This window comes from Micropterus salmoides, unplaced genomic scaffold (genome assembly GCF_014851395.1).
Source record: "Micropterus salmoides isolate LMB-PRFRI ecotype aquatic unplaced genomic scaffold, ASM1485139v1 Ms_hic_scaffold_2, whole genome shotgun sequence".
Taxonomy (NCBI): domain Eukaryota; kingdom Metazoa; phylum Chordata; class Actinopteri; order Centrarchiformes; family Centrarchidae; genus Micropterus; species Micropterus salmoides.
Genome location: NW_024041150.1, coordinates 23,171,280 through 23,243,368, shown reverse-complemented (window position 1 = coordinate 23,243,368; position 72,089 = coordinate 23,171,280). Strand labels below are relative to the sequence as shown.

Genomic DNA, 72,089 nt, shown 5'->3' with positions numbered 1-72,089 from the left:
AAAATATCAGATTTCAAAAACTCTGTTCACAGTGAAGTCTGTGGATTACTTTGAGTTTGACCACCACCAATGAAATTCCATTGAGCTCAAACGTATTGCAGAGAACTCAGGGGTCTCACCAGGGGGATAACTCAAAATCTTACCAAATAAACTGAAAACAACTGCATGACTACAGGCAACAAGAGGTTATTTAGAAAATATGCCTTTTCTGATTCCGGTGAACTGACCCATTAAAAAGAAATAAGACAAAGCAAGTGAAAAAGGGAAGGAGAAACAGGGAATGCAACACTGTTGGAAGTTATAGCACTTGGATGAGAGCCCCATCAAGGCGAATGGGAATGACAGTGTAAATGTGGCAGCATACGGGCAGCTCATTGATGTGAATACACAAATACAAAAGTCCTCTCTGCAAACAAGAGATCAGAAGTGGGAAGATATGAGGTGAAGCTGGGGCTAATTATCTTTGCTGTAGCTGGGGCAGCTCTAATATTTAGCACATGTTAAAGCTATGGAAACAAGATGCATGTGTCAGTCTGCATGCTTTTGCTCCACACAGTTGCCATGTTCATATGTTCTGTGCTAAATGGCATCATTTTAAACCTTATTTATGCACTAATGCTGTGGTTCTCCCACAGGAGGACGGAGGACTTGGCATCACCTTTGTGGAGGGAAACACTGAGAGTGGAGTTGAGATTCAGAGTATATCTGAGGTGAAAGGACATACGGGCAAAGTATGTGTTACAGTCTGCAGCTAATGGTTCATGGACCTTATAAAATGGATTTCTAATCAAAAGTGTGATCTTCTCCATGCAGGAGGGCTGCATGAAACCAGGGGACAAACTTTTAGCTGTGAATGGGGAATCAGTGCTAGGCTACACTGTGGAAAAGGTACCGTCATTGGAAATCAAAGTATTGTGTTTCCTTTAAAAGCAAGGCTTTGCCTAATAACGTTCAAATGCAAACACCATTATTTGCAATATCTCAGATGATCTGAGAATGTTTTCATCATAATTGACGTGTTGTTTTCTTAAGACTAATTTAGAAAATGTAAAGATTGAGTCTGATTAGTAATTCTGCTGTGTTTTAGGTCAATTCTCTACTGAGAAAAACCAAAGGCCCAGTGAAGCTAACCTTCTCTACAAATGAGACCTTCCCCTCCTTCTCCTCTCCCCAGTCAACCTGCCAGGACAGGAGTTGCTCGGATGACGTCCTTGCCAGCCTACCCAGCATTGCTAGTGCTGCCACGACAACCACGAGTCAAACAGAGACGGAAGCAGTAACTAGTGAGTCTGATTACAATGACAAGATTTTCTTTACTAGCTTTTAATATCTAAAGATTGATGTAAGTTTGCAAGTTTTTCTTATTTAGGATGAAAAATAATGGCTCAATGGACTTACTTAATCAGACAACTAACCCCATTCCTGCTTACAAGATAAATAGATTTTTTTTTACAGTATATCTAACATCCTTTGCTTCCACTATTTTAGGTCAGAGTCGCTCATCCACCCCTTCCACTCTGGCCTGTGACCCGGCGACCTGTCCCATCATCCCCGGCTGTGAGACCACCATCAACATCTCCAAGGGCCGCACAGGCCTGGGCCTTAGCATCGTGGGAGGCTGTGACACCCTGCTGGTAAGAAACCAAAATATGAATTCCAGTCTGCTAATGAGGCTGTATCAGTTTACCAAAGAGCTATTCAGATAAGTGAGGAACCATTACTAGTGGGTATTCACACAAAACATTCTTGAAGTATGACACGGCTTTCTAAAAGGAATAATTGATTTAACAACTCAAATAAGGTTAATGCATTACGTTTTTGCACTTTTTACAATCTACAATGCTTTTGTTGGAATGTCCTGTACATTTGTAAGATATAACTGTACTTTTAAGTGCAGTTACCACCCACTTAGAATTACCTGGGTTGTGTACAACCCAGGTTCAAAATAGCTGTGGCGGCTGAAGAATGTAGGAAATGATGTTGTCACAGCCTTCCTCCTCCTCCTCCTGCCCCTGCCGTCCTCTCCTCAGCCCATCTATTCTGTCTGCTCAGTCAGGCTTGGGGGAGCAGCTCTTTGTCTGGCCTCGGCCGCAGCAGACAATATCCAGCCCAGGAATGTAACCTCTGAACCCCAAATGACACGCACACTGGAACGCTGAGAAAACATACTAGAAGTCAGGAACACACAGACACAAATTAATGTCTGCCTGCAGTCAAATGCAAAAACACACACTTACACATCATTTTAAAACCATTCTCTCCTCCAACATAGTACATCACCATTTTTTTTTTTTTTACTATCCTGTATCCTCCAAATCAATATTTACTGTTCTTACTTCATGTCCCACAGTTCCTGTTCACCGTCTTGCCCTATTATGTACTTATTTGCTCTCTTTTTTTTCTCTCTATCACACCAGGGGGCCATTATTATCCATGAGGTTTATGAAGAAGGAGCAGCCGCGAAAGATGGCCGGCTTTGGGCAGGGGACCAAATCCTAGAGGTGCAGTATAATGAGCATCACACATGACCTAGATAAAAAGAGGCCGACTGAGACGTGGCTGCCTGCGGAGTTTTAACACGAAAGCTTGGGTTTCCAATTTTCCAAGTCAGGGATCAAATAGTTTGACACTACAAAAGTGTGTGATAAATTAGTTTATATGCATCTCAAATATAAATCTTATCATTATCTAGATTGAAGTGAGTAAACAGTCAGGGGGAAAGTAACCACCGGTATAAATCCTGTATGCATTATGTTGAGAAACAAGTTAAGTGTCCCAGCTCAACTTGGATTTGCCCTGTGTTTGACCTCATGCTTTGTCTCAAAAGGAGGGCAGGGGTGGAGCTCAGGAGTTTAGTTGTGGCAGCTCAATCAGTGGACCTGAATTGAAAGACACACACACACACACACACACACACACACACAGTCCTTATGACTTAATTGCCCTCTGCAATTCATTTCTGTCCCCGAGCCAAGCCGTTGTGTTTAGAAAAGAGGGTCAGAGAGGAGACATGAAAAGAGCATTTTCCCACTCCACCGCAATGCCATTAGCTGGGGAAAATCCTTTGCATGTCCATAGCAAAAGATGATGCCCCCCCCCCCCCTTTAATGTGGGAAAAAAAACTTAAACTGACCACTTGAGCTTCTTACAGACTTTTGTGGGAAGGCTGCTTTCCTTTAGTAAAATCCAAGTGTTGAAACACCAGCCTGTGTTTTTTATATTATGATCCAGTGTTCAGATATCTCAGCAGTTTAGTTTCTGAAGAAGAAATGTGACCTTGGTGGTTAAAGGAAAATTCCGTTTACACATTAAATCAGGCTTTTTATAGTCTTCCCTTGCATTCACTTTATATCAGGAATGAAATAACGGGGCTGTGCTACATTGCAGAATGCCCCAAAAATGGAAATTTACCCAAACGTTGTTGTATTTTTGAATTTAAAATGAAAGTGCGGTGCATGTTTGTATTAATAAGTATTATTTTGAAGACATTGGGAGTGTTGAAACTGGCACTTTCTTTGCTGTAACAGAGTAGGCTTCTGTTTGCCGGTTGCTCTTATAAAAAGAGGCCAGTGGTCGCTGAGGTAACCCCACGTTGCTGGAGCACACTAATACTAATCTCCTATTCTCTTGTCACAGGTGAACGGTATCGACCTGCGTGAAGCCAGTCATGATGAAGCCATCAATGTGTTGCGGCAGACCCCGCAGAGAGTCCAGTTGACGGTCTACAGGGATGAGGCCCAGTACAAAGAGGAAGACCTGTGGGACTCGTTTACTGTAGAGCTGCACAAGAAGCCTGGCCAGGGCCTGGGCCTGAGCATTGTAGGGAGGAGGTGAGAGAGGAGTATTATTAGCACTACAGCTTAGTGCCTAGTATTTATTACAATGCTGAACAACACTTTACATAGAAAGATAGTTGGAAGGGGGATTTTCCATTAAAAAGCCGAGAGTAAACTTCGCAAGTTGCTTTTTGGGATCATAAAAAGAGTTAGCATGTTAGGAATCTTGATAACCTTTAGTATACAAGTATAAGTAAAAATAACTAGGGATCGACCGATATGTTTTTTTCCTGGTCGATGCCGATTATCTGTAAGCAATTAGCCCGATGACCGATATTTGGAACCGATATACATACAAACCGATATACATACAAATCTTGGTGTCAAAATTTAGAATAACAAATACCAAAATTAAACTTCATTATCATGTTTAATCTTTATAAATTGTAAATTAAATTAATTAGAGATCCATCCCAGAGATAGACTTGTAAACTATGAGTGATAAATTATCATAAACTCTTTATCGGCTGCCAGTTTTATTGTATTTATTTTATATTATTAGGATTTTATTGATACATTTGATACTATTTATTTGTTCTGTTCTTTATCTATATTCTTATTGGTTTTTCATTACTAAATAATTGCCTTTAAAAATCCAATTTAATATTTTATTATAACTAACTGTTTTCAGATAAGCAACAAAAGTTTACAGCAGCAAAGTCACTTTAAAAAATCAGTATCTCAGTGGAAACAAATATAACTTGAAAAATAAACTATATTCCTGACATCAAAATAGGGCAGACATCAGTCACAATCAGCCGTTCCTCCTCCTCGTCCCTCGGCTGCTGCTGTTAGAGAGGAGCTGGTTTTTCTCAACAAGCAGCTGAGTTTAGAAGGATTTGCTAAATTTTAATGTACGTAGCATCTCGGCTAAACAGACTACAGACAGAGAGATTTCGTTTTAGCTTGTTTACGACAAACTAGCTATTAGCCGAGCTAGCACATGTGCTTGTGTAAAACCCAAACAGCTGCGGTGGATGAGACAGAGCAGATTAAAATATCGCTGCTCGTTCCTGTTTGTTGTACTGATGCAGTATCAGCCTTTTACTAGTACTAGTATTGCTGGGTTTTCTGCACTGACTTACAGTGGATAAACTTCTGTGATCTTCGCTCACTTCGGCCCTTGTGTATGAGCGTAGGGGAGGGGCTGCAGTATGCTCATTCAGATGGCTGCTTCCACACAATAGTCAGTGTTGATAGGCTATTACTCGTGACTTGTAACCAATCAGCTAGTACTGTGGGCAGGACATTGCTCCAGTAATTATATCGGCTATCTGTTTTTAAAATGATCGATGCAGATTATTATAAAAATGCTGAATATCGGCCATGATAATCTGCCAGGCTAATTATTGGTCGACCCCTAAAAATAGCTAAAAAAGAAATGCTGAAGTATTAAAATGCTGATATTTTTTATATTCATTTTATTGTATTTGACTTGTCTCTTGAGATAAAAAAGTCAAATGAACAAATCTGTGAACACTGACATACATAGGGTCTTATTCATCGTTTTTAGTCATTGTTATCACAGTTACTGTCTGTAGTGGTTGTTTGTTTATTATTATATATGGCTAGAAGTCCTGTATACACTCCATTTGTTGCATTTTATTTAAATGTAGCAATGCCTACATGTATCGTGCCTGTCAAATAAATGTATACATTTATAAATAATAAAAAAAGGGTGGTAAGTAGATATAGATTGGTATTGGTAATATAATGGACACACATATATTCTAATTATAAATGTAAGAGTCAGCATAGTTTGACAGTAACTGTATGACTTTTCTTTTTAATGCAGATCTCGGGAACAGAGGTAATCATTAAAAGAACTGTGTGTGTAGAGTGTAGACAGTTAGAGAAATAGAGATCTTACACATACACACACACACACACACCAAAAAAGATAGACTCAGCTTTTAGATTTGTCCACTAACGAAACCATACATAGTTCAGACCATATGTGATGCCACCTTGTATTTGTTTTACCGCCTCAGCATAACTGGTCTAAGTTCAAATGTTAAGGTGTTATATTTGGCATTTACATTGTATTCAGGAAAATTCTGACTTTCATGCACAACCTGTCTGTGAGGTGACGTCATTTCAGACTAACCCTAATGAGGACATACAAAGCTTCTAATTAGCCATCTGATCATCAGTGGCTGTAAACAGTAGTTTGCTGAATCTGGGAATGTTGCTGCTTTTGTTCCCATTAGAGCCATAGTGGGGGACGTTTTAGAAAAGGATGCGAGCTGGCAAACTGTAGACCGTCTTAGACGTAAAGTCAACTCGAGCGTCAATTCTTGCAATAGCATTTATGGGTTAACGGCTCGTGTGGGAAAAGGCCTGCTGGTGAGGTGATTGATCTCACCTCTGGGATAACTCAAATGGAGAAACCATGCATCCTATGATTATGTGTATGTTCATATACCTTTGCATTTGTCCAAGTGCATAAATGTTTGTGCCTAAAAAAAAAAAAGACAGTTTTCTTTTAATGTAGTTGTAAATCTTTGCCTCTGTCACGGAGGTTTTGCTACACAAGCAGAAAAAACAACAAAAAATGCTCAATAAGATGGAAAAGGCAGCAACACAAGAGACAGCCTAAAACCCTTGGCTAAAGTGGAAAGTGCAAGCTAGCAGTTAGTGGTGAGGAGTTGTGACAGCCAAGTATCTCTGGCACTGGGGACCGAGTGGGATCGAGTTGCCTCGCTTCACAGCTTCTGCTCGTGTTAGTTTTATCTACGTGGAGACTGGCACTTAAGATATGCAAAAGAGATGTACTTTTGGAAAAGAGGAGCTTGGATTTGGGATTACCGCTCGCTGCTTTTTTTTGGCAGACAATAGAGCCTCAAATTGTGGTGAAAGCGGTAAGATGGGACAAGCAAGTGGCAAACGTTTGTGTAGGTGTAGACACCTGTGAATCAAGCAAACAAGCCCCCAGAAAATGTAACTTACAAGAGGAAATGAAATAACGGTTAGTTAAAAACCCTGTAATGTCATGTGAAATAAGTCAGTATTGTGCCGCCATTAAAGGAAGTATTCTAAATAATCACTCACTTTTTGTGCCTGACTGCAACATGTTCACCGTGAGGATATGCAGGATTCAAGATGGAAAACACATTTATAGTCGCAGTTGGGGGGTGAACACACTCTTTGCTATTAAATATTCCATTTTACCAGCTGTTTGTCTGCCACTTGCCAAGGAGCACAAGCCACGTTTGCGCAGAAGTTCATTGGAAAAATGTGAAACTGAAGGATCAATAGCGTACCATCGATTACACAGAAGTCAGCAGAATAATAGGATTAAATGACTAGTAGAGTAAAATGGCTCTTGCCAAAATAAAGACACACACAGTACTACATGTTACAGTATTTCACCGCAATGTCTCCTTTCCTACCCAGGAATGACTCAGGAGTGTTTGTGTCCGATATTGTGAAAGGAGGTTTGGTGGACACCGACGGCCAACTGATGCAGGGCGACCAGATCCTGTCAGTCAACGGCGAGGATGTCAGGTCGACCACTCAGGAGGCCATGGCTGCACTACTCAAGGTACATCTATCACGTTGGCCCTCAGAAGGAAGCATAGATAGTGAATGACCCATCTGCTTTAAACTGTGTAAAAAAGTATGAGCCTTGTGTTGCAGTGCTGTGTGGGGCCTATAAAAATGGAAGTGGGGAGGTTTAAGGCAGGCCCGTTCCACTCTGAACGCAGGCTGTCTCAAAGTAGTCAGGTACTGTACAACTCTTTACTGATGAATAGAAATCACCATTATGTAGTCCGTGAGCACAGTGAAAGAAAGGAAGCAAGAGCGCCGAATGTCTTTGTTTCAGGTGAGTGAAACAGGCAGCTCCAAGGTGGCCTCTCAGTCATGTTCAGACTATGGAAATCTCCCTGATGACCCTGACAAACTAAGTCTGGATTGTAAGTATCCTCAGAGCTGATATTAATTCATGAAGCTTATGAGTTAGGCAGCCACAGGGAAAATGTAAATTGTGTACAAGACATCCTATGTTCGCTTCCTTACAGCTCCGGAGCATCAGGACACCAGAACAGTCGAGTTCACTAAAGGTCCCAATGATTCTCTGGGTATCAGCATAGCAGGCGGCGTGGGCAGCCCTCTGGGCGATATACCCATCTTTATTGCCATGATGAATCCCGTCGGCGTGGCTGCTCAGACCCAGAAGCTCAAGGTATAAGATTTACACTTCGCTCTCAGTAACCTTTTATCTGGCTTCCAGAGCAATACTACACTAAGAATGTGCATACCAGTAATTCTTGTGTGGGATTTAATGTGAATCTCAGTTATTTACAGCAGTGTCATTCCTACTCACTTTACACAGTTTGTGAATGTTAAATCCTCCCAAAGGTCAAGAGCCTACAGCCTTTAGCAGTGACCTTGGTTAAATGACAGAGAAGTGACAATTGTATCTCTGTGTGACGCAGGCTGGAGGAGGACAACAGCCATTGCTAACACGGATAATAAATCTCCCACTCCTGCATTCATATCATTAAGCCTACAGAAGGGGCTTGTTGAAATGAATAGGGGCAAATTTTGAATAGTGCATTCATAATGCTTTATCTTTTCAGCTGGAATGAGAGATGAAAACGCTACATAATGAAATTACTCAGCTGTACGTAAGCATAGTTTTGCTTTTGTATGGTGCAGTGAAAACCATTTTCAAATGGTATTAGCCAGCGTCTCATATCCTGTTATAATGCAGAGTTCTTCAGACTTTGTGAAGTAACATTGATATCATATGCATCACATAACAGCACATCTGCAAGCTTTCCATACAGATTTTTACTGTAATAAATCTTTTGAGAGTGTTCATTTTTTAAAATAGGTAATAGAGACAATTTTTGTTACGTTTTCATTGTTGTTACTGTTCCAATCCTCACACGGATGTATTGCAAGCATGGAGCTAAATAGAGATGTGCAAAGAAACCCGGAGTCCTTTTAAATTGTGCTAAATTCTCACTTTTACAGATTGGGGACCGAATTGTCAGTATCTGTGGAACCTCTGCTGAAGGCATGAGCCACTCCCAGGCTGTCACTCTGCTAAAGAACGCCACGGGCACAATACAGCTACAGGTCAAAAAAAGCACACACAAACATACACTTGGTCACTCACCCTTTCTGTTCTTTTTAGATAATCCTGCAGACAGTTGAACACCATTCTTTACTTTATCTGTGTACAAAGTTTTCACCTGAAAAGAACAGCTGCCAGCTGCAGACTTTGAAGTACCATAAAACTTGTTTCCCCTCATCCTGCACTACCACCATGCTTGTCAGTCTTTATCTTGCAAGTCTACCGTGCCATAAAAATGTGTGGTTGTACGTGTGTATTTTCATGCACTGCGCTAGGTGGTAGCGGGCGGTGACACCACTGTGACGGGTCCCCCACAGGAGCAGGCAGCCGGAGGTTTTACACCCAGCTGTATCTTCCAGGATGACCTCGGGTATGAACTGGTTATTTTAACATTTTTTGATGTGTTGTAACATCTGTCGTTCCCTTATAATATCAGTCTATCTAAGGGACTGAATGGAAATTATTAGCGTCGGTCACAAAAGGGGAGAGTTATGTGTTTGTTTGTTGTCTTTCGTTTGGCTGAAGGGGATGTAGTCTAAAGTTTTTGGTGAGCAGCAGAGGCTTTTTCACTGACCACTGTCAGTCACTGACAATGGTAATAACTGTTCAGAGTGGCTGGAATATGCAGTAAACAGGACTCACTTTTCAATGTTCGCCATCATTTTTAATGTGCTTTTAAGGTGTTTTTTTTCTACATCAAGGGGAAGATCCCTGACTATTTTTAAAGGAGACCTATTATGCTTTTCCTTATTTTATATCTATAAAAAAAAAAAAAAAAAAAAATATATATATATATATATATATATATATATACACACATATCTTATCTACAATGTTGGATGTTCACGTTAAACATGGCCAAAGCTTAAAATAACGAGGTTATAGTATTTAAAAGAAACCTCTGTGAGCAAAAACCTCAGATTTCCTTCAGTTCTGAATGCTCTGTTTTGAAGAGCTCCGTTCTACGACATAGACAGAGCCGGTATTCCACATGGGTCATTTGCTTTGCAAAGCAACAGCACAGCAACGGCAACAACAGCCTGGTAACATGCTTCAGGTCTTGGCCAATGAGAAGACAGTGGGCTTTGAGGTGGGGGCCTTAAAGAGACAGGAGCATCTACAGCTTGTTCCAGACAGAGGCTAAAATTAAGGCCTACATGAAGAGCCTGTATAAGACAGTAATTTTTATTTTGAATCATGAAAAGCTGCCATACAGGAGTCACAGAACTACAATATAGGGCTGGAAAAGCAGTGTAATAGGTCTCCTTTAATACTGGTCAGGGAAATTGAACCATGAGGTTTAGCCCCCCTCCACACTCCAATAATTTCCACACACTGTCTCCATCAGCCCACCTCAGTATAAGACCATCACTCTTGGAAGAGGACCAGACGGACTGGGTTTCAGTATAGTCGGAGGGTATGGCAGCCCCCATGGAGATTTGCCGATCTATGTTAAAACAGTGTTTGGAAAGGTAAATGGCAAATTTACTCCAGATCTCCATTTTATGTTTGCAAAATTGACAAATTGTGCGTTATTAATGAAAACTCCATTTGCGTGCGTGTGTGTGCCCGTAGGGAGCAGCGGCCGAGGACGGCCGTCTGAAGAGAGGAGACCAGATAATGGCCGTTAACGGGCAGAGTCTGGAGGGTGTCACACATGAAGAAGCTGTCGGCATCCTGAAAAGGACCAAAGGAACTGTCACACTCACTGTGCTATCATAAACGTGCATATGCAAACACTCACAATCACACACATTATCTTCACTACATACACCCAAAATTAATCCACATCTATAAAGATATAGAGACTATCAATAGGATAACTCAAACCAGCAACATTTCACACCTACAAGATTGTGCTAACATCACCAGATGTTCACCTGTGAAAATATGCACACTGAAATATGAACAGCCATACAGATGATCATGAAGCTTATTCCTGAATCTAGCGTTGAACACTGTGATCCACGTAAGCCTACTGCAGCTCCACATATGTATCGCTCCAAAAATAGTATGCAAAGTAGATACAAATAACCGTTTTAATTAGTTGTTACATGAATGTCAAAGAGGTTGTAAATAGTATTAGAAACAGAGGTCAACTCATCGTTTCATTCCATGGCTCTGGTATGAAGTATTCACTGGAAATTGCGGCTCAAGTATTTTGCTGTTTCCTGTATTGAAATGAATGGATTGTGAGATCAGTGTTTTACAGCTGAAAGCATCCCAAATCAACAACTTCTACAGTGAAAAAAACTATTTTTACAGTCTGGGGTCTACTGATAGCAGCGACCTCCTACTAAATTCAGAACATAAAACAGCAAGAAAATGCCCTCGAAGCATTATACCAGATTAGCAGGATCTACCTAATGGCTATATTAGCTGATAATAACATTATTTGTCTTTTATATTGCACTGCTATGGGCAATTCATCATCCCAATTTTCCTGAAAGGCTGATGCTGCTGTAACTGGTTAAGTCACTGTAGGAGTCTGATATTGTAAATACACAGTGTGTTAACACTTCCCTGAAGGGAAATATGTGTCTTGGTCCTTACACTAAGAAGGTTTGAGTGTATACGGTTGTGTGTGTGTGTGTGTGTGTGTGTGTGTGTGTGTGTGTGCGTGAGACCTAGAATGTAGTGCTGCTAAAGCTGAGGTATTATGGTATGGTATTATGTCACAGTATTTGGATATATAAAAAAGTATTAATTTGTGTACACTTCATGAAAGTGCACAGAAAAGTAAATGACCTGCTATTTTGGTTGGAATGGATGAGCTGGTTCTTCCTAATTTGAACTGGTCAAATGATTATATAATGGACCTGAGCTAATTTTGACCTTATTATTTACCCAAAACAAAGTCATGTAGTGTGTCGTTTTTGAAATCATTAGGGCATATGTTGTGTGGTCTAGTTTCAGAGAAAGTTGTCGGTTCTCTCTTATCACCTTAAATAGGTGATAGTACTAGTACTGTTAATGTAACAGTATTTATTCACACTGAATTAAATAAAAGTGACCTTTGGATTCAATCAATGTGCTCCATTTTTTTTCACTTTGTCTTATACTTTACTGGTCCTTGTTTGCCCTAAAGCAGAAAGCAGAAAGCAGCTTTCTTACAATAAATGACAAAAATATCAGTTAAAACATCTAATTAGGTCCACCATGAAAACTAGCTTGTTAAACGGCAGCAGGACTATACACTTAAATATTAATAGAATGTTCTTAAATGATACTGATGATAAATGAAATGTTATTAAATTGTGTTGATAATAAATGATGATGATAATAGTTAAGCATTGTGAAATGCATGGCAACTTTCCATGTTCACCAGCTGTTAGTCAGTCTAACTGCTCCTTACTGAATGCTTGGGTTTTTATTGCACAATATACATCACATCTGGCATATATCACCTAAATACATCTTCTGTCCGGGAGATAAAAGCAATGTTCTGTTGCCGCAGGTCAAGTTTAAATTAAATTAAGCTAAAAAAGAAGCTAAAACTAGATGAAATTAACAAAGATTTATAGATATGGGATAATACGGCCATGTGGAACAGCATGTATGGTCTTGCTTGAATAGACTCTCTGTTGTCACTTGAGACTTAATAAAGCCTGGATATAGAGAGACAGAACCCCCCATTAAAATATGGCATCCCATCTGTCTGTACACTGAGGAGCACAACTGCTTCACAGACTGTCACATGGTTTGTGTGGAGTCCTATGCATGAAGTCCATTTCTTAAGTCGGTTTACAGCAAACATGGGGGTTACCAATTAATCACACGAGTCACGCAGGACCTTTGAATTTCTTTGTCTAATTAGGTCTGGGGTTTGTGAAGCTTCAGTAGGCTGTTAGAGAAGAACACTGTACAATTTTTATAGCAGAAGTACATGTTCAACTGTTGGGTGACTCCTTCACCCCGAGGTCAACACCCAACACAGTTACCTGCAGCTGCTGCTAGCGAAACCACAAGCTAGTTAGCGCCTGCGCTGGACAGCTGAGCTTTCCTCAAGCACCTGTTGTTTTAATGGCCCCAGTGGGTTTAGAGGTTACCCAGCCTCCCTCCAGGCTCAGGAGACTCTGGATGGTTTACCTAAGGCTTGTCTACACAAACCTTATAGATGTGAGATCACTCACATCTTAAATGGCTTGAATGTAGGAGAGGGTGTAAAGTTTCCCGGACAATGGCGCCATAGCTAAATCACTGGATCACAAGGGTTGAATTATCAAGATGTCAGTCAGGCCTCTTACATTTTCATGGGATTTTTCCAAGAACGAGATTTCTTTCCTGGCCTCATAAATGAGTTATAACAAAGACACATTTTATTGCATACAAAATGTCAACTCTGTAACTAATGCGTTTGACCCGGCAGCTTTAGATGCAGGCCCTGCTTGTCACCGCCTGTTCAAACATTTCAGAGCTCAGTAGCACCATGACTCATGCTAGCTCCGCACTGGCTATCAAGAGGTTAAGCAAACAGAAGCCTATAGTTGATGATTGGGCCAGGATGACTCATGCAAACATACCCATGGGGCACTATCCTGCCAGTTTAACTGTTGAAAAGGGTTTTATTTTACTCAACATTTTTGATTATCAGGGGGGAAATAGTGGTGGGAGTAATTTCAATCATGATGGTAAAAGATTTTGTTCTGGCTTGAAAGTACTGCAATTCTTTGAACTGAGGAATTTATCATCCGTGTTATCGTCTGAACAATTTGGCCGTGAACTTGTGAAAAACATAAAATGCATAAAAGAGATGCTAAAATGGGGTGTCACTGTATCAGCTTGGCATCAGCAGTTTTTGCGGCTTGAATCGGCTTTGAGTCTCAAATGCTGTTTTTTCGCTCATTATTAACAAATTCCCTCACGTTTGCACCACGCATCTCAGTGAAATGTCAAGCAAAAGGGATTTATACACCTGTAGCCAGTCTACAAAACCAATAGGTTTCCCTTCAGCCTCAGCTATACTTTGTGTACAGCGCTAATTAGCGAACATTAGAATGCTAACATGCTAAACTAAAATGGCAAACATGGTAAACATTATACCTGCTCAACATCAGCATGTTAGCATTGTCATTGTGTGCCTATAAGCACGTGCTCACAACACAGCGCTGTGCATGCTCCTAATCTTGTTCAAACCTGGCAGCTCTCAGTGGCAAGTTCTCACCAGATGTTTCGAGGAAGGTGAGTATTTTTATAACAGCCGGTATTTATTTGTTTTTCTAAGTATTAAAAACCATTTTGCCATTCTCAAACCTGCCCTGACAAATCAAACTGTCACAGTGAACACAGGCTTACTGGCTTTGAGCAGACACGCTTTGTTAAACAACATCATTCAGCTCCCCAGATCCGCCTCGTGGACTCTTCAGCGTCATGGAAAAGAGTGTGCATGGATCAAACATGGTGTCTTTTTGTCTTGGAGAAGAGATGATCTTAAAAGGTCATCTTTCCCAGCCTGCCCTCAGAGAGACGCGCTCTTGCATACACAATCTAGCAAACATAATTAAATTTCCACTGGGGCAGTGGTGTAAAATTACTCCTCGACGAACACACTCCTTTCCTTTCACCAGCTTTAAAGTAAAAGAGCTCCTCCGAAAGGTTTCTGAGGCAATCATTTGACCTTTCTGCAAAGTAACTCTGATGCCTCGAGTCTTTACTTGGCTGTCAAAAAGATTAGCACATCACAGACGCGTACAATCCCTTGCATTGTTTGAGTCAGCAGACATTAGTTGCTCTTTAACAGTCCTTCCTCTCAACACAATGGTCTGCAGACAAATTGGGCGGTGACTGCTGGTAACAAACATGTCAGATGCCAAGAACTTTTCTGTTTTTAATTGGCGTATTGCAAATCAGTCTCATAAAAATGACTAATAAGCACTGTAATGTGAGGAAGCAACTCATTATGTTTGTTTTTCTAAGTTTAGTGTGTATAATTAAGGGTTATTGAAGTAATGATTAGTGACAACCACAGACAGCGAGTCCAAACCTTGAGAGGAATATTACCTAAGGCCGATTAACAAGTCCTACCTCTCACACTGGGTATGAGGAATTACTGCTGGTTCGGGAGCGAGACAAAAAAACCTTTGCATGACAAATTTTACTCAGCCCTGCTTACATGGCATTTTTATTTGTTTCCTGTAGTTTTACATATCTCACTCTGGTGTCTGGTTCCCAGAAGAAACAAAACGATACATAACTATCCTTTATTTAGAGGGTAACAATTATATTTTTCTGAGTAAACAGTCGAGATACAAACAAACACAAATTTTCCTTCTTCTCCATAACCTGAAATTATGCAAGAGCCATACTTTGTGAGCAGGAAGCTGGATGTTATCATGATTTAGAGTTGGGTTTTTTGCATTACACGGATAGCTGCAGCTCAGCATCCAGTCCTGCTTTCCTGCTAAAATAAAACTGAGAGTTCACCAAAGCAGCGATGACATCACGCAAGATCGGCTTCCCTCGTCACCTTTAGTGCGGAGCGTGGAGGCTGAGGATCGTGTTGGCACAGACAACAGAGCACATGTTCAATAAGGGAACACCAAACACCAACATTAAATGTTTGGTGTTGAGCCCTTAGCTGCAGTTATTACATGTTAGCAACACAAACAGTCTACTCAGCTCAGACTCTAACAACACAGCAGACAAGACAGTTTTTAATGACCTATCTCATACGGTAAACTACACTCTATCTCTGTCTGCCCGTCCGGAACAGGAAGCTGCTCCACTAAAAGGCCATAGCTTGTCTTAAACACACCATGCGTGTTTCTCTTGGAATGTTCGCATTTCAGTTACAGCTTCAAATTACATCACCGGGTCTGAGGCCTGATAAGGTGGAGTGTGTAATCATGGCTTTATGAGCTGTGTGTAAAGTAATGCGGTGACACAACCTGTTGGAAATGTTTGCAGAGCTGAGGGTGGAAGAGTCACCTGTTTGCCTGTGAGAGGTGCGCATGTCTGACCTTGTGGAAGTACTGTTGAACCAGCATTCATGAACACTAGAGAACACAGACAGCATTAAATCAAATGATGCAAGTGTCATTCCCTCATCATAATACGAATGAATAACTAATTGAACATAATTAGAACATAATCCTGAACTCTTGTCGAACTGAGAAAATGAGTCGAACAGCCATGCTAGCAGCTCTTTGAGGCTCAGGCACAGTGGTGCGTTGAGCTAAATGCTAACGTCAGCATGCTCACAATCACTAAACCATCATGCTAATGTTTATGGAGTATGAGTTTATCCTCAGTGGACTTTCAGACCGAAAAGAGGCTGCGTTACTGTGCGCATTACTAGGTACCAGTAAGACACAAAACCCGATCCAGGAAGTACAAGTTTGAACAAATAAAAGCAGGTCTCAATTAGAAGCCTGGTCTGGTTTTTATAGAAGTTCTTTGGACGTATAAAACCTCTTGAAGCACGTGTCCCCGTCTTGAGCTGCGTAGATCAATATTATTTACTTATATTGGTATGCGTGCATACCAATATAAGTAAATGTTTAATCTTTTGTCATATTATCAGATTATGAGATCATTTAGTTCATTTTATTGAAACAATGAGCATCAAAGCATAATTCATTCAGTTTTAAAGGCATGGTTAAGGAATTAAAGGCCTGTCCCATACAGACACCTGTCCCAAATATAGGCAGGGTGAGTTCAGTGACTGAAGCAAAAGCCCAGGCTAATGTTTTACCAAAAAAAACTTTTTTCACAACAATGACTGAATGTCTTGCCGGATGATGTTGGACAAAAGTTGAGCCAGGATCCGCTTCTTCTGGACGATGCTGCGTTTTTTGCCGGGTACTGTGTTGTTGGAATGGATTCAGTTTAGCGTGTTGGTATGCTAACATTTGCTAATAGCATTGAACACATTGTACAGTTGAGGCTGATGGCGATATCATCCATTTTTTCAAGTATTTGGTCATAAACCACGGGACACATTTTGACCCAGTGGTGGTACTAGACGGAGAGTCAGGAGATCACCAAAGTCTTTACAATTTACTCTGTATGGAACATGAATGTGTATCTGACATTTCATAGTAATATATCCAGTATTTGTCGAGACATTTCACTCAAAACCCCCCCCAAAAAAACATGGTGGTGCAAAAGGAAAAGTCAGTAGATCACCAAAGTCATTATAATACATTGTGTGGGAGCCATGAACGTCTGTACCAATATTCTGTGCCAGTCTGTTAAGCAGATATTTCACTGGATAAGTGAAAATGTTGACCCACCTGTGGTGCTATATGAAAATTCAAGGGACCACTACAGTTATCCTTTGGCGACCAGGAAGGTCTGTACAAAATGTTGTAGACCAACCAACAGACCAATGTTGCCATCACAAGAACCATGCCCTTAAAAACACAGTACTTACATACAACATACCAAAAATCTAGCAAACACTGCTCTGGATTATTGACTGCCATCTCTCTGCATTGCTAATTTAAAAACAAAGGCATCCTATTGATTTTGAGTCAGGATGGAAAAATGAGCCGGTGATGAAAGCTCATTTAACGCCTCCGGCCCTCGCTGCTATTTGAGCCCATTTTCCATCTTCAGTCAGCAGACCTGGCTGTGCCATTACATTGGAACGAGCGTCAAATTAAATGACTTACCATAAATAACTTTTTTTATGAAAGTGCTACTTGCTTGGGCTTTGACTTGAAAGTCTAACCTTTGATTCATGCTGAGCCACAACCCATTATTATTATTCTGAGGATGACATTTTTAGAGCCCCTATTATCAATCCCAGAATTACGACACAGGTTTTAACCCCTATTTAAGACTGGGTTACAATTGTGAATTTTAAAGTGTGGTGATGGCAGGATGAGACATATGTAATCTGGAGCTATAAATCCTTTTGAAAATAATTCTGTTATATTCAAACCTTGTTGTCCCAGAGAGCTTTCTGCAGTCTTTCATCTGGCATGTTACAAAGTCATTACTTGCATCGTGCAACCATGATCTCATCTTAACCTGTAATTGCCATTATACTGTAACACAGGCTTGATGAAGTCAGAAATCCAGCCTATGTGGAGTTATTGAACAGATCTTGTACTAGTCTATTTTTATCATCTTATCTGTTGAACAGTGCTGCAGTGACGCCTCAAAGATGCCAAACAATACTTGTAAGATGTAATGGGATTTCTTGGGATTTTAAAGTACATTCTTGCAAGGTTACATTATCAGACAGATCCATAAATAGTTGTTTTTTTTTAATTAAAAAAATAGAAAGACGTGAAATCAAGTTCCTACATTTAAAGGAAGCTCTAAACCCACTTATTTATCAGTAAGGAGAAACTGCTTCTAAAGATATTACAAGTTTCAAAAGAATCTTAGCTATGGAACTAATTTTTCTTAATTCTGTGGCAAAACATGACACTGCCGTAACAGTCTGTTAAACCCAGCTCTCCTGCTCCTCTGCTTGATTTACGAGGACCACTACAGGCTGAACTCAGACCTCAGCAGTGCTTTAAAACATGTTTACACGTCCTTGACTAGGTGATTGTATCGCCACAGTGCATGACTAGTTTGCTCTGTTAAAAGTGTTTGCTGCCTCTGCACAACGTTCCTTTCCATCAAGATCACAGACGTCAGTTAGATCTGTTGGGTGAAGCTTTAAACAGGTGCAACCATGTCCTCTGGTCCTCGTAAAATCAGGCAGAGAGGCCACAGATTCCCTTGCACAATCTTTCATCTACCTTGCTGCTTCATCAGGTCATTGCAAAGGAAAAGTTAAAGGTGCATCAGTGACTCTCAGACCGGATTCCATTGAAGGCTATCCTGCCATGCCACTGGTTGGCTGTCACATTAGTAATAAAGAAAGAAATGCAACTGGGTGACAATGTGCATGTCCTTTAAAGATAAGAACACATGCTTGAGTCTGGCTTATTCTGCAAATGCACCTAAGGGGAAAATATTTTAAAGAGCTCTTAAAGATGAATGAAACAGGAATTAGTTTTTGCATGCTGAGAACATGGAACAACAATGACTGGAATTTTAAAATGAACACCTGTCAAACCCAAACAAAGTCAAACACAATGTAAAACATGCTGCAGTGTGTGGATGTCTCCAAAAGACCATATATTGTAAGAATTATATTTGGTCTTGAGAGACACTGTTCATATGCAGCTATTTTGCATTAGCCTTGCACGCCGTAGCAACACAGCTGCATATGAACAGTTTCTCTCAAGACTAAATGACAATCTTTTCTCAACAATAAATGCTTTTCGGCTACTTACGAAGAGTTCTAAGTTGTTTGATGAAGAGCAGATGCATATGCATGAGAAAATATCAAGAGCAAAAGAGAGCACACAAGTGCAAAGCTGTGGGGTATTCAAGAGAAAAATGTTCCATCAGACTTGCAAGGACCTGTTATTTACGAGCAGCCAAACTGATTTATGTGTTTCTGATATGTTTCTATGTTGAATTTCCTACAGGCAAATCAAACACCAGAGGCGCCACGTCACCATTCATCATCGTTTACTACAATACAATAGGATTAATTACTGCTAAATTGCAATGTTGGGTGCAGGATTTTTTTAATGACTTCCAGGGCAAATACAGACATATGTCCATATCAGTGTAGCTGTTGTGAAGTAATTAAGTCAGCCCATTTTCAGTTTGTTGTTCGCTACAGAAAGTGAGCTGCCAACAGACATGGCTGCAGGGCCCTACTAACACATGACATCATTAGCGTACACTTCCACATGACTTGACAGGCTTCATTTCACCATGGCCCGGTCATCGACGTGCATTTACATCCTGTTGTATGTGCAGAAATATTGTAGCGTCACAGATGCTCTGTTGTTTTCCGTCCTTACACTATCCTTTTTCACTAATTTCTCCAGAATGCAATGTGTTTAATGAATGGTTGAAAAAAATAAAAAAGGCAGTGAATGATTGTCATCACAGCTTTCCAAGATTTAAAAGACGGTTTTGCTGTTGGTTTCTAGTCGTGCCTTCCAGGTAGGCTGTTAAAAAAAGAGAGACGAACAAGATGAATCAGATCACTTCAGAAGAAGAATAGTAAATAGCTTGTTGTAAATTTATGTCAAGGAATGAGCATTCCTCTTGAATGACTTGTGATTTACATAATGGGTTGTCTTCAGCGCTGTGTGAACAGAATATTTAAAGCTCATCTTTTTTTAATGTCCATGGACTAGTCTTTTTTGTATTTCGAGCCATTAACTCCAATTCAACCAGCATTCAAAAAATGCCTTTTATTCAGCTCCACTGATTGTTGTGGTGCAAACCTTGCGACAATTGAACAAATGCAGGCGGTTAACTAAATGTGCAGAATGTTTGGTTCTCAATGGTAAACTAAATGAAGCTGCATTAATTTAGCACAGAAAAACACATCTGCAAAACTCCATTGTACACATGCAGAGGCAACCTCCACATTATGAACAAATAAACTGCACCAAACATGTATAGTGCTACAAAATCTTATCATCTGATGATGGAACGTCAGCATCAACAAAAGAGAAAGATTTTTGCAAAGCCTTGCAGCCATGCATCCACTCTCCTACTGTTTTCAGAAGTGGGCTGAAGTGGAATCCCGCTATGTTGCATTGCTTGCCAAAATCCAGAGATTCCATTTTCCAGCACTTCATAAAGAAAGAGCTAGTAGAGACAATTATTTAATGTCCAGGATACATGTTGATATTCTTAAGGAAAGTTACAAATAAATTAATATGTTTTTGTCTTATGCTACAAATGCGTTTTAAGTATTAAGACAATCCAACAAGGAGGATACAGCGGCACGCTGCACAAACGATGAATGAAACAACAATGTCTTTGCTATATTTCTATGAGGTTGAACCCCTCAAGAAGAAACAAAATGTTCCAGTTAAAAGTGATGGAGCGCAAAATTGGTACTTGAGCGTGCACATTCAATCTCGACCTTGGGAACACACCACAGTGACGGAAGTAGTATAGAACTTGATGACACCTGAGCAAAGTCCATTCACCTGAGAAGGCTGTGAGGTACAGTCGAAAGCTCCAGAAAAGGCTAGCAAGTGAACCTCAAGGTAAGACTATTTTATCACAGAAAATAGAAGCAGTTTGTAAAGGGGAGTCATGGTATTCCAACTTCCAAGTAATTTCTCCTTGATGCAAAGTTAAGGAAAGTGTAAATTGTTGAGGAAATGTTCCTGAAAGCCATTAGCTGAGTAATTCACAACTGAACGGAGTCACAGCTTTAAAGGCCAGGAAATCCATCTTGGTCTTCCGGCACTATCAGCAATCTGCACGCTCATTTGTCTTCATTATTCTCTTAGCAAGTACAACATCCTCACCTACGTGGCCGGCCTCAGCAGTCACAGATGGTGAGCGCAAAACATCTAGCCACTACATAAGCAGACAAGCTGTCGGTGAGTAGTGAACCGGTGATTCAAGTTATGATCTGTGCAGAGGCAATCATTAACACAAACTGCCAGCAGCTTGAACACTATTAGGTCAGTTGTCAGTCTCTGAAGTTGCTGCGCTGTGTGTTTTAAAGCTGGTGTCAGCTTGGCTGGCCTGTACTGTACTATTGACTACATGGTTAAACACCAACCCTGCATTTGAGAACTTTGACGAACAAAAAACCCAAGCTGTATCATAAACAGTGTCTGTCGCACTGGTATTAAAGAAATGACAGTAGGTAATATACTGCTGTTACCCCTTCTTGACAGCAGCAGTCTCCTGAGTCCTATCAGTAACAGCCCGCTAAGAGGCTTTACTCCCCTCAGCACAAAGAGCTGTCTGTTAGGCCAGGGAGGCATCCCAGGAGTCAAAAGAGACAGGTGGCTATCCCCACAGGGTATGTATGTGGGGGCTGGGAGGGAGCTGGAGTAATCAAAGACAAGTCAAGACAAAAGCATGGTGTTATTTCAGCAGTGTGGTTTCCAAACTGTTGAATGTCTGGGTTAAATGTTTGGTGGAGAGGAAGAACAAAGGAAGTAAAAAGTGTGTCCATCTCGAATGTCTACACCTGCAGCCTGGACACACAATGAAGCTGAACATTTTTGAATGCCTTTCAGTTTGGGACTGTGCAAAAATGTGTTTGTTGGGTGGGGTTGCGCATTTTTTCTTTTTGCTGAAGGGGGTGGGCGTTGTTATTCATATTTCATTTCGGTCTTCTCTTGCAACATTTATTGCAACAAAAAATTAAATACTGCAAATGAATGGCGCGCAGTGGGTCATATATGGTCAATATGTTGTAATGTATGAGAAACACTGGATCGTTGATTTAGTGATGCATTACCTCTGCTAAGAATCATTCTCATCTTCATAAAGGGGAAAAAGTTAGCCCATATACTGTCATTTGGTAGTAGATGATCTCTTTTTATTCAGTACATTGTGACAAGGGTATTCACCATTTTGTCATGTTACCCACTCATTTTTGATGGATTTCGAGTGCAAACAATTTACAATTGTTCCCTTAAGATATTTTGGTTTAAATCGTCTGGGAGGATGTAGCAGTTTTTTTTCGAAAGTCAAGGGGAAGGTCCAAAGAAAATATAAGTAACTCTCAAAAAGGCTTTGCTTTAAAAAAAAAAAAAAAGGTTCACTCCCCTCACCACCACAAAAATTCCTATATAAAATAGACGCTTTCGTGAATATTTACAAAGAAACCCATTTGATTAATTGGCTTTGCATTTGTTAAGATTAAGACAAATGTGGATTTGTTAAAGAGACTGGAAAATAAAACTAAAATCAACATGAGGAAACTTTATCCAACTACTCCTCTAAATTCCCAACCTGCTTTAAAATCTACGTTTCTTTTTAATGCTAACTTTCAGGTAGACGGGGCCTGACGGTAATTCAAACCTTCCAAAATGACACTGCCACGGTGGAGACCATCTAAATCCTGCTCAAGTAGAAATGATCTTGTGTTTTCATTGAAGCCGTGGATTTGAATGAAGAGGGTTTAAGAGGGTGCCAAGGAAACCTCGCCAGGTTTGCATCCTAATCCCACCAAATATTAGAGGTCTCTTTACCCCTTAAGCCAAAGCACTTGAGCGAAATCTAAGTCCTGTTGCACCAGGTTTCAGATGCAGAGGAGGATTTTAGTTTTGAGGTTTGAACTTGGATGACCCTGGGAACCCCCCCCCCATTCATTTATTTATGAGAACTGAACAGTGAATCCCAATTTGCGCCACTTTTCAACACATCAGGGCTTAGGGGACGGACAAGAACTGCTTTTGTCTGTTTGTCAGTGTGGAACCAACCTGGCTTTGCTGAAACATACATCATGTTGATCAGATAGAAACATTTAGAAGACTGAGAATGAGTGGATTCTCAACACTGGCACGAAAATGGTAACATTTGATTAATAACCAAGCTGTAAATTTTTTTGCAATGAGATTAATAATCTAATGCCCCAGTAGGACATCAGACAACTGACTGCTACAGTGCCATGAGAGGACCATGGGAGGGTCTTGACCTGCAGGACAGTTACGGGGGGGAGTGTGCTGTCTATTTGCTCTTTCCCAAGAGGATCACATCTCTTTCCCAGGAAGGATGACAGTTTATGAGAGAGTGCAGACAGAACGATTGGGAAAATGGAATCCCATAGTGACAAGGAAGCCGTGATACGCTTGTAGACAGTAATGAAGATGGAAGAGCAAATTCAAAAAATGGTCCAAATGGGCAGAAAATAAAAGATTGGAGGGAGGACTACACAGTCTTGTTCTGATTGAAGAGCTTGAGGCAACAGTAAAGTAATTATGAAATTTCTCATCAAAATTCTTTATGAGCATTGTTTAAAAAAAGAGAAGAAGAATACTTGGAGTAAACACAACAACATGATATATAACAACTATAGTTTTTTTGTCCTACTGGCAGTATTTCACTTAAAAAAGTAAAACCAGGAGTAAAACACTGGTAACCAGTATGTCACAGGATAGACCTTAAGGTATTATTACTGGTCTATAAATCGCTTAATGGTGTATCTAACTGTTACGCTGCACCAATATGATATATTTGTTTTTTCGTTTCTTCATATCTGTAAAGCACTTTGACAAACATATGTCCATCGTTTTAATCTTGTTTTTAATATCTTTTGTCTGGTAATAATTAATTTTAGTCTTTTTTTTCTCACTGAAGTATCTTATTTGTATTTGAATCTTCACTTATGTGAAGCACTTTGAATGACCGCAGCGATTGAAAGGTGCTATATAAATAAACTTGCCTTGCCTTGACTTGCCTTAAAGTTTTATCAGTCTTTTCTGTTGAAACAAAGCTGGCTCACATATGGACAAATGCAAACACAAACCACTTAAGATATAATACAAGCCTGGAGAAAAACTCCAAGTAAAAGAAAAAAAACATCAGCTAATGTCCAGTAGAATATCCAAATAACTTCACCACAAAGTCATCCGATCAACGTTTCTTGACCTCTCTCTCGAGTCAATCAATCATGTTTTCCTGTTGACCCCAAACTGCTCTCATTTAACCTAAATGAGTGCCCAGGGAACTACAAGCAGTCATTCACAGTGAAAAATTTTGGTCAGCCATGTTTGCCAACCAAGGGTTAGCCCCAGCTCTGCTCCTTTAATGGCACAGGGTCATCTTGTTGCCAGGGAACACTTGAAAAGGTGACCTTTTGGCTTCATGTTGCTGGTTAAAACCACTGTGGAAATAACCAATGTGAGGATATCGAAATAACTGTTTGTGTCCATTCTTTCTTCCATAACTGTCTTGTTGTTTAAAATAAATCAAACGCATGGACATGGCTATCCCCAAACACAAATTTGCAATATAACTGAAGCAATCACAAGGTCGCAACTTCAGTAAACTTCAAAGTAACCATGATAACACATATTTCTCTCAGTCTCTTTCATGACTCACAACTTTGCTGTCAGAGAGCAAAGCAAAACTTCAAAAGCTCTGGCAGGGTCAGTGCCTTCTGTATAAGTCCCTTTGATTCCCAATATAGTCACGGAAAGGCTTCCTGGCCCAGATAGAAAGAGGAAAGGGGAGTGAGAAAAGGGGGATCAAATGGGATAGAGGTTTGTTTTGTTCTCTCCTCTCTATCTGTTGAAGGTTCCTGGCTGATGCAGCCTGTTGTTTAATCTCAGCAGGCACCATGGCTCGGTGTGAGGCTGCGTGGTCAGGAAAAAGGCACTCCAGTGCAGAGAGACTTCAAACACAGCCAGGGTGTCAGAGGGTGACTCAACACATACAAAGGTAAAAAGAGCAATAGTGGGAAGACGGGTTGAGAGAATACCGGATGTACTGAACTAAATGACGAAGGATATGGAAAGATATATGTCTGCTAAGAGTTTCATACTGTACATCTGACCACTAAACGTCAGAAATCACAGGATGGCTTAGTGGTACTTTTATGTTTGAACCTTTACCTGCGCGGTTCAGACTGACTAATGATGACTAATTAGCCAATCCTTAGTTCCTAGCATAAAGGGCAGCATATTTCATGTGACTACGTCACTATAGAAATATGTTGACTTCAGCGGTGGTCACAGTGTGTAACTGGTTACACCAGTTTGTTAGCCTGTGAACCAGACAAATCTGCAAGGTTATGTTTTATGCTCTGGCAGATGCATCTGCCCCCCCACCCTTTTCAGATTTCCTCGTCCTGTATCTGGTCAGGCTAATCACAACCGTTTATCTAATTTGAGGTGGGTTTGATCCGATGACACACGTATTGGCCGTTGAGGCATTTTCGTAAACAACCAAGATGGCGGCCATTGATGTGGAACTGTTTCTGTTGAATCTGCTATCACGTTAGTATTAAACCGACTTAAACCGTGTGTATTTTCTCTAAAAGAACAATAAACAATTACACTTAAAGCTTTTGTTGATAAGAAAGATGTTTTTGCAGTACTTTTGACAGGATCTGCTAAAAGCCTACACGTTTCGTTGCTGTGAGTGGTTGTAGGCTCAGAAATGGCTGTGTTCCTTACGGAAACTTAAGAAGGCAAACTTTCTGGTGCCAAGTTCTTCTTAACTTTTACAGAGGAGCAGAGCCCAAAGGGTACTAAAGACAGCACGCACCACAGCTACAGCCTGTTCACTCTGCTGCTGTCTGGCAAGTGATCAAGAAGTATCTCCTGTCACACCTGTCATATACTAGCAAGCTAATGTTCATTTTGCCTTTCAGTTCAGTTAGCTAGACAACTGGGTGTCCCGTTTTAATTTAGTGATGCCTAAACCCCTGCTCTGTAAAAACTTTCCATATAGCTAGATTGAGTTTGAAGTTGCCAAGTTGGTGCACCCCACTCCAGCGTTCTGATAAACTATGGGCTCAAAAAATTTCGAAAACACTTCAGGAGGATGGCCTATACAGTGGCACTATGCCAAATACTGTGAGGTAGCCAAGACTGTCAGTGTGGAGCTAAAATTAAAATCAAACCTAGGGTTCACTCTAATGACTGTATCGATTCACATGTAATTTGTTACATCTCACAAGATTCCCAAATACAAGAGGGAAAACGTCCCAGAATAAGTCTCATGGGGTGATTTGTAATCTTTATAGCTGTAACTACATCTGATAAATAATCAAGCACTCCTTGTGTTTATTGTGACTAAAAACAATGCAATGAACCATGAATGGAATGCAGCCTGGAGGGCAATACGTTCTCAGGCCGGCCACTTTCTGTGTTTGGGTTTCTCAGATATTTGCTGTGTAATGTTTACAGAAGCTTCCAGAGGAACCTCAACTGAGCTAATTTATGAGAGCCGAGGTTTGCTATTGTTAATGTTTAATATTTGGGTAACAGTGTCATGTGGTAACAACGGTTCCCAGAAGCAGAGAAGTTTCAAGAGGCTCTTTAGAAGTGATTCATAGATGCTCAGCTTGACAGAGAGCCAACACCCACCTCCTTTAATCTCCCCAGTACATATGTTTTCCTGACATATAAAAGGAGACATATATGACTTCCACTTACATAATAATCTACTCAGAATGAAGTATTTCCTTGGTCTGAAGTTGAACGCTATCATCGCATCGACAGTGGAGAAAATCTCATGTGACGCACAGCATTAGGGTTGTGGCTAACCTTGACATTCATTAAGTATTTTTCCTAGACGAAACAAAATATTCATGCTATGGGACAGGCCTTATTAAGTTTTCCACGGCTTCATAAATCTCCCAACATGGGGCTCCTCGTGTCTGGAAATGTAATAAGACTGACACAGTGGATCTAATGTGCCACATCCATCACCAGTATTAGCGTGACTGCATTACATTCTCTTTAGGACAAAAGCGATGTTTATAGAGTTCAGTTTATTTTAAATTATTGGAAAAGCAATACAACTGTGAAACAAACCAGAAGCCCAGAGAGAGAAAGCCTAATTAAACCAGAATAAAGTAACTTGACAGTTGTGTATGTCAAGTATTTACTTGGTATCTGTGATGGGGCCACTGTATCTCTGACCCCCAACCAAACCAACTCCAGTAACCCATATCTCGTATCCTCATTTGGTAGCATGGTGACAGTATTCCAGATACTAGACGGTATTGGTATCCCTTCATCTTGTGGCACAGGCCCAACTCCAGCATATAATTTGCTAATGGATCCCTGCTGGAAGCCTCGGTCGGGACTGCACCAGCGTAATTATTTGTACTCAAGCGAAGTAACTGAGGACTAACCGAGGGACTGAATAAATCATTGTTTTGCACTCTGATCCCAAACACGGTCATGTCATTCACCCTCAGAACAGGGTGACTGTATAATTACTGACAGAGAAATCTGAAAAAAATATTGAGTAACTTCATTTGACTGTAGTGTAACCTGTCTGTGGGGTTTTCTTGCTCACTCCAAGGGGAAACGTGATATGGGTAATAGGTTCCTTCTTGCTTGGAATAAGGAAAAACATAAGTCTGCAGTTGGACCAAAACATCCGACTGGATATTTGGCTGAAAGACAGTGCTTGTCTTTGCTGCAAAGACTGTGTCAACTGGTTCTCCTGTTCATGCAGGAAATGTACACTTATAAGGCCAGAAGGAGGCCTAAAAGGCAACTTTTATTTATGTGTAGTGTACCATGTAGCTCTGAGGAATTTTGACTCATACATATTACAACATGAACTCACAGAACCTGTTCTGTATGTCCAATTACTTCTAGGGCCACTAGCTCTAGTCTCAACACTTCCCCCCTGAGGGACATTAGTAAGTCATGACATGAAATCTGGGGAAGTTGAGAGAACTCTTTGGGGTTTTAATTGAATTGCTGACAAGGAGGTCACGCTGCCATTTACAAGGCTCTTTGGTTTAGTGGCCTTAGCCCAGTTCAGCTTGACAGGGAGCTTAAGCTTACCAAAGCCTCTTGGAGGTAGAGATAAGGAAAGGCAGCATAAAACCATATAAAGCTGCTTTGCACTTGGAGTGAGACAAAGTTACAAGTACGCTTAATGTGCCTGGATAAAGTGATTATATCTGTCTGGAACTAATGGAACACTAAATGTGTCCTTTGTGTCCAATCTTGTTATTTTATGCATTTCATATCATGCAAGAAGAAACTCCTTCATCCATGATTTCACGAGTGCTAGATGAGATCCTATAATGACACAGAGGGGACTATGGGCAGAGTGAATAATTGAAGACTAATCCAACAAGGCAGCATTTCCAAAGCCAAGTCCTGATGTCAGATCCCAGTCTGAGAACTACTGAAGTACTGTGCCCCATGGCCACTCATTCATTTGCAAGCCAAAGAGACCAAGGTTCTCATCTTTCCTGTAATGACTTTCCCTGTATACTCTGTCTGGAACGTCAATTATCACATGAAAGATAAGAAGCTAGTGAGACGCATAAAAATTACTATAACATGGCAGACCATCAAATATTCTGCACGGCTGGCATTTCAATTCCAATTCTGTCCCCTTTCTCATTGGTGTTATTTTGAGTCCAAGCAGTGCACTCAAGATAGACACTCATGAGCTTTTGCTAATGTGATTCCTCGTCTATGATAACTCTTGGTATGACATCCTAAATGTGGTGCTAAATGGCATTACTTTGCTAATAGCTTGGGAATTTTTTAAAGGGCACAAATAAGCAACAATTTGCCATATTTAGAATAATCTTCCAGGCTTTGCGTTTTATCAAAAGGAAAAAATGACATGGAGTGACAAAGTCAATTAACGAGGGTAATGTTCCATGCCACATTACACAGCAAAGACTTCATTATTAATAGATTATTCTTAACTTAAATTTTCCAAAAAAGGAAACCGCCATAATGTTCACTTTCCATCTCATTAAGATTACATGGCCAGTTGCTATATGTTTTTTTTTTTGTATTAAAAAACGTACACAATGTGAGCCAGAAGAAAATCACAATATATTATTTCTTTCCACAAGAAAATTAGCTGCAATCGATAAAAAAACATTTTTAAAAGCAGGCAGCATAAAATACAAATGTCAAACAAACCAGCATCAAACGTTTAAAGCTAAAACAACAAATCAATGTAAAGCTCTCGTTTTTTTTCCCCTCTTTTTGACAACAGGCATTTAAAATACATGTGTTTCACATATGTCCATCACCATCACATCGCCCATCTGGAGTTAACAGGGTTCTGCCTCGGGTCTAAATGATCTATAAGACAATCAAAATTGCTTTGGTTTTCAGTCAAGCATCTGAGCATTGAATGTGTTACTAATCTCGTATACATGTGAATTAAAAAAATGGCTGAGTGGGGTTTAGCTTAGGAACTTCCATCGGTCAAAGCATGTAAGTAAAAATAATTAAAAGCTTAATGTTTACAGTAGGCAGTGCTCAGAATTTGGCATGGGAGTAATTGCACTTGCTGTAACACTTAAACTTACCACTTTAAAAACAGCACACCCTCTTGAAACACAGTCCAATTTTCCAAATAGCTGCTACCATCCTAATCTACGCCTTTACTTAAATCAGATGATTGTGGTTTTATTTTCCCTTTCTTCAGTACTTTTAGGCTAGGAAGTACTGCTAAAAACTGCTGAGGTACTGGATAACTCCACAATAAATATAATATTTAATCATAACACAGAACACTTTTTCCATTGAACTGACCTGCATGATAAAATATTAAGACATAAAGAATTGTTAAGATGTTTGAAGTGGCAATGGTTTGATGAGGTGTGTTCAATCCACTATGTAAAGAGGCTGGATTCAAGCTAAAAAGGAAGTCACACACATCTTGGGTGTGGCTACAAGGAGGACCATGTGAAGCGTGTGTGAAAGATTAGCTGACAGCTCTGTTGATTTGTCAGTGTTAATTTTTACATCTTTCTTCACGAAATATCTCAGTAGTCTCTGTAACCACCGTGATTCGCTTTTCATTATCCAAAGCAGTAGTATTCATCTGATTCCACCCTGAGTTTCAGTGGCGATTTGCTGAAAGCATCACCATCAATGACCGTTTTATCCGCAAAACAGTCAAGATCCGTAGGTGAAGGGTCATCCGAGAGGTCCTCTGCTAGAGTGTCCAAGTAGCTGCCCACTGACAGACCGTCTAGTCCGTCACTGTTCCCATCATTCAAGCTGCTGAAGCTGCCTCGCAGTGAGTTGCCGTCCTGGCTGTCCGACAGGCTGTACAAGCTGCCTGTCAGGCTGCCCTCTTGGCTGGCCACGCCTCCTTTGTCTTCAGTCATCCAACGGATGGCCTCGATGCCCTCGTTGATTGACATAAGCTGCTGCATCAGCTTCACGTCGATGGCTCGCAGGTGTGCCTATGAGTTGGAGAAAAACATCCCAGTCAGGTTATGGTTCTGTAAAGAGGGGCCAGCATTTTGGGAACTATGCCTATTCCATTTCTTGCCGCGAGTTACATTAAATACAAGGCAACAGCCAGTTAGATAGCTTAGCATACAGATGGTAAACAGCTAGCCTGGCTCTGTCCATATGCACCATCCAGCACCTCTAAACTCACTAGCTAACAAGTGTAAAGATGACTTTCTGTTGTTTTACTAAGCAGTTATGCGCCAGACTGTTTCTTAGCCAGGAGTAGTAACTTCCTGAAGTTTTTGTCATCACTGTGAGATTGCCAGGAGATTCCAGGGGGTCACTGTGCCTGTTGATGAAATTGATAAACTAAGCTAAGCTAACCCACTGTTGGCTGTAGTCTTATATTAAAAAAATTGATATAAGAAAGGCATAAATCTGCTCAGCAAGAAAGTGAGATTTCCCACACTACATGAAACAGAATATAGATATAAGTCTATATAATACAAAAATCAGTACCATCGTCATTGCTAACTATTGTTAGCACTGATGTTCAAACAGCAGTTGAGAAAACAGTCTCACCACACAGTTCATTTAGTAGCTGTTCTGGCTCTTTTGATCACAACACATCATTTCCACCAGAGATTGAACCTTCACTTTTAACCCAATGCAGATGCGAGAACTTAAAGTGCCCATAAATACATTTAAATTTGAACATGTAAAATTCCTCTGCTAATGAAGATGTGATATGGACGGAAGCTTTAGATCTACTAATTTAATGCTGCAGTGAGATGTTTTCCCCCCTCAACAATTATTTGCATTCTTATGTCCTCCCATGGCCAGAACACTATGTCCTATTTTGTTTAGACTATCAGGCTTTGTTGTGAACAAAGAGACTTAACTATGTGGCACTGGGAAAAGGACTTGCGCTACTCATATAACAGCACAGCCAGGAAGCAGTTTGCATCCAGGATTCTGAATGACATGTCTGCTTTACACAGTATGGCCATTGATTTATCTCCATGCCATGACAAACTGTGCCATTGACTGGGGATAGACGTGGACAGCCTGTTGGGAGGGGGGTCATTCAAAGGAAGTCCCCTGTGTCTACTGGGTGACAAACACCCAGTCAGAACAAAAAATGGTCAACAGACAGCTGTAACAGCCTGCTACATTCAAAACGCACTGAGGCAGATGAAGGCAGACAGGGCCGGTGCAGTGTTTCAGACAGCTGGCTTGATACAACAGCCTTTCTTTAGCTCATATTGCTGCCTGTGTGTTTGTTTTGTGAGTATACCCACCCGCTTTATACACAAATGGATGCTGAGCAGATGGAGATCATACTGGAATTGTAGTAGGTATCTCATGTAAATAAGATGGCACCAGTGGGTTGGCATCACAAAATGAGTTCAGGAAACACAATTAGTGCGGCATCATTTTGTCTGTGCTGGATAGTAACACCGAACCTAAAGCAACATGTTTAATTTGTCATATGAAAATAATAAGAGCTGGCCTCTAACCTTTCGGGGGAACAGAGAATTAATTTGCGCCTTTGATGGGCTGTAGATTATTTCAGCCTGTCAAATAATGTAAAAAGGTGCTAAACACAAGGATGTTGCCAAAAGTGTGTGTGTGTGTTTGTGTCTACCAGACACGTGCACACCAAAACACAGCAGTCTGATTGGATTAGTGATTAAGCTGCTGAGGGGAGCCACAAAAAATACAGGGAAGCCCAAGATGGCCCAAATGAGCGGTCTAACAATAAAAGGGCCACTAATGGAATTACACTAAATTAATTAAGTTAGCACTAATTAAATTGTGGCATGACTGCTGGTGAATTTGACGATTCAGGTTGACTGAAGCAAACAATTTCAGGATACAAAACGTGCCAGTTACAGGTGTCAATTGCTCCTTCCCATCAACATAAGCCTATCAACACAGACTCTGTGAGTAATTGGCCAGTCTGCCGGCAACGATGCAGCCCTACTACAGTCTGCGAATCTCGGTCACCTAGGCCATCTGCTCGGGAATCCTAATACCTTTCCATCCTGACCTTACTTAAAATGGGCGGTTGGCTGTGGCTCTGGATCAAACAATGCAAGAGTAAGGGGCATGGCTTTTGAAAAATAATTTCATGTTGGGTGTTAGCAGGTGAAATGATGTAATCTGTGAAAAGGCAATTACACAAGCACAGTTGGATTTCACGGAGTAATTTCAATGACGGATGGGAGGGGGGTATTATTCCGTGGAGTGAGGAGGGTTCATCACCAGAGGTCTCTGCTGACTCTAGGATTGCAGATCGCTTTTTAAAGGCAATGAAGCACCCATCCCTGGAACTTTGCAAGCAAGTGTTAACATATGCAAATCTGTTTTGCATCTAGCCTGAGCATTCTGTGTGCCCATGACTTGGCTGTCACAGCAGAGACAGAGAGAGAGCAGGCGCACCAAAATTCAACTTACCTGTCATGAAACGACGCTAAATGGGCATTAGCTGACTTGTGCATACAGTTACATTCATAACCCCCCTCCTTCATTTGAAGGTTTGTAGATAAATAACGGTGCAGTTAGGTTTTGACCTAGTTTATGGGTTACAAGTCTGTAAACTTTAAAAAGAAGAATATAAAAGCAGCACTATCTGTTTTGTTTGTTTTTGGCTGGGTCGCATATAGCACACTATGTGGTTTGTAAGGTATGTATTTTTTCTTGCTAAGCTACTGTAACGATTCCTTACAGTAGCTCAACAGCTCGTTCACATAAAGTGGTCACACGAAAAAAAAAAAAAGACTCTTACCATTTCTTGCTTCAGGAACAGCATTTTGCTCTCCAGCCTTTTCAAGTCCGCAGAATTATTATTACAATTTAATACTTTGCAGTTGACTAAATGCGGCGTGGCAGACTTCTCGTGCTCGTCGTGGTGTTTCCCCCCAACAAGAGAACGAATGAGACTCTCCGGGACTTTTCTCCCCAATTTTGTCTCTATCTCCTTCAGCTCAGGCAAGACGTTGTTGTCCTCGTCCATTTCCAAACTGTCAAGAAAGATGGCACTTTTTCACTGTATGGTTTTGGAGCATGCAGAGGAGCAAATTACAGAGCCGCGAGTTCGGAGATAGTCCCAATGATACGCTGGGACGCTGGGAGACGCGCGCGGGCTACATCCACACAGGGGAGTTCAAAGTAGCAACAAAAAGTTGCGACAGGCTCGTTGCCCTTACAACTTCCTTCAGCCACCTCAGACTGGAGTGCTGAGCCAAAAGCATTACACTGAATCCAGCGCACCGCTGTTACACCAACAGACCTCCCATTCAAGCGCCTGACCAGTAGTGAGACGGTTTAACGACAACGTACTGTCAGTAGGCCCTCCCAAAAAGGCGCTTCCTCTGAAACCTGACACCTGACAGGTGAGGCAACACCGGCCGGGCGGCCTGTTTTGAAATACACCGAATAACGTAACAGTGAGTACATTTTTTCCAGGAGTCCAACCATTAGGCAGACCTGGCTATAACCTGGGGTAAGCACTGCAAATTACTAGACACACATTATTGGTGTGTGTATTACATTATGTTGTAATCTCATGAGTGTCAGTGCACAGCCAGCCGACCTCCAGTCTCAGTGTAAAGTCGAACAAACCACTGTGTAGGCAACGTAAAATTTAATCATTTAAATAATTTGGCATGGGCCCAGATTCAACAACATTTTAGATATGTAAAAACAGAAGAAGCAGTCATGACCATTTCACGTGACATTAGCTTTTTAAATGACAGGAAGGGCAGACAGCTGCATAGGTAAAACGGTCAGTACACAGTTCAGTAAGGTCTCAGGATTATAACATGTTGCCACTTCTGAATGACCTCCCCCTGTGTTTTCTTTTTTTTTTATGTCTTTGTTCATTTATAACACATCAGGTCAATCATTCAATCAGTTTTTCTTAATACATCATTACAAAAAAAAAGACACAAACACACACACACACACACACACAAAAACAAGGCCACCCTAAAGTAGATCTCTTATCAACAGAGTTTCAGAAATTGAACTGGTGCACCCCCTTGTGGTCATTATGGCTCTGTTACACGGGCAGTGGAATCCATTACCAAACACTAAACTGTGAAACACAGCAAACGTTACAGCCTATACACATGGTAGAAGTTGTAGACCTGTAAGTGTACGCTTTTTAATTATCTTGCCTGTATTACTTGTATTAATCTATTTATCTAAATGTGTTCAAAAAGTCACTGAACATTCTGAATCACCTTATAAGTGAAATATTAAAACTACAGGTGGCATCACTGCTGATACTGACCACTGACTAGATGCAGCGCCACCTGGTGGCATCGCTATCACACTAACACTTCAGTTGTCCATGTTCACTTTATTTGAACACATTTTTTCCTGAAAATCTGATAAACATCAAAGATTACAAAATTGCATCTCCAATGCGTGCTCATGGAAATGAGTAATTGTTGACATCTGTGCTATTTGTAAAGACAATTAAACTACACCGGCTTTGAATGCAGCAAAAAAAAAAAAAAAATTACTTGTAGCATTCAGGGATCTACACATGCTCTCCAGTGAGAGCAGATTCAGGCTTTGACAAACTGTGCAGTTGTGTCACTGTAAAAGCATAGAGAGGAAGGCACGTAGGTGTGGCTCGCCTTTGAACGCCGATCCTAGACTACAGACTGGCTTTTTTCGTCATCGTAGCGCTGGTACTGATCCCCAAGCAGAGGCTGGTGGCCCTCCATCTTGCGAGACCTGGCACGCACGGCACATGTTGTGACGGCGAAGATGGCTGCGACGAGCACGAGGGCAGAGACTATGGCCATGGTGATGATTTCGCTCAAAGTGAAAGCTTGACCTGGAAACACAAAAAGTCAGTGATCATTACCTATGTCATCTGCATTTCTTTGAAGGCAAGATTGACAACAGACGCCCGAATGATGGGATGAGTAATTCAAAATGAACACCTGGCCATTCAGCTTCATAAGAGTAACCAAGATTTTCAGGGGCAGTCATGAACATCTCAGCGTTGCTCACTGGAGGCCAGAAAGGCACCATGTTATAGCCCCTGTTGTGACCGATGGGGGCATTTTCTTCAGGATACACAGCCGAATCTGTCAAGAAATACCTGAAGTTAGCCCAAAAGCAATAAAGCAGGAAAATGTGAAGGTACAACAAGAACTCTTCTCTAAATCAGATTTTGCAGCTTAAACACCTGGACCGTGTCTCCTCAACCACTCGTCAAATATAGCGTCGGTGTAGGTGTGGAGCAGGATGAAGATGGGGTCATTGGGTGAGAGGTGAGTCTGTCCTCCTGTCCCATTCAGGAACAGATGGGCCAGGTTGTGGAGGCTCCTCACCACAGGGTCATAGTTCCCCTTGGGGGCACTGTATCCTGCCGAAACAACACGAAGACGCATAAGGAAATGCAAAAACTGTGTGACAGACAGATAGAGGAAGACATATCTTTGCCGTCACCTTCTATTGTGTTTCGGAAGCTTTCAGAGGAGGTAGAGTAGTAGGGCGGCGTGTCAAAAGTGTTAACCTGCAGACAGTCCGCCACATCCTGGGGCTCTGGGAGACGCTGGACCATCGGCCTGTTGACATTTCCTGCTGGGTTCCTCCTGATGGGAGAGGTCTCAGTGCCTGAAAGGAGGCAGGGAGGGGAGCCAAATAAGATAGACTACAGCAATTTCCCTGCACTTGAAGAATAAAGAGAATGACCACCACTGGCGTGTTTCATGGTGAATAAACAATAGCCTCACTGTTGCAGATTGTTCCCAGCGTGTCATAGTCTGCCACGCTCTCACAGATGACCCTCCACTGAGAGAAAATAGAGTTGGGGCTCAGGGAATTCATGTCAAAGCTGCTCCTGGCTCCCATCAGGTCATCTGTGCAGATATCACATGTGCTGCCGCCGATGGCAAAGTTCCAGTAGGGCAGGGCGAAGGAGGGGTTTTGCAGCATATCCTGGGTGAAATAAATAAATGAGCTGAGTTAGAGTTTGGGAAAGTGAAGATCAAAGATCAAAATGTAAGGAAACCACACTTTTATGTTTATTTTAGGTATTCTTGTCCCCTAGGTAATATCAAAGTATCCATAAAGTCTCATTTGGTAATGGAGTCATAGTGCACAGAATAAATTGAAAATGAATCATTTTCACACACTGATTCTGCTTTAAAGACCGTCTATGACAATATCTGTTCACCATGCATGAATAAACCTGCAATAAATGATAATTGGCTCTTTAATAGCTTTTGTGGAAACAAGTTTATATATATTTTTATATCCAAAACTTTTAGAAAAGACAATACTTTTTAAAAAAGTTTAAGTGTGACGCTCTTTCGCACCTTTTTTTTGGTTAGTGCAGAAATTCCTAAGGTGTAGATACAGGATTTGTTGATCAAGCTCAATAGCTTACTTTTTGTTCCTTTGAAAAAAAAAAACATTACAAAGTCACCAGATCCCATTCTGAAACACTCCTCTCTTTGATCAGAAAAGCACAAATGGATCCTAACTATGGCTCATGAAACCAGCCACTAACGTGCATTAGAAGAGTGAGATGTTGAGCTGCTGCCAGATATTAAGAACTCTCCCTCAAACTGTGCCCCTCCAGCAGGGAAAAAAGGAATGACTAATTAGGGAGCACATCTTAACCATAGACCTGCTAAGGATGGAGCTTCTCAGCAGGAGTCCAACAATCTGCCAGGGTTTCAAAATCACAGGACTCGGTTTCTGCGCTTTGTGAACCGGATGGATGTAATAATGATACCAACTCTATGCTGGGAGTGAATGCGATTGATGAAGGTTAATAACTCCTTTCACCAATAATCAGTTCAGTGCAAATCGAATAGCAGCCTATAAAACGCGTAAAATCACAATTTGCGCGCTGCTCGCCTATCAAAGCATGACATTGCCTCAACACAATTGTGGGAGGAACGCATTAGACGAAACAAACAAGTTGGGGAAACGACAGCTGGGTTCATGTAGGCTGTTAGTTGGCGATATAAAATGTGAATAAACAGGTTGCGATTACTCTCAGGAAACCACAGAAACAAAATCCATTCGATTATTTTCTTTATCTCAAAACACCCCCACCACATCAGTTCTATTTCACAGCACGAGTGTGTGTGTGTGTGTGTGAGAGAGACCGTATCTTACCTGCATGTCTCGCTCCAGCTGCAACAGGTGGTATCTGTGCCAAGTGACAAAACCGGGGCCCTCGTGTGAGAAGTCCACTCCCCCGAAGCTGGCCTGTCCCGCGCCCAGGAACGTCTTGCTGACCGAGTAGTAGTGGGACCACACGAAATAATTGTAGATGGTGACGTTCTCGAACTGCACGGTGTTCCCGTCGGGCCCAAAGATCTCCTGATAGCGCCGCGTAGCGATCACCAGGTTGGGGTGCACCGTGCGCTTGGCCTGGTCCAGCGCGTTCACGAAAGCACGCTTCTCCTCAGCGCTGAGCTGCATCACGTTTCTCCTTACTGGGGGGATTACGGCAGAGGAAAAATGGATTAACAGTCATGCGTTAATTGGGGATCAGTTTTAAATGGCTGAGAATGCCCTTCTCGAAGATTCAGGGGTGTAACTATTTCAAATGTATTTCAACTTGTTTCACAGAGCCCTAATTCGAATAATCTGTCTTTGTCCTGTAGAAATTGTTTCTGCTAGTTGTGACCTCTCCTGACTCCCCACAAGTCAATATCCCATAACATTATTATTTGAGTATTTTCCCAAACTCCCCCGAGGACGCGCACTTACCAACAGGAACTCTCAGGTTACAGGTGGGCCCCGTCCATCCGTGTTTGCAGCGGCCGCAGTTATAACCGCTGAAGTTTCCGTTACACCGACAGGTACTGTTGAAGAACCGGATGGGCCATCGTTCCCGATCGTCCCGTCCGTCGTGCGGGTACTGCGGGCCGTGCGGGCGCGCGTCCGCCGCGATTGGCACGCACTGTCCGCGCCCAGCGCTGGCGCCACACGGGTCGTTGTTGAGTCCAGAGGGCGACGGACAGCACCGTCCACTCCTGAGTCCTTCGGGTGTCACACACTCTCTGGGGAACTGAGCGCTCACGAACGCCGCGCCCACAAGCACCAAAAACCAGCACCGAGACATTTTACGCACGATGATCTGTCAGTTTTCCTGACTGAATATCTACCTGTAAATATGCACTTCAACTAACCCTTTATCCTAAATGAAAGTGTATCACTTCAACACATCAGGAATTACTTTCTGTCAACTTGGTGGTGTGTAAAACGTCACCTCCCATGCGCCCCAGCCCCTGCCTTCTAATTTCCCCAAACCAGTGAACCGTCGACTTTAAATACCGGATTAGCGCATGACTACCAGGATTTTCTGACTCCCGCGTGATGCCATCACATAACATCACATTTCCTACTGGGAATGGAGGGAAAGAAGGCAGTGTGATCCCTCATGCACTACATTGTTCTTCTACAAACTCACTGGACTTGTGCAGTTGCCTGAAATAGTCCAACATTAAATGTGAGGAAGTATAATTAATCACAAAACTGTTTAAGATTAAAACACAAATTATGATGAATGAGTACAGGCCTACCCATAAACTTTAATGCCTGTACATGGACTGTAACGTTTCTGCACACTTTTATGGGCACTGCATGAAAATTAATTCGTTATGAAGCCATAGCTTTTTACAAATGCAGCCCTCTGGCGCACAAGTAGATTGTGGAATTAAAATAATCTACTTGGGGCTGCAAGCAAGCTCATAAATACAATACGGGTCTTGTTTAAATGATCTACTATTGCACTTTTGTCTATTACTGAATATCAAATAGAAAGGCACAAAATAACCCCAAAATGAGCTATTTTGAATACCCTGGTTGCCCCAGTGTATTAAAGTAATTCCCTTTACTGTATAAAATGGCAGAATCTAATCTTAAAACGCCTCAGAATGTTTGTTAAAGTGATCATATTTCTGGTCTTTTGACATCTCATGGAAGCCTCTCTCTCTCTCTCTCCCCCCTAGAGGTGTAGGCTGCTTGTGCTGCCATGAGCACATGAGTGAGACATGGAAGCATGGAAGACATTTATTCAGCAAGAAGTCCTCTAGCAATCTAGGAATGCAGCATTATTTCTCCACTTTCTGGGTTTCAAATCAAAGTGAAGCAGATGCAGTAAGTTCAGTTCAGTTAAAATGCATCTCATGTGCAATACACTTAAATCAATCAATCAAAGTTTATTTATAGAGCACTTTAAAAATCCAAAGTGGACACGAAGTGCTGTACAGTAAAACAATAAATGAATACACTAAATACAAAGCTCACACGACCCATAAAATTCAAATAAAAACATTAACAACTATAAAATAAAAGAATAAAATCAATACAACCAAAACAAGAAATGTCAATTTCAGTTATCAAAGGCCAGGGAAAAGAGGTGGGTTTAAAGAAGAGGCTTAAAAACAGACAGTGAAGATGCTAATGTGCAGAGGTTTAGAAGCTGCTACGGCAAAAGCACGGTCCCCTTTAAGCTTGTGCTTTGTTTTGGGCACACTTAGGAACAGTTGATCGGCTGACCTGAGAGAACGGGTGGTTCTATAGTGGTGTAGCAGCTCAGAGATGTAGGGTGGGGCAAGACCATTAAGACATTTAAAAGCAAATAAAATAATCTTAAAATGGATCCTTTGATGTATAGGCAGCCAGTGGAGTGAGGATAAAATGGGGGAAATGTGCTCATATTTACGTGTTCCAGTTAAAAGATGTGTAGCAGCGTTTTGAACCATCTGGAGACGAGCAATAGAGGACCCACTGACCTCCACGTACAGTGCATTACAGTAATCCAGCCGAGTAGTGACAAAGGCCTGGATTACTGTCTAGAAAAAACTGATTTATTTTGGCCAGTTCCCTCAATTGAAAAAAGCTTGTTTTAACTACTGACCTTATCTCTCTGTCAAGCTTAAAGTCAGAGTCGATTGTTGGCTTGATATACTGACTCAAGGAACCCAGATCGGCACGGGGGATCCCAGTGGTGCCACCAAAAAACATCACTTCTGTCTTACTTTCATTAAGACTTAAAAAGTTAAGAGTCATCCAGGCCTTTATGTCATCAAGACATTTAATGTAGTGGTCCAACAGTTTCATTCTTTTTAAGAGGCACATAGATCTGACTATCGTCTGCATAACAGTGGAATGACATACCATGCTTCCTGAGTATGGAACCAAGCGGGAGCAAATAAAGAGAGAAGAGAAGAGGGCCTAATATTGAGCCCTGTGGGACTCCACAAGAGAGAGGAGCATAGGAGGACACAGAATCAGAATAAATAGTTTTAATACAGGCACGTTTTTAAAAGGCATTAACAAACATTCTCAAAAAGCGGCTCACTTTAAAATAGGATACTTGCAAGAGACAGGTTAAAAAAAGAAGAAGAAAGAACGGTCAGACTTGAAGCAGCAGAAGCCGACATATCAAAGGATCCAACACTTACCATGATGCAAATCAAAGTGTTTTACCTTATGCCATGCTCACGTCATATGGGATGGATGGTTGACAGGGGAAAGATTCCCATATTTACTCATGACTGACTTATGAACGCAGAGTTGGCATTGTTAGGGTTCATTTTGACATGTAAGATTATATCTAGCCTATTAAAATTTGTGTTTAATAACCCAAAGCCGTTTGGCTGATGTGATTGCATCTGTGTCTGTTTGATTTTTCAGACACATCCAGAAATGTGTCCCAGCGTTTCCCAGTCATAATTACAACTTGAATGTTAATGTGAACACTCCTAACAAGTTGGAAACTGGCAATTATGACAACCCAAAAATGACTGGAATGCAGCAGCAGACCCTCCGTGCTCGGTAAGTGGCCATAACTTTCAAACTCCACTCATCCAGTTTGAAAGGCAGGCCTTATGTAAGAAATGTTGAGTAGAACAATTCACTAGTAAACTGATCTCTGGATGTCAAGTTGGTGGCGAGGCCCTACAGTGTCAGTGGTAATCCAGTGAGACAGAGTTCAGGTGGAAGTAGGGACAGCAAACATAAACACGTGTTTAATTATCATGAGTTATGGCAATATGAAAAACCTACCACGCTTACCTTTTATATGAATCTCCTGTGCAACTTTCATTTGAATTCTCCCTCCGATCACCCCTCCAGCGTGTGCACCGTTTGTTTGTTTACTTCACTGTTCTGCAGGTGAAGGGCAAAAAAAGAACGTTTGATTAGTTTAAATGAGCCGATGATACCAGTGGCAAAATCTTGATTATGTTGCTCTGCTGCTCCTATAACCTCAGGACATTTTTTTTGTGATTAAGGAAAAGGGTTTGCTGTTATTGTTGACAAAACTTACAGCGATAACCCCCGAGGAATTAGAATCTAGGGCAAGTCTGGCAAGGCAGGTTCCTTCTAAAGCATCCAGAGTCTAACATCCTTCCCATAATTGATGCAAGCTTTTACACAGGGTTGCAGAGATGGCACTGGGATGGTATGAACAATAGTTGTTGGGTTGCATTAATAGTTGGATATAATTTCACAACAACTCAGACGTCTATCAGTTATCCTCACTGGGGGGATCAACTCCCACTAATTAGCAAACCGATGCATCACAAATTTACTCATCAAATCACTGTATGGTGGAGTTCTTTCAGGAGAGGAACAACAACAACAAAAAAAAACAATGCCAGATTTTTAGTTTTAAATGAGCACACCTGCTTTCGCTTCAAACTCCAGGAATTTCAGTAATGAGTGAAGCAGCAGATAACCATTGTTCCTTAAAAACAACATAACAGCCACGAGGCAGCACTAACAGCCGTATCGGATGGCAGTAAATGTTAAATCCAAACAGTGGTGGAAGTATTCAAGTAGTGTACCTAAGTAAAATGTTTTAGTATTTGTACTTTACTTGAGTACATCCTTTTATGCAATTTATATCTCCATGTGGGAGATACTGTAAATATTGTTTGTATACCACTAGGTTTGTTTTTTACAGCTGTGGTTATCAGATGAAGATTTTACATTATAAAAACACATGATAAGACACTATACATCTACTATACTTCTAAAAAAAAGCAAAGTCTGGTCAGATGTATATCAGCTGTTAGCAGTTCCACCAAAGAGTGATTTTTCCTTCCCAGATGGTTGATTTAAATAACAGTTTGAAGCTCAAAGAGGTAAAAGTGTCAAATATTTGACAAAAATAAATTAATGATTAGAAAAAGGTCCAGTAAATGAATGCATGAACTTTTTTCCTTTTTTTCCTACCACATTAGTCATCTCACTCCCCCTCAGGTTCATCTTGTGACCCCTTTGGAGGGAGCCAGACACCTTTGGTTGGAAACCACTGGATTAAACTACTGAACAGTATATTAAGTACCTAGCTAAACCTTGAGCAGCTACAACAGTGCAATGCACCTTATATAACCTAATAATACAATAAATAGGCTAATATCAGTCACTGGGGTCATTTTTCTGTGAAATTTTACTTTTACACTGGATACTTTAGTACATTGGCTGACAATACTTTCTTTTATGGACTTTTTAATGCAGGACTTTTACATTGTTGTGTTTAGTTGAGTAAAACATATGATAAGAATCTAACCTTGTTTGATGCAGTTTGCTCTACAAGTACGATGCGGACTCGTCGCTGCAGATTTTTTGTCTTAGAAAGATGTGAGGACACTGATGCAGTCAGTGTTAATAATTTGCAGGTCACATAAAAACACATCGTAACAATACAAAAAACTTTTCTAAGAGGACAGACTTTTCTTCCACCGTCAATGTGGTCTCACACACTGAAAGGCAAAGATTCTTAACCCAGTCACATGTGTTTCACGTTGGCTATCATAATTCCAGCCTGCATGCATGGTTTTGTTTTTGGTTGTTTTTTTTGGGGGGGTGGGGGGGGGGTGGGGGGTGGGTGGGGGGTGGGGTTGAGGATTACACAAAGCTAGCACTAAGCTCATTCTCATGAAGTACATTTGAAAATACAGCCACATTCCTCACATATGTGCACTTCCCGTGTTCCCCTTTAAAACTAGTAGACCTATTAGTGTGTCAAGATTACTAAGACTGTTTAAACATCATTTGTCTGTCTCTGTTGAGTTGTTCTACAGTGTTTTTAAAATGAATGTCAAGATGAATACCGTAATAGTAGTAATCAATTATTTTGACCTTAGAGTCTTACACTGGCCCTAAATGAATTTTCTATGATTTATCATCATCATAGACATGTGGGTGTTTAATAATTCAAAGTGCTATTGACCTGAAAATGCACTGCAGTGTTTTAAGGTCACATTTCAGTAGAGGAGGAGCTGGCTTTTTACTGATTGTCTTTTGAGTAAGTTTGAGAGAAGCTTTGATGTTTACCATCACTTATATCACTTTGAGCCATACGTGTGTCAAACAAGTATATATGGATATGATGTAGAGCTAACACAAACTTATTATGATTTCATTGACAAGCAGTGAGGCTGCAAGACAGGTAGTTGTGATCCAAACAAAAGTTCCTTTGTTGCCACGTTAGTTTGGAACAGCTAATTTTGTAAGTCATCTTTAAATGTATGCATGTTAGATTAGACGGATTAACAGTATAAACACAGCAGTAATTAGAAGGTCAGGGGTCATGGCACGAATAATCTAATGGTTTCACAGTTACCACAGATGCAAATACGCAAATGCTCACAAACTGTAACTGTGTACAAAGATAAGACATTTGGCTCATTGTTTAAAAAGCTACTTCATTATTCTGCCATTGGTGCTTACACATCTCTCCTGTTCGTCCCGTGACCCACCTCCCTTTCATCCACACTCTCCCCTGCTACTATTCAGTGTGTGCTCACGTCTGTGCATGTGTGTGAATGAACCTTGGGCAGGATAGAGGATCATGTGAAAAGATGTGACTCGGGCTTAATGGTAATCCTTGCCTTTGGTAAAAATGGCACAGTGGGAGTCATTAGGAGGGAACTATAGGATCGGATCATATGACTGTCGGCCTCTGTCTCCCTTCTCCCCTTCTTTCTCCTCTAAGACAGTGCCTGCAACTGCTTGTCACTGCTTGCTTGAGGCATCTGTGGTATAACAATAGTAAAAGTCCACAGCCATGCTGTAGGCACAGCAGCGCCACAGACTCGAGCTAAATGGTTATGTCAGCGTCTCAGCATGCTCACAATGACAATGCTAATGCTGATGATGTTTAGCATATTTGCTAGGTTCACCTTTTTTACTTTAGTGTGCTGGCATGCTAACATTTGCTAATTAGATAAAAGTACAAGTAGCGTACATCTAAGGCTGATGGGGAAGTCATTAGCTATGCAGGCATTTGGTAAAGTATTGGACACATTTACATTGTGAATTTTCTGCGTTTCCTTTCTTTCTTTAAGCGCAAACTGAAAACATGCATGAAAACTTGTGGATGGAAACACACCTATTATTGAGACATGTTGACATTTTGTCATTCAATTTAGAGGACTTGTTCAGCCTGGACTAAAGAGGTGGACAAATGGATTATTGCTAACCATAGAGCAAAGAACATACTAAAACAACAAGAAAACAAAAATACATTCAAGTAATTTCTACCATCAAAGATTTGATCTCAGAGACAAATGGGGCCGCTATTAGATACCCTGTTCCAAATCATCTAATGTAATTACTTCATTGAGAACAGCTTGTGAATGCCATATCATACTGAAAATACAGAATAAGTTTTACAGAAAGTTCACATCCTAATTGAGCTGGGAGTGAATGAAGGTCTATCCTGTGGGACTGTCTGCTGACGGAATGAAGCAAACTCATGACCAAACCTCTGGGGGGTGGTGAGTAAGAGAGAGTGTGAAATCTGAAAACTAATGCAAAAACCAACAATGTGCGATATGAAGGCACTAGAGGTCTGTTACCTCATAGTGGCAACATTTCTCATATACATTTGGTGGTTATGACCGATACATTTGTGCTGGGGAGAAATCAATTTGGATCCTTGAATGGGGGGAAAAATAAAAACTCCATTAAGTTTCACACCATATCTGGTGCAGGAATACAAATAAGCCGGGGAATAAGGGAATGCAATTCTATTGCAAAATGTACAAGCCTATGTTCTGGGAAAGACAACAGAGACTTTTCAACAATAAAACAATTAATTCTTACAATGGACGTTTCTTCTGTGATAAGCATATTAACAGTCACAAGCTTGAATTCCACGACAAATGAGTTATCCGCCGTAGCAGAGGTAACAGTAGTTTTAGATGTCACAAAATACAATTTATACAAATTGTAAACAAGTATTGAATAAACACTGAGTAAAACTGAAAAAGCAGCCTTTAACTTTGCCTAAAATGGACCTCTACACTGTTGGTGTGATACTGTCTAAATACCAGCAGAGGGCAGTGATGTCTCATGTTAAGTTTTGTACTAAGGTAAGCATCCAATCTGTGTTTACAGCAGTTCTGGGTGCGGATCCACCCAATGTACACATACTATGTATTAGAGATGCAACGTTTTTTAAAAACAAGCCAATATTTTAGCTATAAACAACCTTTATCTTAAAGAATTTGACTCCTACATGAAAACTCAAGAGACTTTCAAGAGTTTTCATAACTCATCAATCTTTAAAAAACATACCAATCCCAAGTTTACTGAGAATATGATTCAAGTGAAAAAAAGTTATAGTTTAATATATATTTCAAATTGCAAGCATCTATGCTTTCACATCAGAATACTGGAAGTGTGCAAAGGGTTTTGGTTCAAGACAAATATGTGAAAGAAATTAAGAGGCAGAGGTAAGGTAAAAGTGCTTCCACTACAGGCTAGTTCAGAACTTTTAGGCACTATACTTCACATCAGTTTTGCAGAAATACAGAATAAGCATTTTTATATGTGAGTCAGAGAGAACTTCATTTGTTCCGCCAGTGAACTCAGAATGTAGTGCCAGCTCGAGGTAGACTGACACGCTGATGAATGGCAGGAGTTAGTCCCTCAAATGAAGGCCTCCGCGAATATAGGGATACTGTCTACTTAGCACACGCACCAGCATCTTAAATCTGCTGCTTTCCAATACCAAAGCACTTCAGGTGATTTACATAGCAATAATTTAAACAGCAGAGGTGCTGTGACTGGGCGTTAGCAATAAAATACGGAGATCTACCGCCCAGACTGCTGGTACCACTTGATTGCTTTTTAACAGTCATTAGTCTTGTGGGAGCCTTTTCAAAGGGCATCATTTTTAGGTCAATCCTTTGCTCTACTTCACAGATTTTCCTTTTCCCACTGATGTATGAAAATGAGGGAGGATATTGACAGGTACTGTAAATGGGAGAGGTGAGGGTAATTCAGCGGGAGCCGGCTGTGTCACAGATCATCCCAGACAGCAGTGGTAATTAGTGAGGAACACTAGTCTTGCTCCGGGATGTAACAGGGAAACAGCTGGGCTGGAAGGTTGTGTCAGCCTCGGCCAATTAAAATACTGCACAGAAGTAGACGATGACAGGGAGGGAGGTTAAGATGGAGCCTGCTCATCATTACTGGAGAAACACAAACACACTTCAGTGAACCTAAGCCGGGGAAGGAAAAGGTTAGGGATTTTGTGACTATCTGTGATCAAATGAGGCACCATCAATCGGAGTGTGGATTCAAATTTGATGAATAAACAGCAGTTTAATTTTCCATGACCAGACCATGATTCATTCTCCGGCTAGCTACTAGCAACTATTGATCTGGCTCATTCTCATCCCAGAATGCACCTGGCTATGGGAGCAATGTTTTACTTTTTTAGTTGAGTAGGCTACACCTTGTAGTTGGGTCAGATTGTAGCACAAATGAAACACTGCAGTTTGTGACTGGACCAAGATCACTTCCTCTAAACGGTCTCGATGTGGTTGTTTCAGTCCGCACCCAAGTACAATTGCTGTCTTCAGATCTGCCCAAACGAATTGTACAAAGGGGGAAAATGAACCAGAGTTTGATTCAATTGGTTTAAACAACATAGGTTTGAAAACTCCCTTACAGGAAGTGGTCTCGGTCCGGTCACAAACTAATTCTGTAGAGTGTGTAGAGATGAAATACATGTTTTTGTTCTTGTGTCTACAATGGTATTAAACAACCGGAGACATTAAAGGAATGGAAACTGGATATTGGTATAAATGGTAGCAAAATCTCTGATGGTTGACAAATTTCTATATTCTAGTCAGTAAACTTCATCTTTTATAATGCCCACTGAAAATTCTTGATTCTCACTGGTGTTTGTTTGCAGTGCTAAATTAATATGGTACTAAACTGTAGTGGGCAAGGACGGGCTATGCTAAAGAGCTTGGAGCTATATAGGGTTACTTGTGCAACCTCCACCACCAACAACAAAACAACAAAAAGATAAACTGCTATTTATTTAGAATCATGCAGATTTATTTCAGTCCAAATCAACTAATGCAGGGAGGAGCACAGAGAGATTTGAAGCAACATTAGCTGCGATTCATTAGCTACAGTTATAATAACATACAACTTGTCAGATATTATTGCTTAGATATTGCCCAACCTCAGTTTGACTCAGACTTCCTTTTGTCAAACACCCAATATTTTTCTCAACTCCTGTATTGAGTTGCACAACATACTGTCATCACCTTGTTCCTCCTATTCTTCAAATGCCAATCCTGCTGATACCCTCATTAGGTGTCCCCTTACATGTTGCCTCCCAAAGCAGCTAACTAAAGCTCATGAACAAAGGGATTGGAAGAAAGAGACAGAAGATGAAAGGCTTGGACAAGGCTTTGAATATTCCCAGATCTGGATTCTACTGTGACTCTTTTGGACAGATGGCAGTCACTATGTGCAACACAATGTGGACAATGTTCTTTGAAAGAACATTTCAGACTTTCCAGCTTTGGCAAAAGAGATCGTTCATGTAATTTGCAGTAGGTGCTGTATGTGTAGAGTATAGAGCAATTCACCTCACTCTGTGGGCGGATGAGAGTCAGGCATTGATGTGGGATGAGTCTTACAGCGTTGGAAGCACATCTCCTGTCAGCGAGGCATGCACGAACAATATAATGAATCTGAAATGAGCTCCTCACTCCTTTTCTACTTATTAAAGTCATGATCTCACTTATTAAAGTCATAGTTGGGGTCTGTACATCTCCATAAAAATGTCAGATCCCCTTTGTGCCGTGACACGTGTGGGGTGATAAAGGTTTTTAGACTGATTCCAACTTTTCACAAACTTAACCAGAATGTATTGGCAACCTGTTAATCTGTGCCCACAGTGAATACGCTTCCTCTTATAGGGCTGTGCTAGACTTCCTCTAAAGGAAATTAATTCGGCAGAGCTTCTAAATATAGACCTGCATTGATCTGTTGCTGCAACATGTCTGCAGTTTGATAACAATCCAACCCCCAAACGCAAAAGAAATGCAAAGCTTCTCAGCGTTAATGATATCACAATGTGTGTGATATGTGTGGGGCAATTTTTCATGAAAACACAGCGCTTGTTACATTTGTGAAAATGCTCTCTCAAGGTGTGATGTAGATCAGTATTCTCAAAACTATCCAGGAAATGATCCCTGAATCAGCTCAACAAAATTCACACGGAAAGCAAAAATGTCTGGGTCCTCACACAACATCCCAATTCTGCCTTCCTGCGCACTTTTTTTTTTTTTTTCTGCACACTCCCAGATGTAATGAGGTGCCCGCAAATGCCAACGTGTCCCTGTACCTTGCTGCATTGGCAAGTCATTTATTAGCACACCATTATGTCATGTAGCCAAATGTATTTCATTTGTTATGCGTGCCGGGGTGACAAAGGTGGAAATGTTCTTGCTAATTTAATGCCTATTGAGACAGAAAATTGGATCTACTTCAGGGAGCCGTGATGATTGTCGGGATGCCCGTGCTGCCAATATCTGCCCAAGATTAATTAAAATGAAATTTCCATGGGACCTGTGACAGTTGGCCATCTCCTGTACATATTTCCTCATAATTGGAATCACAGTCAGTCTCTGGAGGAGGAAGGGGTCTCTGGGATGTCTCAGAGAACCAGCAGGGATTTGCTGAGGTGTGCACTAGGGAAGGTCTGATCAGAGCCACACATAAGGGGGGAAAAAGGGGAAACCATTCTGGGGCCCATGCAGTCCAGCACTAATGATGTTCATTCTAAATATAAGCAAAGATAATCAAATTTAATTTCGAACCAAAAACACTCACCATTACTTAAAAAAATGAAATTTTTAATTTGTTATTAAAATAACAAATAATGAAATTTTTTAAAATGTTACTTTAGTAAAATATAGCCTGTTTCATAATGAAAACCCCCTCTCCTGAAAATAGTATGAGTAATGTTTGTTGTACACAACGTCGGAACATCAAAAATGCACCGCATGCGGCAGGTCATGTATGTGTTTATGTAGGAGATAGAGAGAGAGCACAGCATTTGTTGACATGAGTAAAGCAGATTTGCGGAGGGCCCATTTTCAGGACCTTTTCAGGGGCCCAGTCATTTCTGTGGGTCTGATTGTGTTTGGGGGAAAAACACAGTTTGAAACGCTGGAACATCTCAATGAGAATGTCTAATTTCTGCAAGCAGATGGCATAAATGGCTTACAGTGGAGTTGTGGCAGAATGAAGGACAATGAAAGGCAAGCCCACTTACAATTCAGCAGTGGAGACAACCAATATATCAAGACAAAGACCAACTACAAGGGAGCCATAGCAAAAACAGACGGTGGTGACTCCTGCATAAAAAACAGGCAGTAACATGAATAGATGCTGCATTGTTGAATATGCTGGCACAGCATGAACAAAACACGAGTAACAACAACAAGCCATGACACTTTGAGATTCAGGACAGGTGTGCTTTTTTCATGCGACTGGGTGGTGTTACAGTGAAACAAATCAAACAGCAGCACTACAAAACAAAAAGGTGCTGCAGCACAGGCGTCTGTAGTTAACTTTACATCTGTTTTTATATCAGTTTTATGTGTTTCAGAAAAACAGGCCTTCATCAGTGAACCATAACGAATCTGGTACCATCTTCGTATAAGTGTTTAAGCCGGGATTCAGACCGAATAACCGCAATAAAACACGATCCAGGAAGTGTAGTTCAAGTAACAGTTCAATGTGTTTAAAGGCTTATCGGATGCCAAAGCACTGCACAAGGGTTTATAAAACTCACAGGACTTTACAACTCTGGTAAGTTATCATCGCAATGATTGCTAGGTTAACAGTAGAAATATGGCACTGATGTTACCTCAGGTCTCTATTTTCTGACATTTTACAGACTTAACAATTCAATTCATGGCAGTAGTTGATAATTACAACTGTTAGTTGCTGCTCTAATTTAGTCTTGGCTAAATGTTGGTGATGTGAGGGTGCACAGAGCAGGTTTAAGCACATTTGAATACTATAGCAAGTTGGGACAAAAAGTTTGATATGTAAGGAATATAAAAAGTAATACTTGTAGCTTGTCTATAAAAAAAGTCATGTTGTCATGTCTGTAAATGTTTTTACACTTTTGGAAGTGACAGTCTGATGGCATCTACGTACCTGAGTGGATTTCAGTTCAGCTCTCACTTAAAGGATAACTCCTGCTTATTGCAACATAGCTCTTATTTATGTAGGTTTGGCCATCGTTTATTTCAGCTATGATAACACCGGAGTCACCAAAGTAATCAGGGAGCGTGGCGATATTGCTACGAGAACGTCTGATGAGGCAAGAAATGCGATCGTTCACACTTTCAGAAAGGTTGTAAACAACTCAACAATTTAATCAGATTATCTGAACCATGTTATTTGGAGGTAAAACTGAATGGAAGCCAACTTATTGTGCTGACAGAAGACTGGTTGCACTGCTATGGCAGGTACATTAGGCCAAAGCTGAAGCAGGAAGTCGGCCTGTACACTGTAATGGATGTTGGTAATAATTTTCCCATTTGCTTTCGGTTTCTCTTCCCAATTAGTTTGGCTAACCTGGGGATTTTACCTGTGACATCCTGTTTGATTGTCTGACCGCCACATCTGACTTCTTTTCAGCAATGTTGCCGTTTACCAAGATCCAAGCAATTAACTAAATGAGTGCAAAGTTATTATTACAGATAGGAATTATGACCAAACCTTTCAAAATTATATAAAAGTTGAAATAAATAAGAATTATCCTCAAAAGCAGAGTTTTCTGATGTGGGTCGTTGATTAGCAGTTGTATCTCACTACAGAGAACATTCAAGCAATTCAAGGAGACTCTACCCAAATAAGTAGAGCACGATCCATCCGTCTTTTTCCCCCTTTTCATCCATTCTGTAATCCTTAGTCAAGGATCAAGCTGCTTTCTTACCTTTCTAGGTAGACAGGAGCTTAAGTACTGTCACTGGATGGATTTGGGCTAGACCTGAGCTGTCTGTAAAGTTTTTTTTATTTATTTTTTTAACTTGGTCAAAGCAAATTTGCTCATGAGTTAAATGCAGGTTTCTGTGGGAATTAAGGGCTCCTTAAAAATGATTAAGTTAAAGAAAGTTGTACACACACACACACATACAGTCGTGCTTCCACCATTTTCAGGGACATTATATTGACTTACTTTCATTCCCTGGAGAATTACCCCAACCATAACCATGACCACTACTTGCCTAACACTAAACCTAAGTCTTCACCCTAAAACTGAATGGGACTTGCATTTTGTCCCCATAGGGAAGGCAAGTCCCCACAGTGTGAACAGATTTATGTCCCTACAACATTATTAATACCCCCCCCCTCACACCACTCACACTCTCTCACACACACACACACACACACACCTCAAAGGAAACTGAGCCAAATAATAATGAAAGAAGTGGGAACTAAAAGAGGATTGGAATACAAACCAAGAAATGCAGACTACCGGGAAAAAACCCACTCCAGATGAATTGCATTCAGAGCTCGGAATGATCAAAAAGTGCAAAAGGAAAAAGAATTTCAGTCCTCAGACAGTAAATGAAAACATGTAACAACTGGGATTCCTACTGCTAATTAGGGCTTCTCATAGCGCATACATTTGTCATTTCCTTTGTAGATTTCTTGTTAACCCACAAGATACCGCTAACAAAGCAACAAGGTTAATTAAAGATTTAGTCTTTTATCTGTTAAGAGAAAGTTACAGATTCTGATTATTTTTTTTAATCTCTGCAGCAATAGGCAATGTAAGTATTTGCTGCTACCATGAAGCGTACGATGCACCCTTAGGTCCCCCATACTTTTTCTCATTGTGAGGACTCATTGCTTTGGTTAGGAACAACTTGCGTGGAACCTGTCCCCTGGGTAGGGCTGTAGTTAAGAAGTAGAGTGGCATTAGTATGGGAGGTTCTGAATAGCAAGTAGGGACATGAACTCACATCAAATCCTAAAACCTAACTATCCACCATCTGTCCTCTTCTTCTTATAAATTCTTCAAAATTCATCGGGTGTGAGTTTGGAAATTCTGAAGAGTTCTTGCTCTTGATTGATTCAATTATTTGCGAACCTAGAACCTTAACCTAGAATACACCCACAGCCTGGATGGAGAATACTGCCCAAGGATACACGGCAATTTGAGTTCAATGTTTTTGTTCTGACGATTTATCTCAATAGCAGACCATTCCTGGTCTCATAGTAACTGCAGTCTGCAATCTTATGATAAATCGCAGCCATTTCTGAAAAGCAAACAATTCCTCTTTGTCCCTTGTGTAAGGAAACCATGCTGATGGATGTGGATAAATAAGAGAAACTTAAGTTTAAAATTTTGACTGACAATATCAGACTTGAAGAAGACGAATAAAGACAGCTCAGTGGAGGCTGGTATGCAAATCTGTGTGCGAGACACAAAACTGGCATGTAGAGGTGATAATTCATTGAGCCTTGGGATCCTCTATTTTTGTATTCTGGTTCTGAGGGAAATACTGTACAGAGCCTCAGCCATTCATAGATCAGACAGAGCAACCTTCATGCTGAATTGAAGCAAGGAGAAAACAGAACAGAGCAGGTCAACAGCTTCTGGGAGGGCGGCAGACTGAATGCACCTTGACACTGGAGCAACTTGGAGTTTTTAAAAGAGACTGTTTACTGCTTTCAACAGGGGCTTGTCCTCATTCTACATCATGTTCTTTTCAGATACGTGTTCATGAACTTACAATAAACACACACACACACACATATATATATATATGGTTAAATGTACTGTGCACGTGGCAACATACGCAGTGACACAAATACAGACACACAGGCACACCCTATGCCATTTCAGAAACAGACAATACCCTGTTCTTTGTATTTGGGCTGCTTACATAACCAATCGTTGTCAATTATGTAATGCCCCCGTTATTAATTTTTTAAATGCATCTCTCTTTGAAACAACTATAATTGGACATTTATATGTTTTGTGCCTTGTCTCGGAGGTATCAACGCTCTCTGATGTAAGTTCAGTGGCAGCAGAACAAAAGTCTCCAAAGCAGATCACACGTTTTTCCCTCATTGCTATGTGGCTCAAGAGTGCAGGATCTCTCCGATTAAAACTGAAGGCAGGGAACAGGGATTAAAAATGTGACATGCTGCTTTGTTTAGCACTCAGAAATATTTACAGAAAAATCTTGCAGCAGTGACAGCAGGCTTAAGTGTGTTGACTCCTTCACAGCGGTCACAAAGCTTTGACAGCAGCTGTTAAGCTTTGTGTATTTTGATAGTACTACATTGAAGGCTTTAGCGCCACCGAGCATGTGTGCTAATTTACACAACAGGGAGGTTTAGTCAGTAAGGCTCCTCTGATGCTAGCTGCTGTGCCAAATTAGCCTATGTCTAAAATGTTTCCCAAAAGAATAATGCAAAAACATTTGCACTTTATTTTTGTCATTTGCAAAGCCATCACCATAACACTAAAGCCCCTCATTCAATGCTGCATCCTTACTTAAGATATGAAGTGAGGCAACGTTCAACAGTACTCATAACTACAGCCAGAGCCGGCCCTTCCTATAAGCCAACAAGCGGCTGCTTAGGGGGCCCCCAAGCTCATGCGTTGTTTGCTGAATTGACTGATCGTCTAACTGGAAACCCTAAGTCACGTATTTACATAGAACTGGCACTTGTTGCTGCTAATGTGTTGCTAACTACAAACAGTCTTTTATTATAGGGCGACTAGGGTGAGTGAACGCTTCGCGAATCGGGAGTGAAAATTAGAAGAAGGTTGATGAAATTAGAAGAAACAACAAGCACAATGTTGTAAGTAATGTTAGATTTACCAGATGGTGAACTTTTAGTGACAAAACACATCTGTTTTAGTCACTTCTAAAAAGTTGTAAAGTAGCCAGATGCAGGTGTACACTGTAAGCATGCTCTGTCGCCACATCCCGGCTGTCTTTAAGGGCTTTTCACAGTGAAAAGTAATGTAATCTTCTACATGTCTCAGATTAGTCAAATTAAACAAACACATACTAATCTGAAGCTGCTTAGGTATTTACCCCTTTGATTTATATTCACTTACACTTCCTCCTCAGGAGCAATAATGAAGTATTTTGGTCATGATGCTGACACAACCAGAGATGATGAAAGCGCTGGTAAGTGAAAAATTTGAATAGTTATGTGTGCTGCCTGTACAATAATAACTACTTGCACTCCAGCTAAAAAAAGGGTTTTTAATTTACAGACTTACTAATATGCACTGTCCTTGTGTGATTTATCTTCTTTTACTACTAATACTACCTATGACTGTATTGCATGTAAATTCATAATATGTTTTTTTCTTTACAACAAATTCACCTTATGTATGATTTAGTTATAATGATCATGATTAATGTTTTATACTAATGGACTTCAAAATTAAAATAACCATGACTAATTACAACTAATTTCAACCCACAGCTCCAATGGTAACCTCTGATGAATGCCAACCAACTTCTTCTGTTTCGGAGATCTCTTCTCCACCTCCACCAACTGATCCTGCTCAGAGGCCATCAAATCTGTCTGACCAAGTAAAGACCAACTTGGTTTTTAGGGGTCCTTGATTTTAATATACTGCCGATCTGAACCTTTTGAATCTTACATTTGTGTTGTACTGAAGGTGTTTTGCTCTTTACATTGGTAGTTCTTCAGACTGTGATGAAATATTATCACTTTTTTTCTGTGTTAATACGACAGGTTTGGAGTCACGTCCTTATATACAGTCTATGGGACAAACACAGTTAATGCCATTTTAGAGTTTTACTTTGAATGTTTCAGAGTGTATTTTATTAGCAGTAAAAGAACTGTGGCCCGTCATGTTGCTAGAGGTACAAATAAAATATATAAGGGTTATAATTGCATACAGTAGCTGGTTGTATGAATACTTCACCTTCTATCTACTGCTAGGCAGGGTCCTCAAAATTATCCTGCTCAGGCCCCCAGGTGTACATGGCTGGTATTATGGTTATAGTAACATTTATTCATAATATCAAGACGAGAAGCAAAGAGAGATCATCAAACAGCAACCCGGCCTAAACAAGATTAGAAAGATTAGAAGATTAGATTATAGAAGAAGATAGAAGATAGAAGATTAGATTAGAAATGTTCATTTTTATATATTATAATAAATATACTGTAGCCCTGACAATGAGACTGCCTGTGTGAAAATATCTGCAACATATACGATACATAACAATAAACCTATGGCAAAATGTCATGTGGGATTCAATGACATGTCACTTCATAATACCAAAGCTTTTTCAAAACCTATTTTAGTTGAATAACTATATATTCTGAATGACATAAATGCAAGAAAACTGCACTTTTCTGCTATTTCTTTGGCTGACAGGCAACGAATTTACTGAAAGTGTTTGCAAAGAGGATCACTGTCAATTTGATGCTCCCTAGTTTAGCAGTCAACAGCAGGGTTGGATGTCTGACCTCTGTGGCATTTGTTATCTCACACACAAAAAATGGCAAACAAAAGGGGGTCTTCAAAAACTCCCCTCTGGCTGCGGCGAGTTAAGACTCTCGATTATGCAATCCAATCTCACAGTACACTATGACATGCCCGCTTTCCCCGCAGGGATCATGAAAGTTTCATCAGCGTTGGCACAAAGAGAGCCTAAATACATTTTTCATCATCATTCGCCATTCATCATTCATGCTAATCATCTGAAGTCAGAATTCTTAAAATTCACAGATGTATACAAACACGAATCCAGTGGCTCTGGCTGGCAGCTCACCATACCAGGAAGTACATTGTAAATGCTTCATGATGAACCGAACTCCCCAAAGTGCAGTCTCCGTGTAAGTAACTGTAGTAACATTTAAAGGAGGAAGCAAGGCTTTCACCTCACACAGACTGACGGTGAGCGAAGATTCGTCCATCATACCATTGATCAGAAATGTGCCCGTTATTGTGAGATGCCCTTAGGCCTAATTAAATATTAAACCTTTTATTTGCTCCCACAAAGGTATTTGTAAGTACATTTCATGCCAGGGAAAGCATCAAAGATTCAAAATTCCCCTCCTGACGCAAAGGTGCGGTTATTGCCGCTCACTCCCCCCCACCTAAACCATTTAGGCGCATTTAGAATGATGAAAGAGGAAGGAAATTGCTGGCGATGGCTTCCAGGGGAATGGATAGTATATACATAGCAGTCTATCTGTGAGAAATTATATGTTCCCGACTTCAATGGGGTTATAAAGTGACGTGATAAAACAATGCTACGTATAGGGTTGCCTCATAGTTTACAGTTATTGTAATCCTGATAATCATATAAAAAGAAGTCGATGTTTTAATGAAGATGGAATATAGATGCTGCTCGTTTAGTGGCTGCACAAATTGCAGCTGGAAATGCACATTGTTTTAGTGCCTCATGGCTGGGAGTAATCACAGTGGCAGAGCAGAATGAGTGGAGAGCCGCCCCGTTCTGCAGGAAGCCAACTCGCGAGAGCACAGTCAGTCAGTCAGTCATAAACAACAGGTGACAGTACATTTGGCATATCTGTCCTGGCAAGGCGCCTTAATTGATGGTTGTGCCTGACTTGAGTGGATAAATCAGGAAGTCCATCATCAATAGAACTGCCAGCTATCAAGTCATAACCCCAACCAAAATAAATGGAGGGGAGCATGGTATAAAACATATATTGGCCTTCACTTGCTTGGTATATCCATAATTCACAGGCATAAATTATACCGCCTCAGCCTGATTGCTGAGTCTGGCTGTCCCTTTCCGTTTACGGGCAGGGAGCTGAAGTGAGTCAGCTGCAGCCTTGTCAGAACACACAGTTCATGAAGTTCACGAAACAGGACAGTAGATGGAGCCCCTCGCATTGGCTTCAACTGCAGCATGAAGCACGCTTTCACCGGAAACATTACATCACTGATTTATTTTTCCCTCTAGCACCATATCATCACCATTACATGCCATTTATGTCATTATGGTTGGTGTGTGTTTGCGTGCCTCTGTATGTGTGCGTCCTGCTTTTGGTTCCTACACAGCAAGAGACACAAGGTGAGCACAAAATGACACAAGGCTGCCGTGAAAAGAGAGAGATTACTTTCAAAAAGCTTAAAGATATTTGGGAGCACTGCAGCAGATGTGGGTCATAGCTTGCTAGGTTTCATGTCAATTAGGTGTATTTGTCAACCCCAATTTATACTGTAGCTGTCCATCACATCCCCTCGGGTTAGTTAGTTTCAACTTTTGACCGCTGTCCTTCTTGGTTGATGCAGTTTGTCTGCTCCTGGGGCATATGTTGTTACGATTTTCCCATGACATATTATATAATTCTACTTTTGGACAGATCATCTGGACTAATGTTGCTTTGAAAGCCAATATACTGAATCCCTGTGCACCTTAGTCGACCTCTGTAGGTTGACAAAGTTGCTAATTGACATCCATCCTAATATGATCAAACCCTTTTTGCTCTGTATTTAATTATACTTTCAAGTGTATCTATCTTTTATCAACTTGTAATCCAAAACCTTGCCATGGATGGCAGGAATTGATTCATGCTGTCTTGCAATAATGATGGTGTTTGTTACCCTTAGGAACACCATCGGAGATGGACATGATGGAAGATGACATTTAAGAAAACAAAAAAAAAGGAAGTAGCAGAAGAAGAAGAAGCAGTGTGGAAAGCTTCCAGCTTGGGAGCCGAGGCATGGACTGCACTTCTCAGTGCTGATTACAACCACAGTTAAGGAAACCTGTAGGTGTGAGGGGAACCCGTTGGCATTTTAAGCTTTCTTTAACAAAGTCTGGTTAGAGTGGGCCCGCAGCTTGTCACATGCCAGGGAAATGTTGCACCACAAACAGCAAGCGAATAACTGGAGCTGCTAAGGCCGCACATGTAACTCGGCCAGTGAGCATGCTTCCACACATGCATAACTGCACACACATCTAAACATCCTTCTGTCCTAAATAACCGTACAAACAATTGCATAAGATTTTGTATTCACTGTCACATTCAGTTGTACAAACGTGCACACCCACACACAAGCATTTGCGCAGCAGTAGAGCCAGGCCAGATTGCTGTGGCTGGAGATACGTGGTGGAATCATCAATCACAAGAGCCTCCCTCTGGTCAAATCAGGTTTGTCCTGGTGTGAACAGAGCCCGATGCCAGCCGAGCAAAAACAGGCCCTCACTGGCTGGGGCATGCCGGGGCTTTTCATGACACGTGGAGGCATATCAATCTCATTGCAGATGGATGGACAGACGATGATTAGGACAGGGATGTGGCTTTGCAAGTCCTACTGGGACACAGCTTCCACTGGTGACGGATTCCTCTGTTCTTCAGTCCGCCCTACAGCGAAATGAGAAACAGCTGGAGGGATGGAGAGCACATTGTTCAGCCCACATCTGTTCTCTGCAAACTTCATCTCTGAAGGAGGACTGGCTTTTTGCCTCAACATCTTGGACTGCGGAGTTAGAGAGCTGGATAATTAAAGTGACCTTGGGAAGTTAAGAAAGTTAAGGGAAAATAAACGCTTCCTGTTCAAAGTTAGGAAGCAAAATCATGTACCTGAACCTTGAAGTACAGCTATTAAAGGGTAACTTTGGCATTTTTCAACCTGGTCCAGTATTGAGGGAGCATGCTGCAGTCGGCGGCAGCAAGACAGGGCTGCAATGTAATCCTAGCAGGCAATTGTGCCCCGACAAATTACTTCCACTTAAGTGCTTGTTTTTAACACTGACAAGTATCTGACAGCATTGTGGAAAGGATTCTAGCAGAGTAAGATCCTTTTTGTTTAACCAGAAAAAGTTACTATAACGCTCCTGACTTGACAAAAACTGTAATTTTTCCTCTCTGGTCCACCGTTGCCTCGGTCAGTTATTGTGTGACTTAGGTGTTTTTAACCCTTAAAACACAAAAGTCACACAATAACACAAAAAAATCTAACTGACATAGGCAGAGGTAGACCAGCAAGTCTCGTGTTCAGCCAGGTAAAATAACTTTTTGTTTTATCAATGGATTCTGGTGGCTTTTAAGAGAGCGAAATAATGACTGAACAATCTGAAAAACAAGCACTTTAGTGGATGTACTTTGACGGGGCACAATTGCCCGCATGGATTACATTGCAGACCTGTCTCGCTGCTGCCAGTTGCAGCGCTCTCGCTCAACACTTAACCAATTTAGAAAAATATTACGCCAACAGATACAAAAACATGGGAAAGTAAGTAGTTTTCCAAGTTGAAAAATACCATAGTTACCCTTTAAGTAGTATCAAGTATCTTGTCAAATCATTGAAAACATGATGAAGGGCTTCAGAGTGTTCTGCGAATTCACTGTACAGCCACATTCGAACAAGCCTTGAGCAACAAAGCTGCTCTATTTTTCCTTCATGAAAATACAGACCAATGTAGCTCATACAAAGATGACACTGCTGCTTTCCACAGGAGCTGCAGAGAAGTTGATGTACTCCCATGCCGTTTCCATGTTACCAACCCCTCTCTGCATTCTGCTATTTGTCAAGGTCAACTATTTCTTCGGTGTGGAAAAGAAATCTGTGCTATAACCATGTTTGAGCAGCAGGATTCGGGGAAATGAGAAAGCTGAAGTGCAGCTCACAAGTGTAATTGGTCTCCTGGCATCTTCATACGGGGCTTGATTAACATACCTTTGAAACATTCCGGGCACATTTGCCCGTAGAACAAAGACACAGCAGATAATGACGATCAGAAAATTTTTGAATTTCTGCCAGTTATTGACAGACAAGGTATTCGAATGTCTCGGACATCGGTCTTTGATGTGAATTGATAGATACGCTCAGTCCCTTAAAGGTGCAGTTATCTTCAAAAAGCCAGACAGGATTAAAAAGAAAATGGTAGTATTTGGGGTGAGCAAGAGTAACATTAATATGAAGGCTCTCTGTCAAGCAAGGACAGAGAGCCTTGAATTCCCATCTTTGCTTAAACCAACCAGTGACTGGCTGGATTCTTTGGATAGACACCAGTGAGCGTTGACTGATGCTAGACTACTATATATATATTTGATCATTTATTTATTGCCTTCACTAGTGAATTCTTGTCAGGGTCACTGGAGGCAAGTGTCTACCACAACATGCTTTCACTAAAAAGCAAGGAAAAAGAAACTGTCCTCAACATAAATAAAGCACTTAAATGACCTGTATGTGTTTCGTGACAGAGGCTGGGGTGAACAGTTAGATGTAGCCTACAAAGTGTGTGACTTGGACACCAGAGATAATTTTTTCTATTCCATCTCCTACTAGAAGTAGACGCTGGTAACTTATAACCACGACCAAGTAGTTTTAGTTGCCTAAACTTAGCAAACCCTTAAACATAGAGGTGGCAAATTGGTAAACAGTCATATCGATCATTTTTGTAAGGGTTATATGGGTTGTGTAGGATGTGGACTTGTTGTTAATGCTTGTGCTAACATGTTAAGTAATTCATCATGGTTTTGTATTTGTACAATACCACCCAAAATCTAATCATTTGGGGGTGGATTTTGTCATACACCTCAACTGAAATCAAGGCTAAAAGTTTCCTGAACATGAAATATTTATAAAGTATCCTGATATACAAAAAAAAAAAAATCAAAGTCATGTAGCAACTTCAATTCAATTCAATCTGAGAGCCTGAAAGCTTGTTTCAGCATCACAGGGTTACACAGATACACACATTTGCACTTAGGAGGCGTCTGATTCAACCACAGTGCTCTAACACTGGACACTGCAGCTCCGCTGGAACAGTTGGGGGGGGGTTGAATATCTTGCATTTTTACGCTAGCTGTTGAGGGAGTGAGTGTCAGCCATTGATCTCCTCCATCCAGAGGTCTAGAAATACCACACAAATGAATACTGTTTAATCCATTATTTTCACTTAGTTTTATGAGTCATCAAAGGATGGCTTCAGTCAACTGTGGAGCAAACTGGCCATTGTATATTTCTTTGCAAATTAGTCAACCTTCTTCTTTCTACTATAGTCTGTCTTGGTTCATCAATCTTTCACTGAACTAAATGTCATCTTATACCTTGGGTGGTAGATGACCTACACAAAGTGGCCGTGATCAGAGAAGCAATAATTATCTGATCTTAAGCCTGCTGTTTGGTTATTTTCAAAAATGAAATTGACTCATTCCAGAGACTAGTTCAATGGACTGTGCTACATAGAGAACATCCACCCTAAAATACAATTCACTCTGATCACAAACTGCCCATGCAATCAATATAGCATAAAGAAATGCCTCTAAGTCAAACAAAACTAAGTTATTATCACAAACACACCTCCACATGTTAAGCATCTGAAAAATCAGTTTGGGTAGTGTTTTTGTCTTCACAAAGCCATCTCTTTTTTTTGGCTTTCTGTCAATGGAACACCTGCAAGATTTGCCTCAGTTGTGTCTGTTATTCCTTGCAGAAGGAAGAAATAGGTACTTGTGTTCGTGTTCAAGTTCAAACAACATTATGCAAATTCTGTTCTGGGGTAGCTTTTCCATTTGAGTCACCATATTATTTAACTATGCTATTAAAACACTGCTTTTAAAATCAAAGGTAAATTGAAGAGCAATCCACGTCAGTCACATCATATTTTTGAGAAAGAGATGCTAAAATCAACTCAACTTGAGTTCAACCTTTAATACTTCAGCATTTCTGTGCTGTGCCAATACAGGGCCTTCTCCTTAATGCACTCTTGATGTCATACCACATTTCCATTACAACAGAGGTAGCATTTGAGTTAATTATTTTTTCATTTTCAAATCGGGAAGGGTGGGGGGTATATTACCCTTTGTGGCATAGAGAGATCAATCACTACTAGGTCATGGTCTTCTCACCTCATTTGCTATACAATATGTCTTTATAATGTTGCAAAAAGCATGAACGTAATTTTGTTTCAGCAACTAAACACTGACGGTTTAACTTTATCACATCATTAAAGCCGATTTACTGTATGTAAAAGTTTTAAAATCTTCACCTTTCAAAACACTTCGAATCAGATCAAGGCAGAAAACGAGGTTAACGCCTCTTTGAGCATCATCCAGTTTAAGCCAGTTCTGTTTTGATCCAAACTCTCTCACAGTATATATCCTTGGGAGTACAAGTGCTCTTCCTCTGCATGCATATTCAAACAGAACGGAGAAGAAAGAGGGTAAACAATTAAAGAGACACTGTGAGTACTTTTGAATCTGGAGCACTACAATGTTGATGGAGGGGAATTAATGTAATACCATATGATACTCTGGTGTAGTACGCTACAGTTGCATGCAAAATGCAAAAATGGAGATGAGCACATGCTGAGATCCACACTGTGCAAAGCATCCTCAAAGAATGCTTTGTCCTTCACCCTTTCGGGATACAGCTAACATTGTGTTACAGGATGTATAATCACAATTACGTCAGAAGTAATGAACCTTTTATTTCTTGGCTGAGTAAGAGCAAGTGCTTCATCTTATATTACTTTCACATTGCTTTCAATATTTCTCTAAATTAAAGTGCGGCTAAGCTGATTATGTCATGACAAACTGCCGCTCCTGGCTGCAGGTCATTAGCTTCACTGTCTAGGAGGTTACATGTGGGGTGTAAAAGGTTTTTTTTGTTATTCAAAGTTCAATAGATTACCAAATTTGTTGCCTTGGAGAAAGAATTAATTAGATAATGTCATTACAGAGCAAAGCGAAATTAAATAATTTACTACAAGAATCCCATGATGCCTTTAGCAGTCTCTGGCTTATATTCATACAATACCGCTGTAACATTATCTGTATAGCTAAAATCTGCAGCTGCATTGATTTGAACCCACTCCTTAATTTGACTTGATTTCCCTGACATTACTAGTTATTCTTATTCTCAATGGGAGCCCAATTGACAGCAAATAAAAATCAACATGTTAATTAAGCTCTGCATATTTAATACCAGCCTTGATTATCAACACCTGTGTGACCTATGTCAAGTCAGCAGGTGACAGCTACTGCAAGCTAATACATGTACCAATCTGTCACAAGTGCATAGGAAGAATAGACCAATTAAGTAGTGGTTTACAGGAAAATGAGGATTTTCATGAAAAATATTAAGTGGAGTAGTTTCTATAAATATGCAGTAAAAGTCTGTCTGTTCAATAGATGGGGTTTTTTTTGTTTTGTTTTTTTGTGAAGTATCCTGCGCCACAGCATGTTTTGATGGCCATATGTGCATATAGAGAGGGGGTGCTTATCATCCAAAATGTGTCCAAAAAGAAAAAAGGGAGAAGTGAATGAATCATCACATTCTGTTCTTTGTTGGTACAAATGAAGTCAGTGCTTTTGAAGTCACTTAGGAGTTTGTAATTCCCAAATGGAGGACTGTTTGAGTTGATGTTTAACTGTTCAAACACAAGTCGGAACAACTAAGATGAAGAGGGAACAAATATCCGCAAAGCGCACATAAAAAGGAATCCTATTACAGCTATTCAACTCTTACCTTAAAAATATCCTATAGTTTTTTAACAGAACAGGCCTGAATTCAATTAAGATATGTTCTAAAGCAGTGGCAGTCCAGTGGCAGCATTGCACTACCTGTAAGTGTTAATACACTTTCCCTGTGGCCCTGACTTGGATAAAATGTCTTCACACACAAAGGGACAACATTTTGTCCGGCCTTGTTGCTCTCCACCCTTTGTCATATCCCCTTCAATATTTGATGAGGTCAATATTTAGCTTTTTGTTTCATGGTTAATAATGCATCAAAATATCAAACAATATTTTAGTCTAACGTGGTCTATCTAACGCCATTTCCATCTTGAAACACTGTCAGTTCTTGGGGAGCTTTTATGCCCGAGATCAAAGCATTGCCAGGCTTCTGTTTTTACCCGACTGCATAAAAGATCAAGGCACGTAATGAGGCAACCTGAAAGGTGATAGTTCAGAAGATGAAAGTATTGGCTGTTTTGGGTATGTCAAAGAGGTGCACACTATTCTGAATTTCAACCATCACATGCTTTCTCTGTGATAATACAGTTATCTTACAGTTACACAGTTATCATTAATTGTATAATTGGCACTTGATCTCTGCTCACATTCATTTTCAGTAATACCTATGTATGTTATCTGATACCGAATATCCTTGGATTGAAGGGGTTCTTCATACACGGTGTAAAACAGGTTTTCACCACCTATTAGATGATATCTTCAAAAAATGCATGATGAGCTAGTGTGTTGATGTGCAAAGTCATTAACAATTGCTGAATGTGCCATTGTAGGTATGAGTTTAAAGCTCCCACTAAGGTTACATTCTGCACAGTGCCAAATAAACTGACTAGTCAAGTACGGAGTACCAAAGTGTTCAATTTTAAACAAACATAACAAATTAAATACAATTTATTTAAAATCCATTATTTAAAATACATAAATTCTGTAATTATCAAGATTCAACTAATTGCATTATTTAAATTTTCATTATAACAGTTTATTGGAGTTCATATTTATTTAATTATAGACATTTTTATTTCAAAATAATTTTTTTAATTTCATGTGATTTTCCTCAACTTTTATTTATCTTGTAATGTATTTTTTCAGTGATTTTTCCATTTCACTTTTCATGTCAGTAATATTGTCACAGCTCACCTCCCCCTCACCTTGATAAGAAAAGTTCAGAATTACTTTGGCATTTTGTTGCTCTAGCTAGCATGAGCTAAATGGTTAAATTTGTAGCAGTTAGTAGCAGATACAAAATAAAACCAAAATCGTCATGTTTAGTCTTTTCACGGTTTCAACAAACACCAACTCTGGTTTAGTTGAAATGTCATTAGGGAAAAATAAAAATAAAAACAAACTAATAATAAACTCTGAACACCCTATACAACAGTAAGAATGCATGAAATACCGTGACAATGATAAAATATTTCATAGTTTTAACAATTTCTTTAATTATTTGTCAATGTATTTTTAGTTCCTTTATATTTTTTACACAGTTTATCCATGTGAGTATTTATTTCATAATACCTTTTTCATTTATTTAATACTGAACAATTTGGGGCTCTATAGTCAAGTAGGTAAACAACAAGAAAATATTAAAAACACACATTTGAAGATAATCAGTGAGCCTCTCCAGTTTGAATCATACATGACACTATAAGGCTGACCCAGACAGCAATCAACTAATCTAGTTATTATCATTGACCCCTGTAAGATTGAAAGGGCATTGTAATCAGGCAGGCACCACACAGTGATTTAATTCTAGAGGATCATCAATACTGTGAACGATAGAAAAACTGAAATAAATCTATTGGTCATATTGTCAGTCACGCTGAGTGCAGGCAGCAAGACAGCTCACCCTGGGGGGATATTAGCGCTTCATTTTCACTTAACCCTCTGTGCCTGGGTTGTTGAGGAGTGATCGGACATGCTAGTGTTCTCCCAAGCCCCATAAATCTCTCATTCATATGTCAGATATGTCAAAAATATTGGGAACATGTCTTGTTAGCTATTGATTGCCACATAAGTCCTTGATATACTTCATTAATTATTACATAAAGAGATGTTTTTGTGCCGTAATAACATCTTTGCCGTTGAATGGTAATTTCAAGTATTATAATAGACAAAAATGAGGTTGATCACAATGAAAAGGAGTGTAAATATGAAAATACTGAGGACAACATATTGAAGTCTCTATGGTCCTTCTCACATATATCTTACAGCATAAGAAGAGGTCTTTCAGTGGTTAACTTGACCTCTCCCCCCAGTGTTTGTGAACGATTAAAAATTCCACAATTATTCATGTGGTTTCAAACACAGCAGGGTTCTAATTTGACTCTAATAAGGCTCACACCCCTATGACTAATTCTGTGAAGGGCGCAGCAACACACTCAAAATGTACGTAACTGTCAGGAGTCTGAGCACCCACTTTGCTTTCTTCTGGGTGTTGGAAAAGAATAGCTCATTTGAGGAGGGCCATCTGGAGGAGGTATTACAGCAAAGACCATACCAATTACAACAGACCATACTAATCTAATCTAGTGTGGGAGACTGTCTGGTACAAAGACTGAGAGACATTTGCTTCTTGGCTTATTGTCACCTGTTTCAACCACATTCTTATTCTATTGAATATGGCATGTTATATATTAGATCACAAAATAGGTAGTTCAAAGTGATGGCACCTGTAAATGTTATTTTCCTCTATCATTCATCATCTTATGTAAAGGCAGAGATGGCACATGACTACAAGGTCAGACAAGATAATTGGCTACTAATTTAGCATAATGGTGGTGAATGGCGTCTCTATTACAGTGATACAATTATGTAAATAATGGCATTAAAAATGCTCTGTGAAAAGAAAATGTGTCAAAAGAATGAGATCTGGCATATGTGATCAACAGGGAACCTATATTCCAAGCCTTTTCTCTAAAGTTAATATATATATATATATATATATATATGAATAAAGTTGATTTGTTTTATTTATTCCCTATTAATTTCTCACCATCTATTTCCAGCATACATAAATCAATCTAATTTTAAGAAAAGTTAAACTCTTGATTCAAACTTTGAAAGCACAAATGCAAGGCTCAGAGAGCTCCTCACTACATGAATGACAAGGATGTGCACCGATATGCCGCTCTCCATTGTACTGATTCACAGTAACAGTAATGCTTCCTTTACTTAAGTGTGCAAATGACCGTGTTTATTTTTATTTATTTATTATATTTTAGCAAACTCACTGAATTAATGTTAATTACCTACAGCTTATGACGTTTCCCAGCAAAGGTGGTCACTATATAATATGTATTAATTAATGAGCTTTAGAAGTGTTGGTAGGCAGATTATGCTACCCTTGGGCCGAGTCATGCTAGCTGTTTCCCCCCGTTTCTAGTCTTTATGCTAAGCTACACTATCTATCGCTTTGCTCCAGATATACATTTAAGGTAGAGACATGAGGGTAACATTGGTCTTCTCATCTACCTCACAACTCTTTTGGACACAAGGAAGGAAATATTTGGCAGTTACCGAGAGATTATTCCCAAAAACCAGCTATAATCTAATTCTGTTAGCAAGTACTGACACTTGCACCATGGGATCTACATGGAAGTATGAAAAAACAAGTCTGCTGCCTCAAGAAGCTGGTTCAATATGTCTGCTCTGTCGTTTATTCTCGCTCCATTTCGGTCAAGAAAAAAATACAGAGGGCTGTAATATGACAATATTTTCTTCTCATTTGGCAAATAAATCAAGTCAGTAAACATGCGTCTCCTTCCTGTTCAGTGGCTTTGAAGATTTGCCACTTTTCCTTTCTAACACATTAACGGTGCAGGTTTAATCATGCTTACTGGGCTTTCATGTCTTAGATGCACCACAAATTTAAATAATGCCTTTTTCCACATTTCTAATGGAAAATCATTAACCAGAAAACTGTTTAAAAAAGACTCACAATTATGAGCAACACAAGTCATGATGATAATAACAAGACAAAGAAAGAGCCCACAAGGGGATAAGCAGAATGGTGAATTATAATGCAGTGATGACATTATGATTCTTTGCAGTTACAATAAAAGGGTGTAGGAATACTGAACATCATGCAAAGCTAAATTCACAAGGATTAATCAGTTGATTCACAACACTGAAATTACATCTAGTTGACGGGTAGTGGAGGTTATGATAATATAGATTTTCTTTATATTTTTATACACTGTATTGTAATGCTGGCTTTCAGCTGCTGTTGCAGCTCCAACACCTGAATTATTTTGCAGCTTCAAAGCAGATAGAGAGCAAAGCTTTTCACCCTTATGTGCCAACTTTTTGATAAGCACAAAGAGACATCTTAACCACTTGTCAGTCAGCTATCGTAGCAGCGGGGCCAGAAGACAGGAGGGCCAACAAAACAAACAACCAACACTCCTCCATCTAACCTATCTTGGAATAAATGGGCAAAAGCAGCAAGGGAGGCAATAACCAGACTACTAAACCGGCTCGGCTCACACCAGCACACCACCCAATTCAGCATCAAGACACCCAAATGATATTGTGGATGTGGATGCATTCTGAGGCTTGACCCAGCAAAGTGTAAATAAGCATTTCCACGCTCAGCATTGGGTGTATAACACGGTGTCAGGTAGCTACAATGAATGTGGAGAGGCAGAGGGAGCAATCAGCCAACGTTCGCCTCGTGAGATGGAGGGCCATCGCCGCACACACAAACAACCAATCACCACGGGACAGTGATTGATGCCTCATCCTGCTTTGAAATCTATCATCCCGACCAAGTGGCTGTCGAGACGCCGCCTGAGAGATTGTTAAATGTAGCTTAATATGCATCACCCTGGCAAATAGTTCATTAATTCTTTATTATTTGGGCTTGAGTTGTCCAAGACCTTGTCCAAACCAGTATTTAATACACTTAGTGCTTTGGTGTCCAGTGTGAGACATGTTTAAGTAATGATGTATTCCATTTACTTCAGTTCTCAAGAAAAATAATTACTAGGTAGTAGGGGAATATTTTTTAGTAACTTTGGCATCCTGATGCTAAAAATCACATCCTCAGGAAGAAGATATAGTAATTATATCTATTTGTACTAAATGTCTTTTTTCAGTAGACAAATGATTCTGATTGTGGACAAACGGAGCAGGAAGAACAGGAAACAAACGGCAGGAGATAGACGATATGTGCTGACATACACCAGGATTTCTGGCCTCGACACTTCATTAGCAAAAATCCAATGCAACTGTACCTGCGTGTGTGGTGAGGCAACGGTTTGGTTTATTCTTAGATCTGTGAAATCACATTGCATCTTGCCAGTGTCATTTATTCTACCTCACCTCACCCTTTAAAGTTTACAGAGAGACTGCGAATAATACTTGCAGCCACTGTGTTCTTGCCAGGATTTTGAAAGTCCCCCGTGAGATGTCTTTGCAGCTTACTTCTGCTCCGTTTCATTGAGACCTATTTTGAGGCAAATAAGTATGGAGGAGATTGCATTAAGTTAGTTAACATGATTATTTAATGTACTTTGGCATTCTGACAACAGTTTTTGAAGCTCTTATGGCGGTGCCCTTGCAGACCACATCCTGCACAAACTGTGACTTCTGTAAGGTAAAACCTTGCCCAAAAAGGTCTGAATGATGAATGCCAATGCAACATAAGTCGCATTTGTTATGAACGCGAGTGAAGCCACCCAAGGGGCAAGCGGCATCACTTAGTTTTTCCACCCACATGGAGCCTTCTGTTTATCATCCACCATCTTGACAAGGTGTTCCTCATCCCCGCACTTATATGTCCTCCTTGACCGCCTGTCCCCACCCTCCGTCGGCTGGGGAAGTCACTGAAAAGGGGGAGGAGAGGTGCCTTCACGGCAAGGGTTATTTTTCATCCCTGATCCCTGTTTGATAAGTGTATTTGCTCTTTTGTGTCCGGGGCTGCTCTTAATCAAGAGGAGGCGGAACATAGGAAGAATTTGGGGGGGGGCTGCCGATAAGGAAAGCATCTGTTTAACTTTTTTTTTCTTACATGCAGGGTTACAAACGAAAGGCAATTTGGCCGTAGGAAACGCAGATAAAAAGGGCATAGCACATTAATGCAGATATATTCCACTTTGGTATCGCAGACAATATTACAGCCATTCAGTGAAATGATCTCTTTGCTTGGATTCTGGTTGCTGATGAAATTGATAGCATCTTTTTTTGATAACAGCCTCATTGCCTTTATGGTACTGTAGTGCATGAACTGCGTTGTCAAGCATGGCATAATTTCCTTGGTGCTAGAGATACTTAGGCCTAATCCATCTAGTCATGTCATGGACACATCAAGTTGTGAAAATCTATATGGTTTATATGCAAGTGAAATGGGGCAAATCACAAAGGATGACAATCATCCCTTTTTAAGCGCAGTATCTGTGACAGGTGGGGAGCAGCCACTAATTTAGAATTTCAAAGCCTTTTCACTGTTCACATCCGACTTTATACCTGTAATCGCGTCTCACAAATATATTTTTAGCCTCTTGGATTCTGCCTGTCCCCACTGGCTGCTTCCCCAGGGAAATAACCATTCCCGGTGCTGACATCCACGGTGTGTTCTCTATAGATCAAACAGACCTGGTCCTGAATTGCCAAGGTCCTGAGGGTCCACGCTGCCAAACACATGAACTGTCTTTGTTAATACCTGCTGGTCAACTATCAGTAACTCCTGAATGGGGTTTTACTTATTCTGCTAGAACACGACACATTGAAAAGCATCACATACTGGATAAACTTAAATGTTAGAAAGGAAGCCAAACTTAGATCGTGAGTGGCTTGAAGACTCACGCATTGCCTTTGCAGGAGATCAAATTTTGGTTTCTTCCCTCCGTTTTGAAGCTTGTCGTCTTCCTACCCACTCTCATCCTTTAAAAACCCCAATTAAGAGAAAAGTATTTGTGTGTGGGCTTCTACACAGTTCAAACAAAGACCTAATCATAGAGTATCACTGGCATTGTGGGGGGAAAAACATACACACACAGAAAACAGCACTTGGCAGAGGGGTAAAGCATTGGCCTGGATTCTGAGGAAAAGTTTGCTCCACTTTCTCTCCACTTTTTCAGTGATCTCACAGTGCTTTGTGTTTGGTGCTCCAAAATCAGAGATCAGCACATTTGTTTAATGTGGAAATTAACTTTCATCCTGTCATGCTAAATTTAACATAGCACAAAGCAACCTTTTTGGGGGGGGGGGGGGGGGGGGGGGGGTGAGCCAAATGATGGTGTTTCTCATTTTAGGAGACCTTCACATAGAGAAAAACAAAAAAAATAAATATATAAAATAAAGAGGAGGAAACGACTGGCGTATTAAATTCTCCTTTCTAGCAGCCATTTTCAGAAATAATTTATGCAAAATTGGCCCTTCAAGGAAGCTATCTCAAGACATGGAAATGAGGGAAATATGTCAGCTCTTTCATTCACAAATCAGAGGCAACCACTACTGATTCATCCCATGTGGTGTCGGTTTCCTATTAGCAGCAACTCTGGGGTAATATTCTACAAGAGTCACTGGAAAATGCTGAATATTTCATTTAGTGTGCAGGAATGTTTGTGGCCAATGTGTACATCCTAAGCAAGTTCTTAACAGACCAATTATCTAGACTGCTGTTGTAAAAATGTCACTTTTGTTGATTCTGGCAGTGCAAGTTCAGTAATCACTCCGACTGTTGTTCAATGATGTAGAGAT

At 40.5% G+C, this 72,089-nt stretch overlaps 3 protein-coding genes and 1 long non-coding RNA gene across 5 annotated transcripts in view; 2 read left to right on the top strand and 2 right to left on the bottom strand.

The window, feature by feature from the left end:
• LOC119911863 (multiple PDZ domain protein-like) overlaps nt 1-11,948 on the top strand; it is a 50,799-nt gene extending 38,851 nt beyond the window's left edge. The window contains 14 exon segments of the mRNA XM_038730837.1: nt 636-731; nt 814-888; nt 1,088-1,283; nt 1,489-1,634; nt 2,418-2,501; nt 3,637-3,830; nt 7,233-7,380; nt 7,476-7,562; nt 7,663-7,753; nt 7,859-8,022; nt 8,820-8,924; nt 9,198-9,292; nt 10,271-10,394; nt 10,498-11,948. Coding sequence (XP_038586765.1) covers nt 636-731; nt 814-888; nt 1,088-1,283; nt 1,489-1,634; nt 2,418-2,501; nt 3,637-3,830; nt 7,233-7,380; nt 7,476-7,562; nt 7,663-7,753; nt 7,859-8,022; nt 8,820-8,924; nt 9,198-9,292; nt 10,271-10,394; nt 10,498-10,644 — 1,752 coding nt within the window. The 3' untranslated portion in view covers nt 10,645-11,948.
• Nucleotides 11,949-29,185: 17,237 nt separating this feature from the next.
• On the bottom strand, nt 29,186-33,778 carry LOC119912507 (leucine rich adaptor protein 1-like). The gene is made up of 2 exons (XM_038731724.1): nt 33,361-33,778; nt 29,186-30,577 (listed from the first exon to the last, which is right to left on the bottom strand). The coding sequence occupies exons 1-2, from the start codon at nt 33,586-33,588 to the stop codon at nt 30,188-30,190; spliced, it is 618 nt and encodes a 205-aa protein (XP_038587652.1). The 5' UTR covers nt 33,589-33,778; the 3' UTR covers nt 29,186-30,187.
• Nucleotides 33,779-33,916: 138 nt separating this feature from the next.
• LOC119912508 lies at nt 33,917-55,813 on the top strand. 2 transcript variants are annotated; one of them, XR_005446171.1, is made up of 4 exons: nt 33,917-34,077; nt 41,262-41,402; nt 55,010-55,069; nt 55,374-55,813. It is a non-coding gene; the product is annotated as an uncharacterized LOC119912508 (long non-coding RNA). The 2 variants fall into 2 exon arrangements; XR_005446170.1 differs by lacking the exon at nt 33,917-34,077 and adding an exon at nt 39,577-39,719.
• LOC119912504 (5,6-dihydroxyindole-2-carboxylic acid oxidase-like) lies at nt 34,213-38,996 on the bottom strand. The gene is made up of 7 exons (XM_038731723.1): nt 38,328-38,996; nt 37,728-38,050; nt 36,332-36,536; nt 36,045-36,212; nt 35,782-35,961; nt 35,534-35,680; nt 34,213-35,424 (listed from the first exon to the last, which is right to left on the bottom strand). Exons 1-7 carry the CDS (start codon nt 38,680-38,682, stop codon nt 35,237-35,239), a joined length of 1,566 nt encoding a protein of 521 aa, XP_038587651.1. The 5' UTR covers nt 38,683-38,996; the 3' UTR covers nt 34,213-35,236.
• Nucleotides 55,814-72,089: the final 16,276 nt, after the last annotated feature.

Coding starts and splice junctions, on each gene's coding strand:
- LOC119912507 (XM_038731724.1), bottom strand. CDS start 33,588: ATGGACGAGGACAACAACGTCTTGCCTGAGCTGAAGGAGATAGAGACA. Junction 30,578..33,360: donor TGTTCCTGAAGCAAGAAATG/GTAAGAGTCTTT, acceptor TCCAACTCATAG/GCACACCTGCGAGCCATCGA.
- LOC119912504 (XM_038731723.1), bottom strand. CDS start 38,682: ATGTCTCGGTGCTGGTTTTTGGTGCTTGTGGGCGCGGCGTTCGTGAGC. Junction 38,051..38,327: donor TAACCTGAGAGTTCCTGTTG/GTAAGTGCGCGT, acceptor TAATCCCCCCAG/TAAGGAGAAACGTGATGCAG. Junction 35,425..35,533: donor TTATGAAGCTGAATGGCCAG/GTGTTCATTTTG, acceptor TTGTGTTTCCAG/GTCAAGCTTTCACTTTGAGC.